Below are 72089 nucleotides of genomic sequence, written 5' to 3'. Positions count from 1 at the left end.
ATGTTATCATTGTATCTACAGGCCAAGACTTCTGACTATTGGAAATATTTATATCCACAGGTGCTGCAGTTTGACAGAAGACTGAGCTGCATTGTATGAACAGGAAGGTTATGCCTCAGTTCCCATGCCATCTGAGTGGGAATAGCCATAGTGAACTGAATTTATTAGTCAAAAACCAGCATGCTAAGTCATGTACTCAGCAACTGCTTCAGAATTCACACAAAATCATTCAGTAAATGACATAGGTGAACAATATACAAACCTCTGTGCTCACTTTGGTTCTTTCTTTTTCAAGCTTCTATCTGTTATTCCAAATTCTCTTCCTTTCTGTTTCTACATGTATTTACTATTGACTCTACATCCTTCAAAATTCAGCCTTTCAGTTCCACCATTTATTTCCCAGTTTTCACATCTCCTAGTAATTTTGTATACTTTCTTTCCCTCCTCTGTCCTTGATGTGCACTCAGTCAGTCATTCAGTCACACAATTTCCGAGCCAGTACATTCACTCTTCATATATCACAACAATGCAACCAGTCTTTGAACCTGATTAACATATTCTTCATCACACATGTTGTGTGACTCAAAACTATTTTTTTGCAATCGTTTGTCAGTATTAGGCATGAGACAGAACAGCAAAGAACACTTTTTGTGTCAGGACATCATCCTACTACATGATCTTTTTTAAGATTACTTTGGATGTGATGTATTAAACAAACACTACAAATACTGAAGAGTAATCTAAAAGCCTAAACTGAGAATGAAGAAAACCATATGCAACTGAAACTGCAGTTGGAATCTACCTCTAGTACAGTTTGGTTAAGACTTTTAGCCTAATATGCCTATTCACAGAATAGGATGTCTGATTTTTAATGATGGTAAGCAATGAGGATTTGGGATTATATTTCATCCTTCTAATTTCCATCTTGGAGCCTATTTTGTGTTTTACACCTTCCTGTCTGAGATTCCTACTGCTTCTTTCAAACATAACCATGTCAGTAAATGGAAAGAGGAAGTGAACATGAAGATGACTGAAGAACTTCAGCCATTTGCTGGAAAATCTACTAACTGATTTTGTTTCTTTTTAGATACAAATTAATTTTAAAACTATTAATTGAAATAACCTATTTTTTTCTTTTAGTTTCTTACTTTGTTTATTGGCTATGAAATAATACTTAACTTTTCAGCTCTTTCCCAGAAATGTTCTACCCTTCCACTCTTTGAGAATATCTTGTATTTTAGTAACGTATTTTTCATTCTTAATTATGTTTTGTTTGCTAATCATGACCTTTTGATCTTTGTATTTTTCCAGTAAATGACTTGGACGCATTTAGGTTGTGTTCTTGATATGACATCAAGCATATATTTTTAATATCCAAGTATGCTTCCTGATGCCTAGACCATGTCTTTTCACAGACTGAAACAGTCACAACAGGGGAGAAGCTAACGTTTGCTTTATTGCATTATGGTCTTTTTAACAAAATATTGAAAATTAAATACTTCACTGCTATACCTGGAAGCAGACTTAGACATTTCTATTAAAAGAAAAGAAAAAAAGTAGATATTTGCTATCTCTTTGTTTAGCACACAAGCTTATTTCATGATTTTTAAGAATTAGAAAGAAAACCTCCAAGTATCAAATCACTTCAGCTAGTCTGGGGAAAACTGAAGAGGCAAAGTGGAAGGAAGTGTTTTCTTCTGATTTAGACTCTTTCGTGAGAAGAGCTCTGGTCATCTTTCCAAAATATGAGTAGACCTATTTTAGAGGACACTCAGCTTAGAACAGGTTGCAATTTTTGCTCTCTCTGAGGTGCCTATCTACAAAAAGACTGTCAATACCTCAAGGATCTTTGGCAGCCTGGAGGAATCTTCCCACTCTTAGGTGAAATATGTACTCTAAAAGAAACCTAGATATCCCAAAGCCCAGCTAAGCACTCTGAACGATTTCTCTATTTCTTCTCATCAAAAAAAGATACTTATAAAATAGAACAAGTCTAACAGGAGAACCTAAGATGCTTAGTCATATAAAATAGCATTAGTGCTTTTGGCATTTGACCCAGCTACAGCACACTGTCTCTGATGGAACTTTATCACTGAATGAGCAAGTAGCTAAGTCTTCTCTAGACTACTCAAGTTCTCTCAGGATTATCCCATTTTGGAATGAAAGGGTAGGAATAACCCAGACCTAGCTGGGAAAGTGCTTGGCTTGACAACACCTTGTGTCTCTCTGGCACAATGGACTTGAAGGTGTACCTTAGCACAGGCTGCAGAGGGTTCCCCATTTGCATAAAAGGGCAGACACTGTTTTGACTTCAACGGCAGCACCTGCACAATGAACTTGAGCCCACAAGAATTTCTGAGATCATCTCAGCCCCACCCACTAAATTCCTGGGAACATAACTGAATGAGTTGCTCAGCTAAAATATTGGAATTGGATTCATTTGAATCTCGTAACAAAAAGGGTAAAAGATGGCTTGAAATCACTTCTCCATTGTCCTTCTTTCTGCCTTGAACAAATTCAGGAGATTGATGTCTAATATTCTGTGAGATTAAATGAGCTGGTGTTTGAAGCATTATATTACTAGTTTGATATTGACTTGAAAAAACAAATCTAACAAGAGGTTTTGGTGACTTGCTATTTTTGCATCCATTTTTTATTTGTCCATTAGTTTTTGATGGCTTAGTCTTGATGCTTATCAAGAATTACTTCTTGCCTATTTTTATCACTTCAGTCTTTTAAAATTTAATTTCAAACTGAATTTTCAGACCTTTATAGAGAATCTACAGACCCCAGGTAACACTACAGTAAATAAGAAAACATTTTCCATGCATCTAACAGTCTTGAATATGTTCACAATACAGGAAATTTTTAAAATCAGGTAGCATGAAAAATACTATGAATTAAAAGAAGTGTTTTCTGCATACTTAAAATGACAGATACAAGGAGGGGGAAATAAAACCAAACACTGAAGCAGTGGAGTAGCTATTTTTGTCAGAGGCCAACATACTTAGAAGTCTAAGACCTATTTCTAAAAAAAAAATTAGCACAAAAACAGAAAAATAATGTTCCATAGCTGGATTAACTTAGACTCAAAGACATGTCTTCCTTTTATAAAAAAAATTAAAAAAATTGAAAATCCTACACTTACCAACCTGTGTTTATTGCAGATAACACTGTTATTTCATAAAACTTTTGGCAAAGAGGTTTTTTCTACTCTTTATAGATGCTTACTCTTACCAAGAGTAAACAGTCCTTAATGTACAGACACTGCATGCTTAGCTTTCACATAACATGTACTCCCACGGAAATTGAAGCTAGATTGAGTTATGGATTGAATGTACACATACAGCTGCCCCTTGCAAAATGACTTGCCTTGTTTCATTTTCTCATTGCCATGTTGACACGAATCAGCCAATGAAGCAACAAAAGTCTCTCTGTGCAGTATTGCAGGGTGTCATCGCCTACTCAGCTGACTGAAAACCACTAATATCTTCAGGAAAAGGGCAGTATATTATTTTTAGTTTGTTGCATTAAAAGAGCAACATGATTTAGCCTCATAATCAAATACAGAACATTTTAAGTCTCAAAAATACTTTGTCCTATGAAACTCAAAGGGAGCATTTCCCTTTGAAATACTTTGCAAAAACTGCTCAGAATTTTGGTTGAAAGCTGCAGGCTTCATGTCTGATATTCAGAGGCCATCATAGATTTGTGCTAAATAGTGTGTTGTGATATTTCTGAGGTTTTTCCTTTAACACAAAGAGTTCTCCAAGCCACTGAGAAAAGCCAGGAATGTGAAATACAGTGAATCTTTACAGAAAAGGCTCCAAAAATTCTTACTACTATTTTATTTTTACTTTCTGACTAACAGGACTTAATTCTACCTTTATAATTGCAATTCATCACAATGTATTAGGTCTCACATCCCTAGGGGCATTTAGAAGTCTAGAATGACCATGACTGGGGCTCTTTTTGTTATGTTGCATTGCACAGAATTCTGCGCTTTCCTTAGGGCCTACCTCTAGGTAACTATTAGAATAAAACATGACCCATCTATGGGCACTGCTTGGAATTCATATTTAGATGCAATATGCTGTGCATCAAAAATAATATCAACAGCCCTGTAGTGTTCTATGTTGTAAATACATCAATTCAAGATTTCAGCTTTTAGCAACACTATTTTTTTATCCATTTTCTTTCTTTTCTATTTAAACTTTCATCTTAGTTTCCATCTCTCTTTTTGGAACATCAGTGTTGGGCCAATATGAAGGATGATTATATTTGAGCTCAGCATTACCTCTTCTTCTGGAATAAGTATTTCTAAGTAATCCTCAGATGTTATGATAATATTTAAAGTGTTCCTTACATTTGAGAAAAGAAAGTTGACATGCTAAATAGTCATCTTTACATATTTTAATTATATCTTGTTCCCATTGTGAGTAAAGACATAGGTTCAACCTTGTAACTGGGAAATATAAGGCTTCATCCTACACAGACTGATCCTATTGCTAAAATTAGGAGGAGAACAGGAAGATATTAATACAATAATGTCTCTATGACAGTCTTTACATGTCATAAGTGTGAAAAAAAAATAACTGCAATTGAGAAAAGGATTTCAGAGAATTTTTATAGAAATCTGTTAGATCATGAAGTTTCCTGTCTGACAGTGGTAAGGGAAAAAAAGGAGTCTACACTGTTTCTGAGTGACATAATTAAAACATTATTTTCTTTTCATCAGGCACTATCTGAACTGTTACAGGTTTTTGAGACAACCATAACCTAGAAAACCAGAGCAGGTGAGATCCTAGTTTAAATATACACCTTCTAAAACTATTGAGTTGAGAAGAAAGATTTAAGTGACTGTACGATTTTATTTTTTTTAAACATATCATGGACTTTGAATTGAGCTTTTACCAGTTTACATGCATCTTTTTTACATAGGCATATAAATTTACCTTAATATTAAACATTATTAATTTACTTCATAACATATGCTTACATGACTATCTCCCTTATTGCTCTGGCCACACATTTCCTGTTAGCTTATTTAAATTATATAAAACTAACCAGCTACTAAATCTGGTGAACACAATTTGGACTGTAGATAGTATATAAGCAGTTTCTTCTGTATACTCAATATCCAAACCTAGTCTGGTCTTGATTAGCTCTCGTGAGTTACACCAAATTCATAGTGGCTGATCCTCATTAAGCTTTCACCTAACAAAGGCAAAGCAGGAAAAGTGTTACAAGCAGCTTGTAAAGTTCATTCATATCTAAAAAAGTATGTTAGTTAATATGTTTTAAGTAGTTCTTTTAAAACACATTTAAGATTTGGGACTTTTATTTCATATTTTAAAAAGGTAGTGTTGTGATTTAACCTCAGGTAGCCCCCAAGTCTCCCACAGCCCCTCACTCACTCCCTCTGCATTAGGGTGGGGGAGAGAATTGAAAGGGTAAAAGCAAGAAAACACAGGGGTTGAGATAAAGAGTTTAATAGGTAAAGCAAAATCTGCACAAGCAAGCAAAGCAAAACAAGGCATTAAATCCCCATTTCTCACCTGCAAGCAGGTGTACAGCCACATCCAGGAAAGCAGGGCTCCATCATATGTATTGATCATTTGTGAAGACAAACACCATAACTCCAAATGTACCCCCTTTCTCCTCCTTTCTTCAGCTTTATATGCTCGCATGACACCATATAGTATGGAATCTCCCTTGTTAAGCTGGGGTCAGCTGTCCTGGCCATGTTCCCTCTCAACTTCTTGTGCTTCCCTTGCCCACTTACTGGTTGGGTGGGGTGAGAAGCAGAAAAGGCCTTGACCCTGTGCAAACACGGCACATCAGTAACAGGAACATTTCTATATTGTCAACCCTGTCTTCAGCACAAATCCCAATCATAGATCCATACTAACCACTGTAAAGAAAATTAACTCCACCCAGCATAAATGTTCAGAAAATTATAGTACCTATTTATTGAAATGTATTTTGGCTTAGCTTAAGATCCATGCCTTCTCTTTGAGTTTAGAAAACGAGTATGTGGAAGTAACACAGAAAAAAAGCCACAACAAATTAAATTTGCTGAAAAAACACTTTCATTTTTGTCAGCTCTGTGACCAAGAAGCTGCAGTCTGCAATAATGAAAGGTTAATAGAAAACAACTGAAATTGAACCATTATAGGAGCAATTATCCTAGCTGAAGGCTTATGTTTTCATGTTCAGAATTCAAAGGGAGCATAATGTGAAGTACCCTGTGCTACATCTGCAAGGGGAAATAAAAGGTCCATTACAGGCCTTATAGCAATATGGCATTGAGCTTAAATATGCCAAGGACCAAGAATAATGGTTGAAAATCTTTCATGCAGATAAGTTTTCATGTTCATATCTTCTTGTTTCTGTTGCCATTTCTTTAATAATAAAATGATCACTCAGCTTTAATATTCTTGGTTCATCAGTTCAAAGAAACAAGAAAAATCACACTCTGTTCTACATAAGATGAAACTGAATCTCTAGATATTTTTGGAAAGAACTTAGAGAACTTAGATAACTGTTTTTTAAAAAGCCATATAACTAATGGATGGGTGTAAAGACAACAGACATCCAGTGGTGTCTAGTAAATGGAAAAGAAGAAATAAGCAAAAACTGAAATATGGGAAATTCCATTTAAACATAAGAAAAAAACTTTTGTTTTGAAGATGAACAAACACTCAAACAGGTTGCCCAGAGAGGTTGTGGAGTCTCCATCCCTGAAGATACTCAAAACCTGACACAGCTCTGAGAAAACCATTCTGATTCTGCTCTGAGCAGGGAACTGGATGAGGTGATGCCTAGAGCTGACTTCTTTCCTCATTCTTTTCTATCTATCTTCTTTTAAAAATGAAGAACTTGAAATTTGAACAGTACAGCTGGAAGAACTGCCATATGTATTATCCTCTCCACTGACAATTTAATTATGGATTTTTTAGATTTCCAGTGCAGTGGGTTTCTGGAAGCCTCCAAGAAGGAACACTTTAAAAATTGAAGTTTGCTTGTAGACAGCCCAGGATTTAAGTTCTCACCTCTCACTCTCCACCTACAATGAGAACTGTATGGAGTGATGTAGGCTACTTTGTGGTAAGCGACATTGGGGTGTAATGCCTGCAATGTACTCCTAGACCGACTACAAAGATTGTACCTCTGAGCTCAGGGAAGCCACATGACCAGTCCTCAGCTTCTCAAAACACAGAAACCCATCCATCCCTGAGAGGTCAATGTCCAGCATGGTCAACTCTCCCTCTCTGAGAGCAAACCTTCAAAACAAGATATGGGAGTGTTAGTAGCAAAATACTTGATTCCTTTGGTTCTTCTGGTCTGTGGGATCCTCTTTTAGATTGGCATGTGCTTTTCATGACATAGAAATAGTTTTGTGCATTTGAGTAGGTTAAGGTTTAGAAGTCCATGGCATTCCTACTGCAGCAGATGATATTTTCCAGATAATCTCTAATCATTGTCACAAACAATTCTATAGTAATGCATTTGTTCAAGGAATTGTCATCGACTTCATAAACTGCAATGACTCATTTAAAACTCTTGCTGTTTATTATGTCAGAGGATACTAATTCACTTCCTAGAGGACCCCTGCCACAGTTAACTATAGCTTTTCTTTGTATCATTACCCTATTACAGCATCTGCAGTCCCTAGAGGAATGTTTACTTCACCAATCAGTAACTTCATAAGGCTATAATGTATAAAATAAAAGAAGGAAAATTCTTTGCTCTGGAACATAACATTCTTTAGTAGAGTGGGTGCCTTTCAAACTCCTTTTTGATGTTTATGTGCAGTCACTTATTTTTAATCTAAGCCAACCATGACTCAGTTATAAAGCTGAAGAGCAAAATAAGTTAGTTTATTTTTAAAAAAAACCTTTTTGCTAAATTTAGGGGTGTTTATCTGACAATAATTCTAAAATACTCAAGTATAAAATATTTAACCATGAGGCTTCCTTTTTTTTCCATTCAACTCATATCAAAGTGCTGCTGGATTTAGTGTTTTGGTAATGACAAAAGGAAATCCTCTCACTTCTGTTTGGTTTGTGTATTAGATTAATCTTCAGATTTGTGTCCTCCTTTCCATGACACTCATTAACAATTATGGACTACAGAAATTACACAAAGGGTAAATGCAAGACATCTGATTGAAATCAACTTCTGCATTGAGTCTCCATTTATAATTTCCTGATTCCAAGCCATAGTGCCTGCCCAGGCTCAAGGAAGGGCAGCTTTATCAGTTCTCAGCAGCCCCAAAGGACTAAGCAACATAATCTGTATGCAGCCTTCTGCAGACACAGCTCTTCAGTCACAGTTTTTACTCTGAGAGAATTTAAAGAGTAATGGCAGCAGATCTATCTGGCTGATGTTCTTTGCAGTCCCTTGATGCTTCCTGGGATGGGAAAGATTTTTCTTTCTCTGGAAGAACTGACTTCAAACTCGGATGCTGAGCTCCATTTAGCCTTCCAATTCCATGCCTAGTGTAAGACAAAACAGTTTTACTCACACAAGTAAGTGAACATGTTGTAATATGTTGTAATAATAAGAATACCACATATAATTTTCTATATTTTTTAATTTTATTTTGCTGTTAAACATCTTTGTATTTTAAGAGTCATTGACTTAGAATAGGGGTTATTTACTTAGCTAATAGGCTTTCTAATAGGCTAATCCTTTTCCAGTAGGGTTTCTGCAACTCCTAAGGATTTTCAAGCACAATGTATTGTTTGGCATTGGAATGCAGGTGCTTGAGCAAGCTTCTCTGTGGTCTGCACACCAGCACAAGCATATACAACAGGCACTAATCCATACATCCTGCCGCTGTAACAGGTGCCAACAGTATCATGACAACCAAGGAGTGCAAAGTTCCTTGGCTCAGCTGTTTTTACAGAACGCATTCTACCAAAATTATTTTTCATAATCATTCTCTGAAATGCCCCAGTAAATATTTGCTCTTTCCAGAAGCTTTTTCTGCAAAGAAACCTTGCCTGCAGAAATAATCACAGTTGGAATACAACTCTGATGTCTTTAGATATTCAAGACCTATAAAGATTGGCATCTGTTTGCCTTCAGTTTAATAGGAAAATAAATAAAACAATGTTTGGGAACCAAAAGTGCACCATAACTTGATTGATTTATTTGCTGAAATACATGCACATGTTTAATTTTTCATTTCATAAACCATAGAGCTCCAGGATAGCTGCTGAAAAGATACCTCGTGAGAACCTCTGTACTGAGAAAGTCAAATTAATCAAAGTCTTATGGAGAAGACAAACCCTTAAGACATCTTGTAATTTTAATCCAAACAAATACACTCTTGTCTTCAAACACGAATAATTAAAAAGAAAATAAAAACTTTTATGAGAGGAATCAGATTTGTCTTATGGTGTTAAATATTATTTTTTAAGACAGGTAAAACTACACAAAATGTAAGAGTTCACTGTGAATGCTCAGAAACACAAAAAGATGTACAACACAAAACTTTACCTTGTTAAACAGAAGTTTAAGGACGATTTGAGCAAGCAGCCTTCAACTCTACCCTTTCCTCTCCAGCTGTAGGGACCATCACACACACACACACATCCTCAACAAAACACTATCCTTGACCTCCACAAAACACAAAACCAGTAAGACAGCCAGGGTCCTTGTCCTTACTGGATGGACTGTAGAACAAAAAACCAAAACATGGTACAAAGTTTTGGTGGACATGGGGTGGGTGACAGGCAGGTTTTGTCCACTGCCAGCAGTTTGAAAACAGCTGTGACTGGCACAGGGCAGCTCCAATCTCCTCTGGCACAGCCTGCCTTGCAGCCCCATGGTCTGATGTTCATTGTTATTTAATGACTTCTGCTCGACGTGGTCCCAAATGTTTCTTCTGGAGAAGAAGAGCAGCCGTGTACTGTATAAGAGATTAGTTCTCCAACAACCCTTTCTCTTAAATCTCCGTCTGAACCCTTAGCTGTGGAGAGGTGTTCTGCAGGTAGAAATTAGGCATTTGAAGGACCATTCTGTATGACTTTCTGAGAACCAGACCAAGTCAGGCACCATTTCTGATGGCACCTTAGGCAAAGAGGAGTTTCCTAAACTCAGTATGCACATGGCTCCCCAGTACAGAGGGCTTTAGAGGCTGGGTTGTGCCCTTTGTCACACATCTTATGCCTATGATCACTTCAAAAGTTCAAGACTTCAAAGGGGTTTTTTCTCCAGCTTTGATGGTAACATCCAAAACTTTAAGGTAAGTCCAGGCAAGGCATCAACATGAATGTGCAGTTACTCTGCAATAACAAAACCTCCACACGCTGTCACAACTCTCACTAAATGTTACCAGTATGTTTAAAAATCTGCTATCAACTTTATATACAGTTTGGACTGATTATAATTTATTTTGACAACCTCATTCTCCTTTGTATGTCTTCCATTTTACTCTGGAAGACTTAAGGGGTTCCTTAAATGCATGTAGGTTATTTCCTTGCCACCCTTATTCTGCCAGAGGGAGCTACGTGAAACAGGAGGACTTAAACGTTTTTAAGCAATGGTGTGATGAAGGGCAAAGCATTTGGAAGCACTGCAAAAAATGAGAGAGCAAAGCATTATGTTTTTCAGTATTAAACTCTATGCCCATTGTGAAGGAGCAAGATTCAGGATGGGAACGGTTCCAGGTGTGGAGAAAGACATACAGCAATTGACAGGACTTTATTATATGGACTTTACCGTTATTATGTGGTTTCAGATACGTGTATTGCATTGTACCCACACTACACAGTGCACAGCTTGGGCATGCCTGGGTTTGCCATGAGTCTTGCCTGCTCCCTGCTTCCCCACTCCCCTCTCTGATAGGCTGAAGAAACCGCAGAGAGGAGACAGTTACCATTCGCCCTTTCCTTCCCCGGTTCCTCCCACTTTCCTCCCCCTTTGCCTGTTGTCCCTACCTGATTTGCTCCCCCACTTGTCTGTCTCATGCTTCACCTCATATTCCAGCCCTTTCCCTGCCTAAACCCATAAAACCCCGACACACCTCAATAAAGTATTCCATTTGCACCTCTACCTTGTCTCTTGGCCTGTCCGTGCTGTGTCATGGCCCCATCCCCCCCTTGGACCGTGGCAGCAGACCATACCATCTGTTAGAAACAAATATCAATCTTAATATCCTCAGGGCTGCTGTTCTCCAATTTTTTGCTCTTCATCCTCTTTACCTCCACGGTTTAATTGTATTTGGGAGAATTATCATATCCAAATTAAGGCCTGTGTGAGCAGAACACAGGAAGAAATTTAAATCAATTTAGACACCAACTCATGTCAAAAAGGAAAACTTGAAACTGATGATTACTCATACTAGAACTACCTAGTATTACTCAAGCTAGAACTGGAGGTTATTATTTAGTTAGAACTAACACAACACATAATATTGACCAAGTATTGTTCCATACATCTTTGATGACATGTTCACATCAAGGAAAGATTGTGTCAAACATAGAAGTCAGGAAAAACCCAACAAGACTCGTTCTGAGGGGCAAGGGGAACATGGTATCACATCTTGTCTTAGACCAAAGTAGGCCTTACATTTCTCAGACCTTATTGAGATCATACAGCTTCAGTAGAGAATTTTCTCTTAAAACAGAGGAGAAAAAAAAAAAAAAGGCAGAAATTCAGCCTAAGATAACCTCTCCTTAAAGTAGGCTTTTTTTCTGAAGACCTATTTCTTCATTGTATACTCAGCTATTATGATACATTGTGACAAAGATTTGACCCTATATTGGAACATCCTATATTCCATAAGTTCTCTTCTGGTCTCTCAAATTGAAACTTTGGTCATGCATAGTACTAGGTGTCATAGTCCTGACTTTGAAGTATTTAGTCTTTCCAAAATTGACCTCGGGGCAGGTTTTTAAAAGAATTTAAAGATGCATGGAATTGTAGGTGGAATTCTTCCCATATGTGAGAATGCATCCTCTAAGTTATTAAAGAACTTTAACAAGTTTATCACTCAGTGATTTACAAGTCTGGTGTCCACTGAAAGTTAGTAGAATATATTCATTTTTATTTTGTGCCTTATCAGTTACAACTACATACATAAACTTATTTCTCTTTGTGTTGCTAGGGTCTAAGAAGCTAATCCTTTCCACACCATAAGAACTAATCAATCAACAGTCTGAGTTTTATAAGAACTGTAGGCACTGGTTATTTGCTTGGATAGCCTCAGAGTCAGTCACATAATATTTAAATTTTCTGATATCAATACTCCACAGCAGTCAGCAACACTGAAGTGAGAAAATCACAGAATAGGTATGAAAAGAGGAGGCTGCCATGTGCCTAATAGTTTGGTAGCTATCATTTAATTAAAACCCAGGATATTTAGAGAAATTAAAATTTATTTAATGATCTGACGGATTGGTACTGTTTGTAGTATATGCTTTACCGCTATAATCTGTACTTAAAAATGTAGAAATTTAACCGATCATTCAAAAAATCTGATATAAACTTTTACGTATGATTGAAAAGGAAAATCTGTTCCTCACTAAAAAACACATCTCCTTTTGCAATAGTTATCTTCAAGAAAAATATTTCTGGCATTCAAGATATTTAGTGCAGTATTTGGGCTTATACTCTACTATTTAGGTGATATGAGAAATCACAAATTTATTTTTTTTCAGATACAGAACAATCAAACAACAATTCTGTTCGTCAGCATAACAAATCCAGAAATTTTACACATAGATATTTTCATGATCTTTCATTAATCTGTTTTTTATTTTGCCATATCTCTGATCTTCTGTGGATGTGGATTCTTGTTTTGTTCCACAGTTTTTACTTCTGAAAGCCAGTATTACAGTCTGGTTCCTATTAATTCAGCTTCTCTGCAGCAAGATATTATGGTTCTCTCATTTTGATTCAGCTTGCTTCTGAATACAGTAACCCCTCCCCCCCAATGATTAAGATAAATAAAGTATTTCAAAAGCCACTGAATTGTATTGCTATGGTAACCCACTGAACCATTGAAATAATAATTGTGTGCCTGACATTATATATAAAGTTTTAATTTTCCCTCCAAAATACAATGCTGATATACTTAATCTTTTTCTCAACCCTTTACCCATGTCAAGGAGAAAATAAATTTTCTTTAACATATCATCATTAAATCTACTGATTTGTCAAGGTAGATTATATTTTGCATGACTTTATTTGTGTAATTTTGCCTTGCAAATCATGATCTTTAAACTCAATAAAGTTTTAGTTTAATAATAAAAGCTACAGTAGATGTCATCTCTTATGAAAAGTCACATATTCTAGAAAGGACTGAAAAAAACCCTGATGTACAAATATGCAAAAACTTCATGCAGACGCACATACTACAGAACAAATCTAACAGTGCATGCTTTGAGAAGTCTAAAATGCAACACAGTGCTCACATGACTTGCTGAATTGAAATCTAAATCTGAAGTTCATATTTATCTACCAGAGCAACACCCTTTTTCTGTAAGTGTGAATCTATATGAATTGTCATTAAAAGCAGAAGTTTGATTTTCTTCAAGCTGGTTTGTATGATCTGCTTTAGAAAGGTGACATTATTCATATTTTCATATCATCTTAGCTCTTCAAAAGACAACTTGAGGATTTTAGGTTATTCATGAGGAAGACAGTCTCATGGTTTTCGTCATAAAAGCATTTAAGTTTCAACCTTATCACATTGTATATGAAAATGAAAGTCAGGCCACATTCGATGTCTTTTTCATTGTCCTTTGTTTTTTGCACAAATGTAAACCCAATGAAAGGTCTCACTGGTTGTCCTGGTTTCCGCTAGGGTAGAGTTAATTTATTCTCAGTAGGTGTCACAGTGCTGTGTTTTTGATTTAGAATGAGAATGGTGTTGATAACACACTGATGTTTTGGGTTTTTACCAAGTCATGTTTATCCTAAGTCAAGGCCTTTTTTTCCTGTCTCATGCTCTGCCAGTGAGGAGGTACACAGAAGAAACTGTGAGGGAGCATAGCTGGGACAGATGACCTGAACTGGCCAAATGGATATTCCACAATATAGAACATCATACCCACTCAGTATATAAACTGGGGGGAGTTACCTGGAAGGGAGGCTGATCTGGGTTTGGGAAGGGGATTCTGACATTGGTCAGTGGGTGGTGAGCAATTGCATTGTACATCACTTGTTTATCCTTTTTTATTATCGTTATTATTATAATTTACCAGTACTACTATATTTTACTTTATTTTCAATATTAAACTGTTCTTTTCTCAAGATACAAGTTTTACTTTGATTCTTCTCCCCATTCCACCCAAGGCAGGGGGTGAGTGGGCATGGGAAGAGAGGATGGGTTGAGCGAGGAGCTGTGTGGTGCTTAATTTCCATCTGGGCTTAAAAGGTGACATGGGTATAAGACAACGCCTCAACACTGAGTTCTTATTGGCAGAATTATTTATTTGGCTTATTAAGTTAATTAATTATTTCTAAAAGTTAAAAACCTAAATACTTCCGTTCCTGGAAGAGGTATTTTGTTTCTTAGGAAAGCTTACATCTTAAGGCTTCACAAGGCTCAGAAAAACTATCAACTTTTTGGAGTGAATGTTTATAAGGAGAAGTCCTGATTCAGAACCCATACTGGTATTCTATTCTACATTTACAATACCATAGTCTAACCACACACTAAGAAAACCCTAAAATTTGTACCATGTACTAAAACTGGCTTTGGGAAAGAGACAGCAGGTCATTGCCCTGTCTCTAGACAGGATACACAGGAATGTAAATGGTAAGAAGGAAGGCAATCTGTCTTGTCATGTCTGGAATTGGTTCCCTGAATTTAATTTCAGCTCTGGGCAGTGAAGTGTCAGACAAGCTTGAATGTCAGACAAATAGAGATGCCTGATATTTCACACCATGTGGGAATCCAGGGTCAAATCCCTCCCTGCTCCGTTTGAGTGGAAGCCATGGATATCCAGCAGCTCTTGAAACTCAAGACTTTAATTTGTGTTTTATAGCCATCTCTGTAAATATAATGATATTATTTTTGAGATATATTTTCTATGACTAACACTTTTATCTCTTTTTAGTATTTATCAGTATCTTATCAGTGATAAATCTTGCATTCAGTTTATATATTGACTTCTGAAACCAAACCACATTGCTTTCACTTAAAAAAGTTATCTGAACAGGAAGTACTTTTAGATCTTGCTAACAGTATTAGCAAGATCTAATATGTTTCCTGAAATCGTTTAGAATCTGACAGATAATTCTCAAAAAACTGCATTCTAGTTGCCTAGACCACTTCTCTTTTCCCACATTCAGTTGACACTACTACCTTCTTAGAAAAAGCTCTATTTGAGTTATAGCATGTGCACTTGAATCTTGACACAAAAAATGACTAATGAACCTTCACTTTAATGTCAAATCCATTTCACTTCCGAATATATATACAAAAAAAAGTTCAATCTGAGCAAGTTAAGCTTTAAAGCTTCACTCCACCTCAGTTTTGGTACTCCTTGTTTCAGAATACCAGAATACCACTTTTCTTGTGTTTAACATTACCAGCCTATAAAACCTGAAAGTATTTGTTTCATTTGGAGTGACTCTTAAGTATTCCTACATTATTCTCAGTGCAAAGCAACAGCAGCTTTTTTATTGTTATAGTCTTATTGATAAGAGGCCTAAATAAAAAGATCTCTTTCATTGTAAATGCTTATTATTCCCATTCTTTTCTTTATTTCTCATGCAAAGCTTTCTCAATTACCACACACCACACCACCACCTCCATAAATTCCATTATCTTTCTTGCGGTTTTGATTTATGGTCTAGTATCTGTATATTCCATGTTGCAAAGCCTGGTTGTTACATGAAGGCATCATGGTAGTTAGGATTGTACTGTCTATAAATAGCAAGAAGCTTAGAATTTTACCTTAAGTTGACACTAACCGTCACTAAATTGAAACCAAGAGAAACAGCTATCATTTTTGTAGCATATATATCCTGAGGACCCCTCCTTAGTGTTTCTGACACTGCAGGCACTGCACTAATTGGCATTTTGTTTAACTAAAAGTGTGGCAAATTTTACCTGTACTGGAGTAGTTTAAATGACCTTTGAAATCTGAAAAACTTTCCAACAGAGTAAACAAGAATGTAATTGGGCCATTTAGGATGCATATTAATAACAATGACAATTTGCTGCCATTTTAACCTCAACCAAAAAAATACTTGCAATGAGGCATGCTCACTAACTAAATAAACTGTGTGGTACTGGTGGACTCTGTTTGGTTTTTTGTCTGTGTTTTTTCCTTTAAGTAGTAAAGAATAGAGAGTGTGGACACACAGTGTAGTTCACTATCATACCATATAATACCAGAGCATCCTTGAAAAGTTAGAGGTGCACAACACAAGCATCCTTGATGTAGACTTCTACTGTGTCTTCGGGACCATGTACTGCATTCTACTGCTGCCTGAATCGCTTCTTAACTCCTATTGATTGGTTCACTTAGTGTTTATCTCAGTGTTGCACTGAGACTTACTATGTACTGTAAAAGCACAAGAATTTGAGAATACAGTGGAATTTATTTCAGACTGCATTATCAGATGTGCTCACTTAGAAAGAAGAGAAATATTTGTCTATGGTAACAGCATCACCTGCTGTTGAATGAGGAATCAACAGTCCCGTTTCCCAAGAAGTTTGCCTAATCCTTATTTTATTTTTCATGGTAACTGAGCTGAATATGCAGACCTGGATTGAGGAATAAGACCACATAACCTATGCTGAACTGTATTATTTTACAAAATCTTACCATATGCCCATAACTGACTGTAAATAGCAATTCATATGTTGGGACTTTTAGTGTCACTTTGATACAGAAAAAGCAGAATATTTTGATGTTTAGGGCTGTAGATTTTTCCCAAAATCCATAAGAAGGATCAGTCCATACTATGAAAAACTTTTGAGAGATTTATTAGAAACAATCATTCCCTGGGGTTGGAGATTAAGAAGTGGGTAATGGGGAAACATTGAAGATTTAAATTGTGTAGTTTGGCAATGAGAAACCTAATAGGATTTGTGAAAAGAGTCTAAAATATTTCAATAAACAAACTGAAAAATATAAGGAAAATTAATTAGCTCCTGAAGGTGTGGAGTAGCTGTGCTTTAATAGTATGACCTTAAAAAAAAGGAAAATTTATGCAGAGTATCAGCAAGAGACCCTGTGGGACTAGTCATTAAGACGGGAAATAGCTAATCCAGCTCACAAGCTGATCACCAGAAAAAATATTGTACTGTAAGTAATCTTATTTAACATAGTATATTTTTAAAGTGTCTATTCCTGAAAAACAAACCACCAAAGAAAAGATGTGAAGGTTGGGATTCTCCTATTATGGTACTGGGCTTTCAAAAGGTTAGGAGTCTAGTTCAAAGTAGGTGCCAGATCTGCTTTGCTGTTAGAGGAGAGAACACAAATCTTTCCACATAAAATCTGAATTGCCCCCTCTACACCTGGGACAAAAGGAGAGTAGTCTTGATTTTGAGATGGCTAAATTTAGGTGATGTGAAGCTTAGCTTGTAAAGTTATCATGTAAAAAATCAGCAGTTAAGCAGGGTTGTGATGTTTCAGAAGTGAGCTACAATACCTGAAAGTAAAACCCTGATGTGATAGACAATAAGCGGGTAACTTAAGCAGGTTTATTAGAATCTAAATACTGATGATAGTGGAGGAAAAAATAAGGTGCCCTCTTAGGCTAATTTGTTTTAATTTCTCAACTGACGGACTGTGACTATCAAGCCATGCATCCATGATCATCCTCTTCACAGGACCACCAGCATATCTTTCCTAGCTACTTCCTTGAGGTTTATTTCAATTTCTCATTTGTGGTGATAGTTTTGTTTGCATTAATTTTCATTTACATTACAACTGAAGACTTTACTTCTAAAGTGTATCACCTTGTACTTACAGACTCTAAATCTCCTATACACATCAACCTCTTAGTTTGTCCAAAGGGGTAATGAGTTGTTTGGCTTCTTCTGGTACATATCAATGGTATTCCTAAAAACAAAGTAGTTGATAAGAAGACATGCTGAAGGTTACTACAGAAGCAAATTGTTGATCTAAGTGAAATTAATGACAAAAAAATCCCAAATTTCCTAATCAAGGTTTCCAAGAAAACCTAAGTAGTCAAGAAACAACTGCAATACAGAGATAGCCTCTCTTTTTGTATAAATACTTTGTGCCCATTTTTTATTTCCACTGAGCACACACACAACAGAAAGTAAACACTTAAGTTATAAAAGGAAGTTTCAAAATAAAGCAATAGAATATGTATAACATATGTCACCGTTTGTAAATGACCTGAAACACCTGCAGATTTTAACTGAGAAGAGTGTATTTGAAAAACCCTCAATTTACTTCCATTCTTATTTTCTGAATTTCTGCACATCAGTAGTAGGATTGGCCATAAGTGACTAGTAGATGCTTCTGCTACTTCAATTTGATGTAAAAGAAGTTAATCAAACCTCTAAATATTTGACTGCAAGGATTTTTGCGTCATATGATTAATCTAATACTCTTTAGGAATAATAAAAGAAATTGCTTTATTATACAATAAATTCTTAGTGTAAACACTTAACACAACTTTCTGAAAACTACATTACAGAGTTCTGTCCACTAGAGGTCTCTAGAGAAATACAATAAACTGTTCAGAATAGACTTTACTTCTTGACACTATTTACATTTCATGGAAGATGAAAATCAACACTTGTTCTATTCTTATTCCAGGTATTCATTTGGATATGTTCATTCTGCTGTGCATAATAAATAATCCTATTACTACAACAATATTTCGAATCAATTATGTGTTTTAATGTATTTAATAATTAAAATTTTTAATATACATAATTAGAACTTCAACATCACATCACTTAGGAAGTATACTAGCACAAAGTATTTAGCCAAAGGAAGAAAAAAACCTAAGGTTGCTGTTGGTGTTGTAGCCACCTTGATAATTAAACAACAAATTAAAATAAATAAAGTAGCAATGAGCATAAGCGAATAGAATGTTACTGAATTACAGTAGTAATTGTAGTTGGCAAATTAAAATGGTTACTCGGGTGTGCTGTGCAGCACGCCGTTATATTACAGGCAAACCAAAGCGTGGATCCATTATTGTCTTTTACATCTAGACTAATACGAACATGAATAAGGAGCAGGATTCATGTAGTTGGGCTGTTCTTCCTGTAGACTTTTTGTTCTACTTTGTTTTGACTTGAAGTTTTTAAATTATAAGCAATTTCCACCCAGTTATTTTTTAAAAAGTAATTTCCAGTAAAAATGAGCTTTACCATTTTTAGGATCTATGCATTTTTACACAGCTCACCAGAACAACTCCTTCAGCAATTTAGATTTTTTTTTTGGAAAACAAGTTTATTTTAATTTTTTTCCACATATTGTTTTATTTCAGTGAACAATACATCTTCATTGACTATTTTTTACTAACATTTACCTCATTAAATATAATTACGTCACCAGGCTTGCTATATGGTTGTGTCAAATTATTGCCTACTGTAGTCTATGTAGAGAAAAAATGGGATTCTCTGTGATTTGACACTGGGTCACTAATCAGAAAGCTGGAAAAATCTGGAAAGAAAAATGCTAGCCCTGCTCAGATTGCTCCATCTTTAACTATGGTAGATAGCTCTGTAAACAACAGGAGGTCAGTGAATGTAGCATTAATGTCTCCTAATTTTTGATGCTACATACTAAGTGTGGAAGAGAAGAACCTGAGCCATACCGTGAGCAGATAGACGAGGGAGAGAGGTGCTCCCAAGAAAACAGGTTACTGGCAAAGTTCTGGGGTTTTCCGAAGTTTTTCAAGTTAATTTAGCAGAATATCCTCTAATTCTTTTGATCTCTAGACTGAGAACTGCAAAGAGCAATCAACTGAGGCCAATTAGCAGCTGAAAATGTCATATCTAGACACATAAGTGGTGATATTTCTCATTGTATTTCTTGTGGCAAAGACCAGAAATAAAAAAAAAAGCTCTGATAGGAACAGGAGCACAGCACTGACATTCTCCTAATACTGTTAATATTATATCACAGAATTGACCTGACACCTCCATCAACTGATCCAACAGTGAGGTTACAGGTGTGGAGTTCACACAGTGAGAGTCTAGAGATGCTGATGCTTCCAGCAGAGGTGAGATGAGCTATCTTGAGTTTTTTGCAGGTAGGATGTGTAGAGGTCATGGTAGAATAGAAGCCCACCTACCATTACCAAATATCTCTACTCTTAATCTTAGAAACCATGAAGTCCTAGGGTTGCCTAAGAAAAGACCTTAATCAAAAACTATCTAGATACCTATGCCTAGTTATAACCCTTACCTATGACTATATATAGGAAATAGCCCCTGGTTCCATCTGCTGCTGTTTGCCTCATTTGTGTTTGTTCTATAGTGATAGGCTGGTCCCAGCTGTGTCAGTCCAATGCTGCATCCATTTCTAGTTATTCACCTCACTGCTCTCTCTGGTTGGAGGAAGAAACTAAAGTGAAGTACTGCCATGAGAACTCACCTTATTTTCATAAAAAACTGAAATGATCTGTAGATTTTCCCTCGTAATTGTATTCATATGCAAACACTTCCATGTAAATAGCAGAGTTTTTTCCTTGACATGAAAATTGCAAACTCCTGGATCGCAGTCCAAACACTAACTACCCCTGGAGTCTTGAGACTGTCACTTCATAGGAGGCTTGAGCCTGCCATTTTTGTCTCAGTTTCCTCAGTTACAGCTCAGTTACATTTTCCCTTTACTTCACAAGAGTCTTTGAAGGACAGACTAACATATAAAAAGGTATATGTTCAAATTTTCAGATAGTGATTTTTATTTGATATGTAATCATATATTGCATAAAGTTCTGAACAAAAGCGTTATGTAATAGCCATTGTTATCATTAGAATTAAAATGAATATTCAAACATACTGCTTTTAACTGAGCAACTACTTCTTAATCAGAATGTGTTTTTTTCTCAAGACAAATTACTATTTCAGGTTATTGACAACAGTATTTGGAACTTTCATCGACTTCTGTAGCTAAGCAGCTCATAGCTGTTAACAGTGAGGACATAGAAAACAAAGGAAAGAAATGCTGTTCTTGTGGGAACAGACAACATCTTCCTCTGGATTTGAATAAAACCACTCACAGTGATCATGACCTCGGGATACCTCAGTGCTATAAATACTAAACCATAAGCCAAAGTATAAATTTCTCAAAATTTCTCTATTGTTGTGTCAGCAGAAAAAAAATATAAGCTCTCTGTAACAATGAAGAAATTAGCCAATCGGGGACTAAAAGAAGGGGCTTATATGGTTAATGTATAGTGTTAATTTAGGTTACTGAAGCTGGCAGCAAAAGCTGCGGTTCTCAGGAGGGTGGTACAAAGTTTCAAACTGATCCTGTGGTTCCCTCCCACCACCTTCTAACATGCATATAAATTGTCAGCTCTCCAATCCCTTTGCCACTTCTCTCTTCTAGACTTGCCAGAGGCAACAGAGGACTAAGGATGAAGATCTTTTTCTTATTCATCTTTTCCACTTTTTTGTTGTCTGCTTTTGAACAAGCAGCTGCTTTTGCTCACTATGACAAGATTTTAACTCATAGTCGAATAAGAGCACGCGACCAGGGGTAAGTAGCTGGCTTTTGTTTCTAATGTAAAGGAAGCTTGTTAATCTTTATTCTCCCCTTTCTTCTCGCATTATATTAAATGTGATTTTTCACTGTGACTTCTTACTGTCATTCAAGTAAATTTTTTTTTATGTTAATTTTACATGAATTGTTCCTAAATAAAAAGTTTTCCAGGGAGTTTCAAAAGGACACAGAATTATATTAAACTTCACAAAAAGGAGACAAATCTCAAATCAGCATTTCTGAATGGATCAAATACATGAGATTCAGAATCACTGAAATTAATTACGGTTCATAATTAATGTGATGAGATGGCAGATATGTTTAATATATGTTTGAAAACTTTTGAATGGAGTTGACACCTATCCCACAGTATTTTCTCTTTTTATTCCATCCTAATGGAAATCATGAGCTCTATTCAAATGCTTTCTAACATGGGAACATATACTGGGAACCCTTTGTAAAACTTCTGTTCCCACTAGACCAGTGCGGCAAGCTGCTCAGCAGGGTTTCCAAAAGACAATGCTTACAAGCCAGGCTGTTTGGAGACACAGAAATAATTTGAACAGCTGGTGTCAGGGAGACACATGTGTCTAAAGATATTTTTCTGTTGTCGTTCTGAAGCAAAAAACATCTTTTGAATAAGAACTTTTTACGGTCCTATCTTCTTTTGCTGAATTCCCACTGCCTGCTACATACACACACAATGAGCTTTTCAAATAAAAACGTTCACTGGCTTCCCAGTGATGCAAAATATATAACTTTTGAACTGAGGAATTTTTCAATTGCAGAAGTATAAAAGTTAGGGACAAAATGCCTAATTGCACCGTGGAATTTGACCATAAGAAATTCCTCTTCCGTACACTACCATACATGTATTCCTCATCTGAAGTCTGTGATCTCTTTTATTTACATGCCAACTTACCCTTTGGTCCCCAGTAATTCCCAGAATGTTTATTTAGGTGCCTGCGGTAGTCCAAGGAGTTGGCAATCAAAATAGTTGATTGATTTACAGAAGACAGGGCTTCCTTCTACATAAAGAACAAGGCACTTTTCTTCCCCATCTCCCCACAACCTTCCGCTGCACAGATGTGTACAAGACAAAAACCTTAATGAAAAGAGCCTGATGGCATTCACCACACAGACCCTGGTGGCTTGTAATTCACTTTGCAGGGAGAAATGGAAGGCATACTGAGACTTGATTAGACACAGCAGGTGATCGCTGCCCACCAGAGACATAGTGTCAAACCAGAACGAAGGGGAAGCTTCTGCCACTGCAGGGAGGGTGGGCTTGCCAAGGAACCCAGATGGGGAGTCCCCGCAGCTTGCACTGTGGTTACTTGAAAACACACCTGCCCTGGGAACTGAAGCCAGATGTTAATTTCTTGTTCAACAGAAACAGTATTTGCCACTATTTCATGTAGAACTTTTACAGAAATGCACAGAAACTTCTTTTTAAAATTTTTCTCACTCCACCCATAGCCCAAATGTTTGTGCTCTTCAGCAAGTTATGGGAACAAAAAAGAAATACTTCAGCACTTGCAGAAACTGGTACCAGCAAGCCATCTGTGGAAAGAAAGCGTAAGTATGCCCTGCTTCCAACTGTTCCCTATTTATTGAGATAATACAATATACAATTAGAAAACTCCTTTTCTCACAGACAAACTAACTGTTTGTAATTTATATTAGAATTTTTAGTTCTCCTCCAGGTGGCATTGAAATGCTGACTTCCCTTTTCCTTCACTGGACATGCTTCAAGGCATAAAAAGTACTTCAATTTTTCAGTAAAATCTGCCGTACCACTGACTAGCACTAAATTTTATTCTACCGCAGACACATTGGGAAGAAGGGTGTTTCCTCAAAGTGGCTCAGATTGAAAGTTGGATGTTCTCAAAGGCAGTTTTGGAAAACAACCTACTCCTGTGGTTTTATTCCTAGATAGATGCCATGTCTTCCCATGAGAGAAAAGTCTGCTCTCAGAATAAATCTGACAGGGAGTTCATTACTTTGCTGAGCTCCAGAGGCAAAATGTGTTAAGCAGTGATAGATGCCTTCATGTGTTAGGAAAAATAGTTTGAAACAATAAGCAGTTGAGATTCATTGAACTGAAGTCAGGTGAAGACTTTATTCTAACTAGAATTCTGACTAGAATTTAGAAGAGTGTAATCTGTAAAACACTTTGAAGTGCCTGTGCAAGGACCTAAGAAAAAAGTCTGGTACAGTCAACCAGAGGAAGACATTGAGCAGTGGGGCTGGGTGGATTTGATCGTGAAAATCTACACAAAACTATCACCTACCTTCTCCCTCCTATTTTAACACTCCTACCATTTGAATAAGATTTTTTTACAATCCTATCTTCTCTTTCCATTGTACAAGCACTCACAGAGCAAGGACAAAGGAGGAAAAGAATGTGTGTGAGAGTAAGTTAAGTCATAGAACTCCTGAGAGCTGTTTGAGGGGGGTTTGTGGCTGTAATAGAACATCTGTTATAACTTAGTCTTAGCTGTTAATGAGAGTTTTATACTCTGTATACTAAAAACAGAAACACAGACGTGACTGAAAAGGTTAGTGTAATAAGAATGCTAATCCGAAGGACAACACATCTTCCCATGTTTATATCTCCCTGTTAACAAGTCCTCTGTGATTTGTATATATGATCTATATAATGTTGAATGCTTTTATTATGTACATTCCTCTTCCACTGCTCTAAGTTTACAATCAGGACGTAACTTACAGATTTGCTAAAATCAAAGCCTATTGGACCAAAAGTCTTTCCACTGTTTCTCTGCAGTATTTTATCTCCATGCCAGCAAGGAGTAGAACCAGATGAGTCACAGAGCTGATTTGAATAAACTAAAATCTGTCTCCATTAGCCAAGAATAACAAGGACTTAAGGTAGTGTTGCTCTACCCTTTTCCTTTGGAACATACTCCTTTGGATAAGGTCAGGACAACTTTGTGATAAAAAAACTCCAAACAATAACAACCCAAAAAAATAATCCCAAAACAGACAAACAAACAAACCCCTCCAAACCCCCAAGAATGCAGCCTTGCTTCTTATCTGAGTAATTGCTTTCTTTCTTTGGCCACCATCATATATTGAACTAGTAGGGATACAAATGAGATAACTTCTGATCTTGTATGAGGTGATACTTCCCTCGTGTACTGTGTCTACACACAAGTGGTACTGAGGAATTGCATCCTGCACTGAATTGTTGTAACATTATTGCGATATGCTCCATACAAACCCCTTTTATCCCATCCCATCTTTCTCACGTTTTGAGAACAGCTAAAAAACTTAAATACAGAAAACTGTAAGGGAACATGAATACTCTCAGTAGGAACTTACAGTAACCCTTGATCACTGAAAAGAAGCCTGGGCTTTACATAACAATATATATATGGTAAAAAAAGGCACTGATCTTATGACCTGTGGCTGAAAAAGCATTTTCTTCTTAACTATATTTTTCAGCCAACTTCCTGTCTTTCATTAATTTTATCATTGTTGGATATGGTATGAAGACGAAACTTTCCATGTCTTACTCTGTGCTTATAACTCAGCTTCCTCGTTCCTTTTTTCAAGAGGTAATTAAGACCATGATCTTTCATAGTTTCCCATGGGATGAGGGGGAGAGATTTTCTATTACAGGGAAGGAAAAAATATTTTCTCATGACAAAGCAGTTCACACAGTTGGGAGAACATTTTGGTTCCTATTCTGCTGCACAGTTTTCTTAAATCAGATTATTATTTTTTTTATTATTAACTTCTGGCGAGGATGCAAGAAGGAGTAGGAGTATAAGGTTTATTACTAATTTGAAAATCTGTAGCCTAAATGGTACATTATTTTTACATTCCATAGAAAACCCATCCACTGAATCGCTTTAAGGAAAGAGATGTACTAAAAAAAACTATACAAATACTTTCAGTGTATGGCTTCTCAGCTGAAAATATGCACATGGTAGCAGGGTGAATAAGTCATGTATGTGTACACATATGAGGGAATGGAGAAAAATATTTTCATAGCACAGAGAAATGAAAAATTGTGTTTAAAAAATACACATTTTTAATCTTCACCACCTCTATCAGATTGCTTTCAATTATGGGATTATAATCCTCACTTTTATAATCATGCTTTGTAATGTTATTTTTCTTCTAGTCTATTTTTAATTTTTAATCTCTTCAAGTAGTTTGGATGGTGAAGGTGTTGAGTCCAACTTTTCATTTGAATAAGCTCTTCATTTTAACGTGGTTGTGGTTAACCATTTGTCAGTTTTAATTTATGCAAAATGAGAGAAGTGTACTCAGATACCACCAAAGAGTCTGCAAATTAAAACATGGACTGTAGTGGTAAAAACTTAGCAAAAACCTTCAAGGAATTAGTGTGCAGAACTTTTGAACTGCCAACATCAGCCACACCTATAAAAGTAAATCTATTAGGTAAAACAGTGCTGGCAATTTTTCCTTGTCATTGCAGTGTACCATATAGTGAACAATGTACTATAATTTCAAAAGTAATATCTGAAGTCTAATGTATTAAAGTTTATGGTTTAGACTTCAGTAAGTTTGTATAATTTGTTGGCCCTCCCTCTCCTGAGGAGCCAAATTCACCTCTGTGATACCAGTTAATTTATACTTTCTTATGAGAGAGGACAACTTTTCAAGTAGGCCTCTGGTAGAATTTTATTTCTGTCATGATAATTAAGAAGACATATGTCTTCTTAAGAAGACAGAAAATGTTAAATTGAACATAACTGTATACAGTTATCACCTGGTTTGCTATTATGTGTAGCTTACATGTATTCGAAAATGAGAGTATTTTATTGATATCATTATATAACAGTTCCTGACCCCCAAATATTGCTAAATTCTTTGTATGCTGTGATGACATACTTTTTTAACTCTGGTTTTTATTTCTTGTAGTCTGGTTTTCATCCTCAGTATATTTACCAGTGAACTTTTCCTTGTGTCCATCCATCTAGTCTTTAGTGACTTCCTTCTCTATAACCTGTTTTATGTCTGTTCTTAATTAGCTCTCTCCCTCATTCCTGAGCTACTTCAAATTCTTCCTTGGAAAGCTGAAGCTCTCTTATCCCACTTTTTATTACCATACAATCCACAAGGCCTTCTCTTAAATAAATACCTATTTAGTTCCTATAGCCAGTATGTAGGTGACTTCATGTAGTTCTGTCACTTTAATTTCTATTCCGTTCATTTAAATTTTTCCTTTTCCTTTACAGCCCTTCTGTGAGTTTCCTTTAATGTTCTCACTTTTTTTTTCTATTTCTTCAATGTCATCTAATCTTTGCAACATAGAATAGATAAATTAATTTTCTTCAACTACTGTTCTGGTCACATCACCTTTTAGTACTCTACATGAGTACCACATGCCCTCCCGTGTTCCTACCTAGTACTTAAATTTAATTATGGTAGTAATTCTGTAAATTCAAAAGTTTTACATTTAGTAAATTTTGATCAATTTGTAGTCAATATAGAAAAGGCTGAATGATAGAAAAAGAATGAATATCTGGAGAGTGTGTATCTTGTAATGAAAAATTAATAATAAAAGATAAAAATTAGACTTAGCTAAAATTAGTATGTGCTTCTCTTGTATATTACTTAATTTGTTTTTTGTCTATATCACACAGAACTGTCTTATATGAGTGTTGTCCTGGCTACATGAAGATGGATGGTACAAGAGGATGTCCTGCAGGTATAAGCTTTTTTTCATATGGATAAATCAGTACATGGGAAGCAGTACAACACCAGAGATTTTCAAAGGTGGTCATCTTGAGAAATGATTGCCTCTTTTTCAGAATTATTGCCTGAGAATAGACAGCCTCATTTGTATATGGTCAACACAGTTAAAAATCAGCCAGCAATGAACTTATCATGCAGTTTAGGCTGAATTTCCCGGCTCCTTCTCGATTCTGGATTGGTGAGGAATGACAGTGTCTTCAGTTCCCAAAGCTGCCAAAGAACTTTTATTCCTATTCCCATCAAATCCCAAAATAGCCTAAAACTTACCAGTGAGGTCAGAAAACCAGATGTAGCATAGCTAAATTATTCCTTTTCCTGAAAAGACTTTATTCTAATTTAGTTGAAGACTCTTATAGGCTTTAACTAAGAAGGAGTGAAAATGAAGAAAGGAATTCTTGATTTCTCCTATTTATACTTTTCTGTTTTACATAAATAAAATTAATTTCAGTGAGAAAGAGTAATGGGAGAAGGAATATATTTCATAGCTTTGATCTCTATGTCTGAACTAATCCTTTTACATTCAACAATGCAGAGACCAATTTGTTTAGATGAATTAATTTCCCTTCAGATTTTTACATTAGGATGAGGTCAGTCACACTCTAGAATTGTCTACTCCTCTCCATAACCATAGAAAGAGCCAACAACAACTAGATGACATGCAAATGTCTCACTTCTAGATGCCTAAAATAAAGAGAGATAAATACTGTTCTCATGTAGTAGTGTTTTAACTGTGAGTCTATGGCCATTCTTACCCTCTGGATGAATCAATATGTTCACAAACTGGACAATGGAAGAAGAGCAAAAGGCTTCAGAAGATGAATTCTTCTCCATCATGACCAAAGGAGACTATCTCCATTTAAAGTTTTGTGATGGAATGTACTCCTATATTCAACAGATAGCCTCTCATTTCTTTTTGGGCTAGTAAAAAGCATGACAGTTCTTCCAAAGAAAACCTTACAATATTCAGTGTTGTTTGATCTAATTTTTCGTTAAGCAACAAAAAAAAAATAAATAACAAGCAGATGTATTTAGATGATTTTTGAGTATGCTGACAATCAAATTTTTAATCCAAGCACACTGTTTAATATGGATTTAAAAAGTTTTAGCACAATTGTCCAACAAAAAGAAACAAAATAAATTTGATCATGGATGACGAGTTTACAGCATTCTTATTACATGTTTATTTTAGTTGCTCCTATTGATCATGTATATGGTACACTTGGTATTGTGGGAGCTACCTCCACACAGCAGTACTCTGACATATCAAAGCTGAGAGAAGAGATTGAAGGACGAGGATCATTCACTTTCTTTGCACCAAGCAATGAAGCCTGGGAGCAATTAAATTCAGTAAGTGTGTACATGTGTATGAGTTAAATTGTGTTTCTATTTCAACTAACATTTTGGCTGAAGCTAGTGTATGATAAAGTAGATTAGAAACAATATTGATATTTTAGACATAAAAGTATGTTGTGCAATTTATAATGAAATAATTTGCATGTTTAAAATACATTTCTGAAGCTAGAGAGGCTGAGTTTAATTTCAGGAGCACTAAGCAATCATAATTGTCTCTTATTTAAGAATCTGCATGAAAATAATAATAGTGTTATTAGCATAGTTTGGGGGAAACTTTTAGGAATTCCAGCAGCTACATGATGTCTAGTTGTGCACTGTCAGTATTTCAGGTGTCCTTCTTTTAGTAATGGTTTTGATTAAATAAATATTGAATAAAAGCTCCTCCAATGACTTGTCTGTGACGAAGCCTTTTGTCTTCCATTTGTGAGCTAACCAGACTGAAGTATCATTTAAGTAGAGCGAACTGATAGGCCTCAAAACTGTGTTTCCTAAAAGATGTTGAAAATTAGGATAAAACAATATGTACATTTTTTCTGAGTGGAAAAATGTTTCAAAGCTTCTAATTAATTAAATTCCTTTCTTCTTCAGGAAATTCACAGGAATTTGGTTTACAATGTAAATATTGAACTGTATAATGCTCTCCACCACCACATGCTAAATAAGCGCATGTTGACAAAAGATCTTAAAAATGGCTTGACTCTCGTGTCTATGTATAATGGCCAGAAATTGCTTATTAACCATTATCCTAATGGGGTAAGTCTATTTTATTTTTTTCCTCTAATATATTTATTCAGTTATAGCCTTTATTTTCTTTGTTTCCTTATACAGCTAGGAAAATAAGTTATGTAAAGTTTGACATCTAGCAAGTCAGTTGTGACTGGAAAAAATAAATAAATTTTCTCTTGAAGAAGTTTTGACTGCTGTTTAGACAAATCACTAAGAAAGAGTGAATAAACTTGTGCTGTTTAGAAATCAAAGTTCAAATGAGAAAAAACTTTCTTCATACAGGTCAAAGCCTTTTGTGGCCAAAATACATGATCATCATAAATTTGACAGCAAAATCTAGTATTAATCTTTATGTGTTTGCTAAATAATATTAAATCAGATATTTTATTTGAATTTGAGTACGATAGGAGCATTTAAGATTGTAGAAAACACACATCCACTATTTGTCTAGAAAAAATATAACTTTTATAAATGCTAGAAAACTCCCAGTTAAGTCGCTCATCTTTGTTGCCTTAGATGCATCAAAATGTTTATGTTGGTCTACAGATTACATCAGTAAAAACCAATACAATCACCATATTAACCAGATATGGAAAACAAATCAGAATTATTGCAATGAAAAATAAAACATTAATAAGAAATCAATGTAACCTAAATAACTCTGCTCTTACCTTTCCAGAAGATTAGCCAGACTTTCAAACCTTGCAAAATTTTACTTCAAATTTAAAAAAAATCCAACTGAAATACCAACAGTGAATACACAATGTACAGTACATACATTTTCAGTCTGTAAGAATCGGGTTCCATGTTTTTGATAAAATTAATGCTTAATCTTCTACTACTTGATTCTTCAAATACAGGTTGTTACTGTTAACTGTGCCAGGATCATCCATGGCAATCAGATTGCTACCAATGGTGTTGTCCATGTCATTGATCGTGTCCTGACGGCTGTTGGAAATACCATTCAAGATTTCATTGAAGTCGAGGACGATCTTTCATCTCTTAGAGTAAGTGGACAAAAATAAAAGATCTTCTCTGGATTTTTTAGGTTTCTTTTTCCTTTTCTTATTTCTTTTCTGTTTGTTTATCATACCTGGAAGTATGAAGGCTTAGTTCAGTAAATTCAATTAAGAACTGCATCGAGTATTTCAAATCTAACTATATAAAAAGTCAAAGCATATTTTACATAACGAGCCTGCTTCTTCTCTTTTATGGATAAAATAAGACCACATAAATACGATGGAGTGTGTCCCTGTACATAAAAAGTCTCTTCTCTTCAAACACTGAGGCAATGAAATGTGCACATAAAGTTACAGTGTCTGGAGATTGATAAAGACAATTTCAAATTGAATCATAAAAAATGGTAAAAGTACCAAATAAATTCCAGAATCTGGCTTATAGCAAGTTTTAGATGCACATAGGAAGGATTTTTCTTGCAGAGAGGAAGTATGATTTTTTCTGTCCAAGTTTCTATTTTTTTTTCTCCTGGAGGATATGTCTGTGCAGCCATATATATCAATGAGATTTCATGCTGCATGTTTAAAAAAAATATGCCATTGTTTTGCAAATAACTGTTGTCCTTTTCCATTGTCCATCTCCGAAATAAATACAAATAGGTATTTTAAATGCAGAGGCATAAAACTGGAGAAGAACCTCTCAATCCCTCAGATACAGTCCATGACTGTTACAGGCAACCACAACATTTAAACCCTTTAAAAATAGGAATATAAAAGCCAATACTTCCTAGTCTTCAGTTGAAAAAGAAACCCTTTCTGTCCATTCAGTTTTTCATGTTGTTATAACACTGATCCTAGTCTATCACTAAAGTACCTGTGGGCATGAGGGGAAACTAGACAGACAATGTATTTTCGTAATATTTTAAATTATCAGCATAAAAAAACCCAATTCTTTTTTAGGCTGCTGCCATTACATCAGATGTCATGGATATTCTTGGAAGGCCTGGTCATTATACACTCTTTGCTCCTACTAATGAAGCTTTTGAGAGACTTCCAAGGGGAGTTTTAGAAAGGATCATGGGTGACAAGGTGTCTTCTGAGGGTATGTAACCTTTTTTGCGAATGAGAAATACAGACGAGTGGATCAAGAGATAGAAACTACATTATCTTAGTAGCTATGAAATTAAGCACCTCTACTTTCATCTGTCTAGGAGGAGTTATTTCTTCTGTCTAAGATTTTTCCTGTTGCCCTAAGGATTAAAAGCCACTGAAAACTTAGTTTTAGTTTAAAGGGTTTAAAGGGAACTGGGAAAATATAGGCATATTGATGTTCCTAATAGTTCAGTTCTGATAGACATTCCTACCTCTATAAATATAAGGCTTTCTGAATGTGGGGTTCTCTCATACCTTTGCATAGCCTGTAGCGTTCTGTACCCAGAGGTCCTTTTGGAACATGTCAGCAGTCACCACTCTGCCACATGCAGGTTACAGCGTAGCCAGTAGAGTTTTCATAATACAAGGAATGCCAAATATTTTTGACCATAAATGTTGTTTAGGTGCCTACAGTATAGTATCAATAACTTTGAAAAAAGTATCTATGAGTGCAAATATGCTAGCTAAGCTAGTACACTATTAGAAATTGTATAGATGTAATAATTTGTCCCACACCTATATGTGAATTATACATATATAAATACGTGTCCAAACACTTACACGTATGAACTTCCTGCTCTTTTCTTTACAGCTCTTGTGAAGTTCCACCTATTAAATACTCTCCAGTGTTCTGAAGCAATCACAGGTGGAGCTGTCTATGAAACTTTGGAAGGAAACACTGTTGAAATTGGTTGTGATGGTGAAAGCCTGACTGTGAATGGAGTGAAAATGGTGAAACGCAAAGATATTGTGACAAGCAATGGCGTTATCCATCTCATTGATCAAGTGCTAATTCCTGATTCTGGTCAGTGATATGTATAAAAAACTTCTTACCCGGAAGATATTTTCTACAATCTTACCTTGATTCCCTCAGATATATAGTTATGGATAAGCACGGAGAATACAAATCAGGAATAGGAAGAAATTATGTGTTAAAATACTTTTTTCTGTTCCTTTATTTGCAGCCAAACAAGTCATTGAACTTGGGGGTGCCCAGCAGACTACTTTTACTGACCTGGTGGCACAGCTAGGTCTGGCATCTTCTCTGAGACCGGAAGGCCAATACACTCTCCTGGCACCTCTGAATGGTGCTTTCTCAGGTTAGTAGTACTAGAAGATTGTCAAAATAAACAAGAATGTATGCTACCCGGACAGTTTTCCAAATCACTTCTAGCACTTATTCTAACTCTTAGAGTGCCAAAGCCAAATAGAGATACTCATCCTTTTAAATTACACACCATGAAGAAAGCAAAACAAACCTAACCACCAGACCACACAGCTTGTTTTCAGTCATATCATTTGCTAATGGAAATAGTATCACTAAAATAAGATACAAAATATGCACAGACAGGTTCTGTGGGAACCTTAATCTTTGCATTGCTTCCATTGTATTCACAACATATTTGTTCTCAAAAAATTTATACAATGTTGTGGTTTAACTCCAGCCAACAACTAAGTACTACACAGCCAATCAATCACTCCCTCTTTCCCCTGCACTGGGATGGAGAAGAGAATCAGGGTAATAAAAAAAAAAATCACACTTAAAAAAACCTCATAGGTTGAGATAAGAACAATTTAATAATAAAGATGTAATTAAAACCCAAGAGAAACAAGTCACACAGAGTACAGTTTCTCCCCACCTGCTCACTGATGCCCAGCCAGTGACTGACCCCTTCTGGCCAGCTCCCCCAAGTTTATACCGGGCATGACTTTCTATGGTATGGAATATCTCTTTGGCCAGTTAAGATCATCTGTCCGGGATATGCTCCCCCAGCTTCTTGTGCACCTGTTCACTGGCAGAGCAAGAAACACTGAGATGTCCTTGATTTAGCGTAAGCACTACTTAGCAACAACCAAAACATCAGTGTGTTACCAATATTATTCTTATACTAAATCCAGAACACAGCATGATGGGACCTATTAGGAAGAAAATTAACTCTATCCCAGCCAAAAGCAGGACATACAAAAAAGTTAGTATTTTCCAGTACATTAAAGCAGAAGGAAACTAATACAAATATACTATAAAGCAGGTGTTGGTACATTTGCACAGGTGACTACATGAGCATCTTGCCTTTCCGCAAAGAATTTGAGTGTTAACTCACCACCACAGAAGCAAATTTGGATAGGTTTTAAGGTGCACATGCAGAAAGGAATAGTTCTAATAAGAACTGTAGCAGTAATTCAGAAGATGGATCAGACCCACATATAAATCATCAGCCATATTAGTTATAGTAATTAATCAGGGCTATGTCAAAAGTTCATTACTCAATTTAAGGAATTGCCAATTGCAGGAACTACTTAACAATTCATTTTCTGTATACACAGACCTGTCCAAGCTTTAACTCAAGCATTTCAAAGTAAGATTCTGTATTTCCATAGTCTTTTAACTTTATCTCAATGAAAATTCACTATACAGATTACTATATATTGATATCTAAATGACTTTGTAGATGACACCTTAAGGCTGGATCAACGTCTTCTTAGAACAATCCTGCAGAATCACATTATAAAAGTGAAAGTTGGGCTCAATGAACTGTACAATGGACAAGAGCTGGAAACAATTGGAGGAAAACTACTTAGAGTCTTTGTATATCGCACAGTAAGTAAATGGGGCCTTCTAACATTATGTACCCAACTATGAAAATGGAGAGTCAATAAAAGGCAAAGCTGAATGAAACTCCCCAACATTTACCATTATGATAATCTAGCAAAAAAATCTTTAAATTTTTAAGATAGGAAAAAAAGAAAATCTGATCTTTCTTAACTGGAATTTTGTCAGCATGGAAAACTCTTTGGGAAAACATAACAGGATTTCAGATTTGGCACTTCACTGCTTACAAATGTTTAAGGCTAGTTTTAGAACTAATTAAGAACATTCTCAAGGGAAACAAAATTCAAGTTCTGAAATATTTGCACCATGTTATTTTACTCTAGGTTTTGCTACTTTCTTAAGCAATGCCAAATTTCCTGGTAAGAACATGCAATTTTACTGTAGGAAATACTCGAGTGTTATTTTTAACATTGTGGAAATAGCTATATTTGTTTGTATTTCAATAAGGCTGTATGTATTGAAAATTCATGCATGGTCAGAGGAAGTAAAGAAGGAAGAAATGGCTTTATTCACGTCTTCAGACAGATCATCAATCCAGCAGAAAAGACGTTGAATGAAATGCTAAGAAATGATAAGCGTTTTAGGTGAGTCTCAGTTTTGACAGCACTAAGAATTTCCTGCAGAGAGTAACTGTCTATACAGCACAGCTAGTCTGAGAAAAAATTATGTACTGAGTTTTTGAATCATTGGATTTTAGAGGGTAAGGAGGGCAGGGAAGGGCTTATTGCCTACTCAAACAAAAAAAAAAAAAAAAACACGAGTAGAAAAAAAAAATATGTAGGTGAAAAAAAAAGTGTTCTCCAGCTGTGTGCTGGAAAGGTTCCCACATTCTGTGCTAGAATGGTTGTTAATGGCACACAGGAGTCAATAAGATGACGGAATGAAAGGCATAAGAGGACAAAAGGAATTGGATGATACATCCAGAGCAGCATGTGCAGTGGAGTCCGGAGTTTTAATTGTTGGGCGGTACTATTCCATATGGGTGCAGCGTGATTGCATACCTTTCTAGTATGCATTTTTGTCCCTTTCCTGCAAGTATCCCAATACTCCTAGAAAGAACAAGTAACCTTTACATCCTCCTTTCATCTCTTTGATCTGTGATGTTTTTATTTGATGAATCCTGCTGTGATCCAAGCTGCCAATATTTTTTTTCCACTGTCTGCTACTCTTAAGACTGTCTTATTTTATTATCTTGTTTTTTCTTTCTCATTTTCCTCCTTCACTATCTTAATTTCTGGGGATTAGTTAAAGAGTTTGAAGATTATTGTACTATCAGAAAAAAATGAGGGAACTAGGTACCTGCACTCAATTGTAGTTACTACATTTTAACAAAACGTGTTTGTGTTTTGTCTGTTTGTTGCAAACAGCATTTTCCTCAGTCTGGTGAAAGCTGCAGATTTAGATGATGTTCTGTCACAGCCTGGAGAATGGACTCTGTTTGTTCCAACTAATGATGCCTTTAAAGGTTTGACTGATGACGATAAGGATATATTGATAAGTAAGTAACATGAGAAAACTAGAATTATAGAAAAAATGAGAATGGTCAAATTGATTGGAAAGGAAGCTAATGCACTTCTTACACAGAAGTTGCCTGATGAAATAGTTTACCTTTTGCATAGAGCAGTTCATAGTAGTTCCCTAAATTATTTCCTTCTTGGGGGTAGAGAAAATATCTTTTTGGAAAGAAGCATCCAACCTAAATTTAAACTTCACTCCTTAATATCTTGTTCCATGGTCTTACTACCTTCTAAGTTAGAATCTTCACTCATTTTATTACCCTCAACTTGCCATCATTCAACCTTGCTAATAGCTTTTTTAAGATGGAAATTCTGTTCTATCATATTTCTTTTCTAGTTGTAATTATTGCATCAGAACACATTTAGTATTGACTTTTGCTATCTTTCCTTACCTTTGTTTCGACCCAGTGATCTCTGATAGCACCTGTGCTCTCCAAGTAAAATATTGAGTATCTGTTGCTACATGTCAATGCAAGTAATTTCTTTCCATCTAACACATCCAAACTCTGGAATGTTATAGATTTTTTGCAAGATTTAGAACTAGTTTATTTAATGTTATGCTTTATTTCCATAAGAGAAGAAATGCACAGTGAATACTTCAAATCTCCTGCAGAATTTCTGACTGGAGGGGTAGACTGTGGTCACAGCACTATAAATAATTTTAGTTTATTTAAAAGTAATGTGAATATGGCCTGTGCACAAGGCAGGAGGAGCGGTTGCCACATCCAGGTCAGTATATTTTCCGTTCCTGTACTTCTCAGATGAAAACTTAAAGACATGGAGCCAAACCCCATGAATTCTTAATTACTTGGAAGACTTTGTTCAGGCAACCCCGTCTTCTGCAGCCTTTAGCTCACTAATGAAGCACTAGGAATTTAAATTATCTCTTCAACCATTTAAAGTTATGATAGTGGTCTAAGTTGCCTTCTAGTGTGGTGCGTCTCTAGTGACTAAAAGTAAATTAACAGATAGCCTAGATGACTCTCATTAGGCAGCTATAAAAGGAAATGAAGCGTGTCATAAGGCTGTGAACCGAAGCAACTGGATAAATGCCACTGTTCCGTTTGTATTGTACTGTGTAGTTGCTTTCTTAACTAAGATTGAGTTTATGAGGTTCATTGTTTTTGTCTTCAATTCACAACTTGAAGTTGTACTCAAGGTCAATGTCATTTTGGATTAATTTTGTAGTTAAAAATAAAATTATATTGACCATTCTGCTTTTCAAGTGACTTTATGTATCATCTTTTCCTATCATTGTGACTCAGTTTATTTCACTTTCCTTGTCCCTGATTATTTTTTTTGCAGCAAGATGTCTAATTTTTTGTCAGTTTACTTTCTAGAATTCCATCCTGGTGTTCTTTTAAGATATTATGTTACTTTCTCCATTAAAATTAAATTTTGAAATATATAATTTTTTAAGGAATATAAAGAAATACTTTGTTAATCTGTAAGAAAGACACAAAGATTATTTTAACCAGTAACCACTGTGGCATAGAACAGAGTTAATCTGATAGTCTGTGAAAACATCTTTGGAGTGGCCATGTTTAGGCTCTGTATGTAACGATGCTATATCTATGAATGTTCCAGTCACAAAGTCTCAGCTAATTTTACTAGGAAGAAAAATATCATTTAATTGCACTTCGTAATAAAGTAAATTGTAGTACTACCAGTGATTAGAGCAAAACACAGGAAAAAAAGAAGGAAAATATTCCCTGAAAGAGACATTAGGAAAAAAAAAAAAAAAGACTAGATAGGATTTCCATTCCTTTTTTATCAAGGCTGAAACTCCTAATAGCAATCAATATCAGCAAGTAATGCTAGTATTAAACTTAGAATTGTCCATATTCCATGTAATGCTAAGCATATGTGTTTTAAAGCTGCTCTGCTTGGTACCCTGTCTCCAGGACATTATGGGGTTTTCTACAGCCCATTCTATGCCTTTCAACCTCTATGGACCCAGAGCACCAGGGAACCCTATCAGGACATTAACTTGGGCTCCAGGATTTATTTGCTTTTTAAGACAGTCTTGAAAATGTTGGATTTTTTTTCTCTTCAACCCAAATAGGAATGTCAACCTTTAAAATATGGAAACCATCCCTAAAATTGGGTGGTTTTCCCCTTTCCCAGCTTCTCCAAGCTGCATCTGTTCTCTGTAAGAACAGAAAAAAACAGCACTTCTAACTGCTCCACGGACTGCTTTTCTGTTCTTTTGCATAAGGTTTCTTATAAGATCTTTATGATTATGTTCTGAGTGCCTTTTTGTCATATGGGTGACTTGTTTCCATTTACCACCATTTTAACAGATTCAAATTGTATATGTTCATGGTACTATCATTCATATTATGCATAATTCCAGCTCAAGCCTGTGTGAATCCTTAGAATTTTCAAAAAGAACTATCCCTTACTATTTAATTTTTATTCCTATTATTCTTTTTTGTTTTTATATAGGAGACAAAAATGCTCTCAGGAACATTCTTCTTTACCACTTGACACAAGGAGTTTTCATTGGAAGTGGCTTTGAGCCTGGTGTGACAAATATTCTTAAAACCATCCAAGGAGGGAAACTCTACTTGAAAACAGTTAAGCATAGAAAAAATCTCCCTGCTACAGCCTTGTAATAGGGATTTGACATTTCATGTCTATCCACATTATGGAGCGGGATGCAATTCTGCAAATGTCATAGTAGGGTTTGGGGTTGTTTTTCAATGTCCCTGATAACTTGGGTTCTCTTTTGATCCTTTATCAGGTGAATGATACTCTTCTGGTTAATGAACTGAAATCAAGAGAATCTGATCTCATGGCAACAAATGGTGTAATTCATGTCATTGACAAACTCCTATATCCAGCAGGTGAGTATTATTTCATGGAATTTATACAAAATCCTTTAAATCTATTTACGTTATATAGCTGAAATAACTTTAAAAAGATAATTAATTTAAAGATAAAATTCTTATGTGGATATGAAACAGAAAAGTTACCTCACTGCTCATTTTGTGGAAGAACCTCACTTGAAACCATGGCAATTTTTTTAAATTCTATGAAAGTCAAATATATGGAAGACAAGACTAGCCATAGACTACCTTTTCCACTGATATGGAAGAGTATATATACAATATATATACAACTGCAAGCTTATGTGAGTGTTTGACAGTGATTACATCTCCTGATCACTGTAAATGAAAGTAAAATGCACACAGTTGTATATTTTCGCTTACATGCCTGTTTCTTTTGTCAGATCTGCCTGTTGGAAATGATCAGCTGCTCACAATCCTGAAGAAGTTGATTAAGTACATTCAAATTAAGGTACTCTTTCAGTAATTATCCATTCATACTTATGGCAATGTCTGGGAAACTGTGTACATTATAATTCATAAGTGATTCTCTAGTCCTTTCTTCAGCAGACAACACATTCAATAGCTCCCAATTACCCAAATATAATCACAAATCATACACTGCACTCAAGAGTTAGAATTTATGTTTTTCAGTGCCAAATAGTTGTAGAATATTTGCATTTGGATAACCCCAGTGTGAACTTGCCTAAATCTACTCTTTGGTTCAGGTACAATTTATCACTCTTGGAAAATAAATCACTTCTAAATCCTTGAGGCAATTCCTCTTTAGAAAGAGTATTGAGTGGCTAAATTTTTATGTCATTAAAGCCACCAGCATCAACAGCCTGTGAGGAAAAGTAGGCTTACTTTTTACATAAGATCCTTATATGTCTTATCTATGCTCTTAAGACTACATTGTCCCTCAACAATGAATGACAGAACCCGCACAAATAGCACCACCTAACTTTTAGGTCAATGAAGCAGTGAATCCTACCCACACTCATTAGGAAACTGTAATGCAAGTGTTACTTCTCTTAAATTTTACAATTGATTTTCTGTTTTTATAGTTTGTTCGTGACAGTACCTTCAAAGAGATTCCACTGACGTTTTACAGTAAGTTCATTTTAAATACTTCCAGATGGGTTTGAGAATTCTTTTTAGATGTTGCCAGTTCCAGTTTGGAAATGTACATCTCTTTTTAAAAGAAAGTAATTTCTTGGAAAGTAAGATGTGCTGATGAAGCAAAGGAAGAGAAAGACTCAAACAGAATGTTTCTGGCTGTTGTGAGACTGTATGTATTTTTTCCCTTTCCAGATGTGTGACTGGAAAATAACCCTGAAGTAAGCTGTTCAGATTCTTTGGGGTAGGCAAGATACATGCGGAAAAGATTGGTTTTCAATTTTTAGCCAGAGTTCAGTGTTTGATGCATAGAAGAGTTGTACTGCCTCTCTCTCCAAGACTTAACATTGTATCTGCTCTCCAAGATGCAACATCGTGACATCGTCTCCCACAGTATACTCCTGAAAAAACTGGGATCCCACAACTTAGACAGGGGCAATCTGTGCTGGGTTAAGAACTGGCTGGAGGACCAGGCCCAGAGAGTGCTGGTGAACGGTGCTGCATCCAGTTGGCACTTGGTCATCAGTGGTGTCCCCCAGGGATCTGTATTGGGCCCAGTTCTATTTAATATCTTTATTGATGATTTAGATGAGGGGATTGAGTCCACCATCAGCAAATTCGTAGATGACACTAAGCTAGAGGGAAGTGTTGATCAGCTGGAAGGCAGGAGGGCTCTTCAGAGGGACCTGGACAGGCTGGCATGGATCAGGAACAGTGTGGTCAACAGGATCAGGGAAGTGATTCTTCCCCTTTAGTCAGCACTGGTGAGGCCACACCTTGAGTCCTGTGTCCAATTCTGGTCCCCTCAGTTCAGGAAGGATATTGAGGTGCTTGAGCAGGTCCAGAGGAGAGCAATGAGGCTGGTGAAGGGACTGGAGCACAAGTCCTATGAGGAGAGGCTGAGAGAGCTGGGGCTGTTCAGCTTGGAGAAGAGGAAGCTCAGGGGAGACCTCCTCACTCTCTACAGCTACCTGAAAGGAGGTTGTAGCCAGGTGGGGGTTGGTCTCTTCTCCCAGGCAGCTATTAGTAAGACAAGAGGGCATGGTCTTAAGCTGTACCAGGGGAGGTTTAGGTTGGATATTAGGAAGAAATTCTTTACAGAGAGAGTAATCAGACATTGGAATGGGCTACCAGGGGAAGTGGTGGATTCTCCGTCCTTGGGGGTTTTTAAGATGAGTTTGGATGTGGCACTTAGTGCCATGGTCTAGTAACCACGGCAGTTGTGGATCAAGGGTTGGACTTGATGATCTCAGAGGTCCTTTCCAACCTGGTTGATTCTATGATTCTATGATTGACCAAACTGTGCACTGAGATCCTTCCTTTTTCATAAATGCTTCCAGAGGGACAGAGTGTATGAGTTCCTCCTGTTTCCCAGATGTGCAAGTGTGATGCTTGTATGGGAGACAGTTGTTCTGATTATTTTCTCTTTAGGGAGCAAATATAAAAAAGGATCCCTTTTTGCTCTCTTGCAGCCTTTCTCAGTGTTTGCATTTAGTTTCTTCATAGAAAGTAGAACCTGTTGAGACAAACTCTTAGAAGACAAAGATTCTGCTGAAACTTTGGCTTGGGAAGCAAGGTGAATTTAGACAAATGACAAAAATTTCTGGGGGATTCTACTAACATTTCACAGTAGAAACGAAAGCCATCACATTAGGCTTTTATAAGTTGAGAATGGACATATTGAAGTTAAAAAGCTCTCAGAATAAAAAATAGAATAATCTACCTTGATGACAAGTTGAATGTGAGTCAGCAGTGCCCTGGCAGCCAGGAGGGCCATCTGCGTCCTGGGGGGCACCAGGCACAGCATCTCCAGCCAGTCTAGGGAAGGGATTGTCCCGCACTGCTCTGCACTGATACAGTTTTGGGCACCACGATACAAGAAGGGCATTAAAATGTTAATATCCCTCCTCTGCCCAGTGTCCAGAGGAGAGTGACCAGTATGGTGAGAGATCTTGAGGTCAAGACTTATAACGAGTGGGCAAGGTCACTTGGCTTGTTCAGTTTGGATAAGAGAAGGCTGAAGGGTGGCCTCATTGCTGAGCAAAGACCTCATAGCAGCCTGCACCTTCCCCAAGGAGGGCAGCAGAGGGGGACGTGCTGGTCTCCTCTCTCTGGTGACCAATGACAGGACATGAGGAAATGGAATGAAGCTGCATCAGGGAAGTTCAGACTGGACATTAGGAAAAGGTTCTTCACCGAGAGTCTGCTTGGTCACTGGAATAAGCTTCCCAGGAAAGTGGTCACAGCACCAAGCCTGATAGAGTTCAAGGAGCTTCTGGACAACACTCTTAGTCATATGGTTTAGTCTAAGGTAGTCCTTTGAGAAGGGAGTTGGACTTGTTGATCCTTATGGGTCTCTTCCAACTCGAGGTATTCTACCTCCCATGGTCAGTGAGAGCAGCACAAGAAGCAACACCTGTAAAATAAAGTGAGGGAGGTCAATGCTGGACATCAAGAAAGCTGTAGCTGTTGATTTACTTGAGTGCAGGAATAGGAAGGCTGGGACCTCTACCAGTGAGGACTTCTAAACCAGTGAATGGATATCAGTCAAATAACTATAAGGGATATTCAATGAATACTTGAGTCTGTCCTAGGTGTAGAGGGACAACTTGATCTCCTAAGGGCACCACAGGCATATTCTCTATGATGTTCTATCTATAATTCTGAATGCCAGAAGGTTTCCTCTGTTTACCAGATCGGCTCCCTGACGAAAAGAAGAGGGTAATACTCAGATTTAAGATATGTCAGGGATTTGTGCAAAGCTTTGTGCAGGTAATTGTACAAGCCATTATTATTATGTACCATACATTAACATAGGTCTCGTGACCAGTGGGTTTCATAAGGCACAAAGGCAAATGGCATGCTCATAGATTCTGTCTGCAGGTGACTTGCATGCATCATTGTTTCATAATTATAACCGAGATCCTTTTGAGTTACTTTTCCACCCATTAATAATTATGATTTTATTCACATCCTTGTGAGCAGACCAAATCCAACTGATCATTGTCATAAAGAAATTGTAAGAATGGAATGTACTGTATATTCCATTTTCTATATTTTCAGAAATTAACATAATTGAAAGCAACGTCCAGCCTATCATCACAAAGGAAGGTAAATAAGGCCCTTGGTATATATTTCTGCATATGTTCATATACATATTCAGAATATATATTGTATATATTTCTTTAATGGGATACATTTTGTACATATCAAACCCAGGATGTTAAGCACTTTGCTGGAAAAGCAAAGATACAAATATTGCAATTAGAACTGACTGAAATATTTTGTATAAAATGATTACCCACAATTGTTCTCCCCAAATGGATTTTCTCCTTTTTCTGCGGGCATTTAAAAGTACTTTTAGATAATTTTTCTAAAACATTTCTTTTATTACTTGTGGGGGTTTTTTTCAACAAAGACCCCTTTTTTTTTCCATTAAAATAGTGATTTTTAAAAATTAAGTACACGTTTCTTATACTTTGAAGAAAAAAAAGACATTCATTTTTCTACACTTTTCAGTCAGTTCTAACTACCAATATCTGTCAGATGCCTGAAAATTATATTTAGCCAAACTTTAATTTCTGAAGACAAAAGCATGACCATTTAGTGATGGGACTGAAAAGAATAAATTGTGGGACTGGGACTGCTAAAATCACTTGTGATTTATAACTCAACTAAAGCTAATGAGATCCAGTTTCCCAATGAAATAAAAATACTCAAAGGGAATTTGTTTGAGCTTAACTGAGAAAGGCAATTAAAAATGTCATGCAAAGAATTTTATCCAGACTGCTTAATCTGTGTTTCTGGGAGGATTTCATGTCCTTACATTTTCAGCAGCTTGCCTGCTTCATCCCATTTAGGATTAGAGACCATCTACCATATATGCTGATCTTTGTTGCCTAGTCTCCATCATTAAATCAGATCCACAATGGATAGATTAATTTCACATGATAATTCTTCCAAGGCATTTTAGAAATCTTCCTATGATGAGGGTGAATCAGTCTAAGTACAGTACTCTCAGTTAGATCCAGAGACAGAGTATATAGTTTAGTAGATTTACATTATGTTTAGAAGTTGAAAGTTAACTGAAACTAAATTGTCTTTTGAAGAAAAAATGAAATGTCTGAGCACTTCTACAGTCAAATGTAGAAGTAAGTTTTCTTCACCTAAGAGAAAAAATAATGTTAGAAGTTAGTGAGTAGCGAAGGGCTACTCCTTTTCATTGCCAGTAGTGTTTCTGCTTTGGGACACACTCTGTGTGAGTGATCTCTCTGTCCAGTGATGAATCAGATAGAGACCCAATAAAGCCAGTTGTGACTCTTCTGAGCTTGCTAGTAGTAATGGTAGTTAGCAGCAACTCACATTAGAACCACATAAACCCTCAACTCTCTGTAGATAAAAACTAGCAAAGTGCATGTTGATTTTTGCCAGGAAGTTCTATGGAAAGGAGATTTCCATTAAAAAAATGACATCTCTCCTCACCAAGTTTAGGGGGTGATGTCTCCTTTTTCCTGTCAGTGTTTTTTATTTGTGTTGTCCATACATAGGCATGTATGGGTTGCAAAAGATTAAAGAGATATAAAGAGTCAAATCTGATTGAAACCAATTGATTGAATTCAAAGGATTGTTCCTAGATTAGGCAACATAGAAAGCTATAACTTCACCTTTTGGTTTGCATATATCTGCTGTAGCAATCACATGAAAATGTACAGTAATTTAGAAATGTAAAAATAAAAAAGTATTTATAAACATTAATAAATATACCTTTGACATGATTTAATTTATATTCATCACTTGTATCAATGTATATTCGTATTTATTGGAGTCTCAACATGCAAAAAATGCCTCTGAGTTTAAAACAGAAGCATGAGACTGAATCTTTAAGAATATTTCTTTAAAATATTTGTGAATGTTTTTCATCCAGATGTGTTAGAAAATAAAAGAAGCAATGGTTTATTCAGCTATTTAGAAACCAGAGTAGGTGAATACAGCTCTATAAAAACTGGGAATCTTTATGATTCCATCATATCTTCTCATCCTCAGTCAATAAATTAATTATTTTTCTCTAAATTCTAATTTATCCAAACATCTTCTGTTGCTGCAAAAGCAAAAAAAAAAAAGTATGCTTTGATTTTTACTATTGCAGGATACTAGTTGGCCTGATTTGACTGTTTTCAACAATTAACATCTGGTATACATATGTAAAAACTGTTGTTAAATCTCGATCAGTAATTATTTAAAAAAAAAATCAGTACAGTATCAACTTGTACAAAAATTCATATAAAGATATCCAAGAGATTTTTATGGAACGTAACAGAGGTGGACCGTGCTAAGTTTCTAACTCTGAATAGGGAGTAAAGGAAGTTTATGTTACAGTAGCTTCTTAAGTGGAAGGAATTTCCATAATACTCACTACAGAAGAACCATATTATTGCTGTTAATTGACTACATCTATGGTATGTTCCTAATTTATTTAGTATCTTCTGCTTCAGCCTGTCAGACAGATACATTTGGATCAGTGTGATCTATAGCAACTGCACAAAATTAAGAAGTGTGTCTTGGCAGTTGAAATCAAGATGACCTCACCCATGCTAATGATAGCCATTAATGCTGATAAATATCCTTACAGCTGTTCCAGTTGATCTCAGAAGTTTGTTTTTTGGTTTTGTGGTTTTGTTTTTTTTTTAGTTAAGTGACCACTGTCCAAGTCTTGGTAGCTTAAAAACAAAGAAAAAAAAAGACACATAAAAATTCTCAAAGCAAAAAAATAAGCTCCAATGAATACTGATTAAAAGACCTAGTTTCCTCTTAGATATTTATACCGTTAGTAGAAATAACTTCACAAACATTTTCAACATACAGTCTGGATGCTGATCACTAGTGCAGCAATCACTTTAAGATTTCAGCAAAGCTGCAAAGCATACTTCTTACCAATGTATATAGAAAAAGGCTTCCTTTCTGCTGCTTAGGATCTGGTTTGTTGCCTGAGACTTGTCAACAAATGTTAAAAATATCAGATACACAAAATAATAAAAAAAATGTAAATAGTAATTGTGCAATAGAATCTAAATTTAAGATCACATGTGAGGAAGCACAAGATTGTACAGTATTGCTGCAAAAGACTTCTCATATTTAAACCCTCTATCGCAATAATCTGGTTTATTTAGGGTAGGAGGAGAAAATGCAAGCTTCGTCTCAGTCCCATGAGATACTATAAATATTTTATGACTATTTGTAACATGTTGTTTTCTTTCTGTGTCACAGACCCATCTATCACACAGATAACTAAATTAATTGAAGGGGAACCTGAGTTCAAAATAGTCAGGGAAGGGGAGACAATAACTAAAGTGATTCATGGAGGTTGGTATGCTTTCAGCAACTCAGTTCGTATTAGTTAAAATTTGAAACATTCACTATTTCCCATCAATTTCTTCTTTATCTAGGTGACACATGTGACATGTTAGACAGATGTTCTGTTTTTAATAAGACCTTTGTGAAGTGCTGTAATTTTATTGCATCATTTAATTCTTACTTCTCATGCTTTTAAAAAAAATGGGCTTTTTTTGCCTAACTGTGCTCCATAGCTACAGTCAAGACAGTGTTAGAAATACTCTGCATGCTGACATAATATCTGTCTCAATTAAGAATTATTTGCTGGTTATTGTCCTGCAATCAAAAATGTAGCATGTGATTCTGTGATAGAAAGACAATTTTATCAGATAGAGAGGTAAACTTTGCTTTCTGCTTTGCTAGGGGTATTGAGACGTTCACATCTAGAATGGTTTTAAAGGAAAAAAAATCATGTGGCCCTCCTAAGTTTTGAGAAAAATTAGTTTCTGGTCTCCTCTAAAGATTTGTATTTTTCGTAAATTATGCTATGGTATTTCCTTGTATGCTTCGATCAGTTTCCACATGTCAAAAAGAGCCCTTGAAAGTTCATCACTTGATTAATGTCTTCAATTTAAAAATCCTTGTAGAACCAATTATTAAAACATACACCAAAATCATAGATGGACGACCTGTAGAAGTGACAGAGAAAAAAGTAACAGAAGAAAGAATTATTCAAGGTAAATTATGATGAGCTATTAATTCTTAACAAAGTTCAACACTACATACATAAGTAAAACATCTTAAGTTCTCTCCTAATGCTTAAACTGCATTTCCTGGACAGATGTATTTTCCCCAATGCTTCCCATTATCTGTGTATGGCTGAAAATTTGGTTATGGGCCCTACACACACATATACAGAACGGAAAACAATATTTTAACAGTATGCAAAACTATGAAAACTTTTCTTTATCTAATTTTTATTTCCATGTATTTACTCAGTGTCTGCTCTTACAAGCTTCTTGCTACCATTTCAGAATGAGATGGGTTTTATTGCATGGCTTGCTTTAAAAGGAAGTCTTTTATTTTTTTGTGAACTTTTGGGTTCACAGGTAGATTTTACTTGACCAAAGGTAGATGTTCAGTGGGTAGATACCTATTTTTGCATGTCGTTCTAGACTCTTTTGACAGTCATTTTAGAAAAATATATTCTCTGTTTCTTTGTAAGGTGGGGACTTGATGTCACGTCAACAAGTTAAACATTTTTATTCAGCTAATGTAAGATAAAATTAATGTCCATCTGCGCCCCTTGGTTTTCTCAGAGAGTAACTTTCAAAGTCTGTAACCAATTTCAATTCTATTTTACCTACTACAGAGATATTTCTTTAAGAATATTAGAAATTGATAGATGGAGTGAGGTATATTTAAGCATAGAACGATATATATAATTCTCTGTTGACACTTTTTGATTCCCCTGGTTAAATATCAGTTTGAAATCTGTAATTAAAATTCTGTCTGCCAGAGCACTTGTAAGGAAAAGACACTGTTATAGCAACATATTGACCTACCTGAAAGTCTTAGTTTAGAACATGATGAAAGATAAAGTTTTCATATAAGCAGACTACAACATTTTAACCATGGAACCACCATATGTATTAATTAGGAAATAATAACTTTAAGGACAATCCTGTTATATAAGATTAAAGCCACTATCTTACAAATCTTTTTCCAGGTCCTGAAATAAAATATACCAGAATTACTGCAGGTGATTCAGACAATGAAGAGAAGTTAAAGAAATTCCTTGAAGAAGGTTAGTATTCTTGTTTTCTTTCCTTTTTTAAATATGTATATATTTATTATCTATATTAAGTAATTACTGAATGGATATTCCATGTTTTAAGAAATGATGCTCATATACTGCAAAATCTTACCAGGGATTAACCTCACAATCTCAGAAATGTCCAAATATAACATTCTGGTTTGAGTCCCTGATCTTCACATTTCAGGCAGCTCCAGAACTGAGGCTTCCAGAGTCTTATATATGGCATGCTATGTTTATCATAAAATATGATGTTTTCAGTGTTTATGTGGAATTTGCTGTCATAACAGATGAATTTTGTAATTCAGCACAATGCTATGATAGGATTAATTCAGTAATATACTCTTAGTAGAATTGTCAAATGTTTTCTGTAAATCAATTTTTTTGCCATAACCTGTATCCTATCAGAGGTTACCAAGGTGACCAAATTTATTGAAGGTGATGGTCATTTACTGGAAGATGAAGAAATCAAAAGACTTCTGCAGGGAGGTAATTTAGTGTATTATAACTAACCTTTTTGCAACAGGTAATGATAACTGAACCCCCTCTTGGATATGTTGATCTCAACATTTTAAAGACTGACCTAGTCAAGGTGTAAATTTAATAAGAGAAAAAGTAGAATATTGTATATTAAGTACCAAATATCTCTGAAATGGAAATAAGTACCAAATTTCAGTTAATTATTTTTTTAATGGTATTGGTCATGGAAAAAATTTTCTGGGTTTTTCCAGTCTTTAAAAAGTTACCTAATTAAAACTCAGGGGAGCAATGAAGATTTATTCCACTTTTTTTTTTTTAAGCAAATTTTAATCTGTGGAAAATATTTCTGAACTGGAAAGCACTGTAACAGGCCAAATTAATTTTGCTCATCAGTTCTTTAAAAATGAATATTCATTGCCCTCAAGTTAATAATTAAAGGCATGCTTAGCATCCTTCTTTCAATGCTTACAGATGATGGATATCCAGACATTAACTTTAATTCTCTTCAAATATAGCATTCCAGGGAATGGTTTTCTTTCTTTCTTGCTCTCTTAATTCTAACAATTCTGGCAATATATAACCAGTAGTTGTAGAAAACTGGTAAAAGAACTTCTGCTTATGAAATTAATCTTTATCTATGAATTTGGAATGTTCTTTGCCTAATGTAGATTAGAAAAACTATCTATAATAGCAATGGGGAATAAAAAAAAAGAATTCAAGTGATGTGGGTTTTTTGTAAATGTTGGTATAAACCTGAGTCAGAAGCTCAAAAATGGATGTTTTTCTTGACATAAATTAACTGAATCCACTTCATTTTTTTTTCACTTTTTATTAAGTTACCAAGTTGTGTACCAGTAAAGTAGCTTACAGCCAGCTCTGTGTTCACTGAACAAAATCTTGTAGTCCTTCAAAAGCACCATGCTGTGGATGTGACTTAAACTTCAGTTAAATAAAAAATTTCGTGATGAATAACTGAACAGCTTTCCACCAAACAAAACCATGTTAATTGGTAACACAGTTAGCCTTAGAAAAAAAGCCAAGATTTGTCTATGAATCCTGTTGACTGTAATTCCTTGTTCTGTTTTAAACACCTAAATCTTAGTTTTATAGAACTAAGCCAGGATTTGCCTATAATCACTGGAGAGAAATAAAAGCTTTCAAAAGGTTTTTCAACTTATCCTAAGTGCCCCAGCTACCTGAAAAGATTTTCTTTCTGGTGATGCCTATTTCAGGATTGAATACTTAAAAGTTGGAAATGAAAAATTACAGCAAGAAAATTCCTCCATATACTGCACTATGTTCTGTTGGTGTAAACCAGGCAACAATGAAGCAGGATCAAACTTTGTCTGTAGAACTGTTCAAAATTAACAGGTCTGATGACAGAATCTAACAATTATAACTGTAATTGCAATCATACAATTAAATAGACATAATCTGTAGAGATACATCTTTCTGTGACCCTATACTGTATGGAAAAGAGAAATAGTTTCTCTCTAGGAAATTAGGAAAAGACAATATTGTTTCTTGAATTCTTGCTATTTTTCCTTGCTATTATATGTTAGTTTGCATAAGCATCCTGCTTTACAGAATGGAACAAACGGGTAAATTTGTCTCTTGCTTTAATTTGATTTTTCTCTATTTCTTCCATGATTTATCCATTCAGCTAGCCTTGGCTGCCATGATAATACCTTACCATGTGTTAAGCCAATAAAAACCCTATTGTCTAGATAAAATTACTTATGTTTTACTGAAAATATCTTAATTATTTAAGTTTGAGTACAGTCACAAACAAATGTATTATTACTGTCTAAATAAAAGAATGATTTCATATGGGCTTTAATTCTGCTCATAAAATATCCAGCACTGCTTATCATAATCAGCAGTCTTTGGTGAAACAACACTTTAAACCAAGACTGCAACAAATGACTCAGCCCCAGACTAACATGCCTTATGGCATTAATAACATGGTAGCCAGCAACACCTACACCCTAAAATGAGATTGTTTCCACTGAAGGTTCCTTGCAACTGGAAAAATGCTCTGCCAGATTTAACTCATTTGTTTTTGATGCTTACTGTAGCTGGAACTGAGTACACCAAGGTTACTAAAGTAATTGAGGGAGAGCCACAGATTATCGAGAGAGAAATCAAGAAAGTTCATCTGGAAGGTTAGTTTGTCTAAAAATTCAGTATCACTAAGACCTGCTTTGTCTAAAGTGATCATTCCAGGTGAGGTTTTACAGTATCCATTCACAAAAATTACTAGGTCTGAAGCCAGTATTCTAGCAAGAAGAGTTTTATAATTGTTTTGGAAAAGAATTCTTTCACTGGCATTGAAGTGAAAAATGTTGAGGCTTATCTTGTGGCTAAAAGTAACTAGAAGATTTGGTAAGCATAGTAGACAAGAGGAAATGTCTAACCACAATACTTAGGTAAAACATTTGAAAGAACGTGTACCATAAGAATTGACTTTTCTTTGAGCAGCACACACAGAAGAAGACCACGTGAGTTGCTTTTAACTTGAGTTATTTCTTCTCATTGTTAATGTGATCTGTTGCTGTGAGGGTTTCTCAGTGTTGTGAAGGGGTGGGTAGGTGGAGGGAATATAACCTGTTGGCTGAGCAAATGTTTCACAGGCTCTCAGAATTTCTCTACTTTAATTCTGTTTTGAAGTGAGGGATGCTCTTGGGTTTGATGAGCATGAATGGTGACAAGGTCCAAAAGGAGCCATATGCAATTCAACCTGGCTTTATACCAGGAATTGGTTCTTCAAGTTTAACAATCATAGTTTAAAGATCTTTACTCGAAGTTAAGAAGTAACTTCTTTAGGATTTCTTTTGTATTTGTATGTATGTCCTTTTCTAACTGTAATTTTAATAATGTGGAATAAGTTATTCTGTCAGTCTTTGAACTAAATTCATAGGAAAAAATATTGTGCCTTTTGGAGAATAAAATTAAATAAATATGCTTCTACTTTTTTAATTTTGAAGTCTGTGCCAAGACTGAAGGTATACCATAGTGTCTTGTAGCTTCGGTGTCGAGTAGTACAAGGCATGCTTGAAAGTCTACTGTTGCCTGATAATGAAAGACAGGTGTGATCTTCAAATATGGGGCTTATCTGACAGCATAATTATATGGAGAGCACATAAGTATGGAAAGCATATTATGGATGAACCATATTCTGTCCTTGCCAGAGCAGTGCAGTGCTTGAAATTTTCTGTCATAGCAGTGCGGATGCCCAGTGTTTATCCTCAGCAGTAATGAGATCAAGCCTGTATCCCAGGGCTATGAATTTATGCATAGTATAAAAAGACAACTCAGGATGAAAAGACCACTGACTGCAGCCTGTTAAGTACAATACTTCATGGTTGTAAACGAGGAAAAATACCTCAGTAACATTTTTGTGACAGTAATAGAAGAATTATCTCTTGCGTTTATCAAATGTTTTACCTCCCAGTGAGAGACAGCTGGTTTAAAAAAATGTTCCAAGGTTTGATGAGAAAGAGGAAAAAGTTTCCATAGTTTCACTGAGTCAGTATTTTGGAAAATGGATGTACCTGCTAATAAGGGTGGTACCTATTCAATAGTCCTTGCTCTGCTCTACCTTTTAAAACAGAAGTCTGAGAAGATTAACTGATCTCTAAATGTGGAACCATACTGTGGACTCACAATGAAGTTACAGATAAAGCCCCAAACACAGCTGGAAATGTAGCCAATGTCTTGTGATGGTTGAGTTTCAAGCAAATGACTTATAAATAATTCCTTAAATAATATCTGGATATCTGCTGCCAAAGTCTGAAACTGAGTCCTGGGTTGTGCACTAACCTGAGCTTGTACCTCACTGACAGTGTCAGATGATGTTTGCTGAATGAAGAGCATAAGCAAAACATCCTGACACCTGCCTACATCATGTGACCATCTGCAGATCAGTGTGGATGTTGCTAAGATGTAATGTATGACTGTACATGACAAAAATGTGTGAATTGTATTATAAGCATTCATGTTTCATGTGATCAAGTCAACATGCTATGAGACAAAATTTTTAATTTACTGAAAACCTTAAACAACAAACTTTGAAGGTAGTGATGGGTTTCCAACATTTATAATGAGTTTTAATTCACAGGCTCAAACAAATAACTTCTGACTGTAATATTTCTGTTTTCTAGAAGCACCTGTACGGAGAGCACAACCAAGCAGGCGGACACAAGGTAAAAGCAAAACACATATTTAAACATTATAGCATGTATATTATTTTCAGGTTTTTTTAGAAGTCAGGAGGAAAAAAATGCTCTTAAGAATACAGAATTCAAAAGGAAAGAGTTGCATTTGCGCTTTTTTTAAAAAATACCAATACTTGGTATTTTTAACTATTTGGTTTCTAGTGTTTTTTTCTTATATCTGAAAACAACTTAGATTATGTGCTTTAGTCAAACTGTGTTTCAGATGAGAATAAAGCCATCAAAGTGAGATCTGACTCTGGAGTCTTACCACTGTGAAAATGGCACTCTGGAATTCCCTACCAGGGGATTTATAACTCAGAGATTCTATGTTATTTTGATTAATGAAGAAACTGAGAGATCATTTTAATTTCCTAGGCAGAACAAGAATGAAATGTTCAGCATAAGGTTTCATCTTTCCTCTTCCTATCTATTTCCCAAGTAAATACAATATATAGTTTAACCATATTATATATAATTATAGGTAATAACTAAAGGCTCTGTTTCCATTTTTGGCAGGGGGAGCAAGAAGAAGGACAAGACTAGCTTATTCCTAAAAGCTTTCCAAGAGAGAATCCACAGAATTACAAATTAACAACATGGTCTTTGTGAGGAAGAGGAACACTTTTTTAAAAAATGAGATCATTAGAAAATGACACTGTTTTGATAACATGATGTAAACTGAACCATGAATCCACAAAAGGTGTGAAGATGCATATACTCACTGCCAGCAAAGTGCTCACTGGGAGTAGTCCATTGGAGGTGCTTTAACTGCTCTTAATGGAAAGCACTATGCAGGGTCAAATCCTGGAATGGCTGAAAGCCATCAACTTCTGTAGAACCAGGATTCCTTCTTATGCTGTCTAGTTTGTTTGAAGGATTGGATTACAAAAGAGCAGGGAACAATACAGAGTGTATTTTTTTATTATTATTATTTCCACTAAATAAGAAGTATAAATGAAATTAGATAATTTCTAGGAAAAAAATCACCTCAGGTGACTTTTAGAGTAATCTAAGGAAATATGAGATGTTAACATAGCACTTTTGGTTCAGTAGTATTTTATGCTTTTTTATAAGTCAAAATTCATCATGTGTTAAAAGTCATAATGACACCAGTAACATTACCTTTTCTAAGCAAACAAATATGCCTTATATTAAATGTATCTTTTATTTTGTCCTACATTGCCTTGTAGTAACAAGGATAACGGAAGCTCTTAAAAAAAGGAGAAAAAGCAAACACTATGAGCTTCTTGCTATATATTTGAGACCATGTTGACTTCTTGATTTATAAGAAAAATAATTTCCATTAACGGAATCCTATACCAATACATATACCGAGATTCTTAAGTGTTTTTCCACTTTTCCCGAATGTGTCTTTTGATTATTAAAACAGATTATAAAAGGGTTAAATAAAATGCATGCAAACGCTTCACTCAGTATGGAAAAAAGTCTTACAAAAATGAGACTAGGTCTGAAAGCTTTTGTATCAAAACATGTTTTGCTAATGTCTGGTGCTAATGTGGAATTGTTTGTAAATTATGTCAATTTTATAATTCTAGTTTTGTACTCATAAGATTTCTTTGCCTTTATTAACAAAAGACAAAAAAAAAATTATTCATGGAGTAGAAAAAACATTCAAAGTTCCTTAATTTTGCTGACCAAAGTTTCAAAGGTGTTACCTATTGTGCTTTTCTACTTCTGTTTTGAAACAAAGCCTTAATAAAGAATTTGCCTGAACTCTGCTTGCTTTCATTTGTAAATATTTTTAAACGGTAAAGCAAATTCTAAATATTCTTTAGATTTTTATTGTAATTTATAGTTCGAAAATATGCTTTCACAGAAGCAAACAGATGCTTCGCTTCCTCACTTACGTGCTGATGCACTTAAACTGCATCACTCCCCTTAAACAATTAAAAACCTTCCCTAATTCCATAATGGCACAGCACAAGCACAGCTCCCAGAATGGCAGAGCTGTCTGAGCCCTGGATTGATAAGTTGTGTAGTCTTACTGGGTTGTCAGACTGTCACTAAGGTGCTCTCAGTATCTACCATCATAGTGCTTTAGTGGAAGAAAAGCTTTTATCCCTGGCTAGGGCTAGATAGCTTTTGCATGAGAATGAGAGCTTTTAGGTCTATCTAGAAGGTGAACTGAAGTTGTCACATTTCCCTGAGGCCTTCATTTGTCATTAAATACTTGGCTTTAAATTTCTTTCTTCGCTGCTGTGCCACCATGACCTATCAGTCAAGTTAGACTTGAAAGGACAACAATTTTGTTAGGAAAGGAATGTGGTTGTGTTCTCTCCTCAAAAAAGAGTAGGAGATGGGGGAAAAAAATGGAATGGTAATAACTTCACCTTTAAATATCACTATACAATAAATTCTTCATCTGTGTTCTTCATTATCAAGGCCTTTATTGTCTGTAATTTTCAGACTCATAACAGCAGTGCTCTCATCTTTGTTCATTTAACCTGTGCCATATAAGTAATGACACAGCAGGAAAAGAGGAACAAAGGGTATTGAGGTATATCTGCATTGATGCACATGAGAGAAAGCGAATCATAATGTTCCAGGAAATTACAAATAAATCCATACCCCAAAACTATAGGGTTCATCCACACACTGTTGGAACAGAAAATCTTCCAATAGGACAGTAGACAAATGGATACTATCATGGTAACAACCCTGGGTTGATGGACAAGGACAATTGAAATTGTCACAGCAATGAACTCTTTTTCAGTGTCACTGAAATAATTCAATCACAAAACTAAGGAAACACTAGGGGAAAAAAATTAAAGTAAAAAAAATAAGAAAAAAAATATTTCTGGGGTTGTGATTAATGAGTGAAGGTTTCCACAAAGAGTTTTTCAGATAAAGCTGTGGTGCAGACCAATATGTATACAATAAATCATAGAATCATAGAATGGTTTCGGTTGGAATGGACCTTAAAGATCATCTTATTCCCACCCCCTGCCATGGGCAGGGACATCTTCAACCTTTATTACCTAGTATAAACGGTGTGTACAACACCAGTCTTGTGTCCAGCCAACTTTCTTCTGCTTCTATTCCTCTCCTTAATTTCCTGTTTTCAGTGTTTTACCTATATGGAACCTGAAATAGCCTTTTTGCCTTAAAAAAGATATAGACTGGGTAAGAGCTTGTATGTGCTTCCCTCCCACAGCTGTAGGTGCTCATCTCCTTAGCCAAGTGGAGGAGCTGAGCAGAATTGCTGCTTCAGGAGGGACAAGGTACATCACCATTTCTTTGGAAAGAAGCAATAATATATTTTAAAAATAAAATTCATCATCTGTGTCGACTACATTCTGCTCCAGAGTAGAAGGATTGTAACTTAGACTGTCCGAACATTCATTGCATAAGAAGGGGTGCTAGGGTGGTAAGCTCAGGCAGGGTCTCCTCCTACACTGTAGTAGGTCTCTGTTGGATGAATACTGTTCAGTGAGTTTTAAGTTTTCAAATCACATTTCTTGCATGCAAGATTCTTATTTCTTTTGCAAAAATAGCTATTAAAAACTGCTCAGTAAAATAAAATCAATAGTTTGATTCCTTCATAAAGACAACGATGTGAAATCTGAAACAGAGTTAGGAAGGATTTGTTCTACCATTTCCATCTTGACAAATGAAAATGTGCTATGTAAGTGACCATCTTCAACCTAAAGCTAGTATGTCCTTTCATGTTATTCATCTCTCAAATATCTAGAATAGTAATACTGAACGAATGAATTCCACTTTTTGTCCACAGAGTATTCTAGTAAGATAATTGGTGGAGGCAGCAGTCCTGAGAGATAAATTCTTTTACTTTCTGAAGCTCAGGACTGCTTAACACCAATCCCAGGTGGAGGGTCTGAGTAGGGATACCAAAACCTAAGCACAGTTCAAATGAAAGAATACCTAATTTTTGAGTGCTGAGCTGCAGAATTCCCAGTCATAGCATGAGATGCGTTACTGAACCATGTGGGATGTAGAAAGACTTTTAGACATTCACGGTGGCACAGGATTTCATGTTCAATAATTCAATGAAACTTTGCCTCCACTTCTCTTTTTCATAAACCCCAAGTGTGAAAATATCAAAGGTTTCCTTTCGTCCTTCGTGTCCCCTTTCTCCAAATGTATGTTTTAATAGAATTTCAAGGAAACGGAACCTTGTTATTTTTACCAAGGGTTCTTTTTCAGTATAGCAATAATCTATTTTTAACATACATTAAAAAAAATTCGCTTCAGTATATTTTTATTTTTTTTACCAACACTAATTAAAACATTCATGGGTTTTTTGTTTAACAGTTGTCACAAAGGAGGAAAATTAGCTACAGATTCTATGTGGGGAGGAGAATAATTTTGCATGGTAAAAGTAATTAGAATCAGGATGACACTATATCATTAGAAGCCCAGCATGTGTTTGACTGAGAGGTAGAAGTAGTTTCTGTTCAGGAGAGCTTTTCAGTCTCCTTTACAACCATGCTAATTTATTCCTAATGTCGTACAAGATTTAGATACTTCTTTTCTTGCTGTTTTAACTAGTATCTTTTAAATACCACGGAGGTAAAATTTTCTTTTATGGATTTCTTCCTTGTTAAATGGAAGTAACCTCTATAATAGACTGTGCAACTCAGAGGAATGGCATTTGCATTTACACTTTGAATCATAAAGATTGTCCATCCTCACGTGTTGGGTTGTATTCTTGCTTCACTTTCTGATCTGATGCATCTCTGTCCTGCTCAGATGTCTTGATTTTTGATTTTATTTTTCATATCCATACTGCTAAATAAAAACAAAACTAGAAATTTTTCTTGTGTATTTAGATCCAGTGGCACATGCAGTCTGCATCCACACTACACAGCACTTTGACCTTGTCTTCTTTCAACACCTAGTGCCCCTGCATTTTATTTTCTTGGCCGTGTTTCTTTAGATGCAGCCCAGGATATGGTTGGCTTTCTGGACCGCAAGTGCACATTTCCAAGTCATGACAAACTTTTCATCCACCAAACTCCCAAGTCCTTCTCTGCAGGGTTGCTCTCAATGAGTTCATCTCCCAGTCAGTATCTGTGATGGCCCAACCCAGGTGCACCCCCTTGCATCTGGATTTGTTGAATCTGATGAGGTTTTCGTGGCCCCACTTCTTAAGTTTGTCCAGGTCCCCCTGGATGGCATCCCACCCTTCTGTTGTGTCAGCTGTACTGCTCAGTTTTGTGTCATCTGCAAACTTCCTGAGGGATACACCTCTATGAAATGAAAGATGCTGCTGGTCATGGTGTGTTGGATGTTTAAGCTATGAGGAGCACTGTTTTCTGCAGGCCTGCTTTGTATTCATTCATTTCATTATAACTCCTCCTGATACTTTTTATGTCTGTTTTAATCATGTCTCAGTTGGATCACAGGCATTTACTCCTCTAATTGCTAGTCCAATTGTATTTTATTTTTTTTCTCAATGAAATACTTAACAGCTGTATTTCCCACCAGTGGAACATGTGGCCTGAGTCAGGACCACATTGAAACCATGTGATATGATTGTGAAGTTAGACAGTATTAAAACAGCATGTTTGTTAATTGAGAGAATTGCATCAATACAAAACTACTGGAGAGAGACAGGAAGGTTTTCAGGGGCATAAACAGGAGTAGCTTGAGGCATGGTGGATTTTCTGTCCCTGGAGGTTTTTAAGATGAGATTGGATGTGGCGCTTAGTACCATGATCTAGTGACCACAGTGGTAGTGGATCAAGGGTTGGATTTGATGATCTCACAGGTTCTTTCCAACCTGGCTGATTCTATGATTCTATGATTTGCAGAAGTTTACCCTAGTCTCTCCAGGTTGTTGACTGTAGTGAAAATGACCTATTAAGGTCATCAGTGTCCCTGCAATCCCCCAGAATTCAGGTACCTGCCTGTCACTCTGTCACTTTATCACCATGGTCTATAGCAAATCCAGACCCCACAGTTCTCAATGGCAAGAAGAGATCCATCTGTCTACAGACACCTAGATCCATTTGTCTGGTGGACTTAGCAATACTTCTGTGAAAACCATGATTACAAAGTGACTGTGTGGCAGTGGAAAATACAGATAGAGTGGTGAGGGAGGCTGTGAGCCCCCTTGTTACATCTCTAGAAAAAAAAAAGCAGATGTGACATAATTGGGAAAGTGTGTTCTTTCCAAAGAGGGCAGAAGGATAACTCATTTCTGGATCTCAATTGGTGAGAGACCGAAAATAGAGTAAGCACAATTTTTTAAGAGGAATCCTGGCAAAAAACTTCTTTAAAATAAGAAATATATTGCTGATGGTTTGGGTTTTTTCTTTTGAATTTTCATATGAAATTGGATATGGATGAGGTTGTCTTTGGAAAGGTGTATCTCATAGTGCCAAGACCTCATCAATATTGCGTGTGACCACTGTAAGGTACCCACCTCCTCTACAACTCTACAGGAGCCCCAGGAGCATTTCCAAGACAATGGATCTTCATGTGTGTAAAAATATACTCAAAATCTATCAGGACAATACCTGAATATGTACTCTCCTCCTTCTCCAGTCCTCAAAAAGGACTCTAAAAACAGAAGCCAGAGAGATGTCATGCCACAATCCAAACAGAAGCAAGTCTGGAACAAAACAGCTGTATATCAAATTTATTATTTCTCCAGCTACAGATCAAGAGACATTGCAGATGGAAAAGTCTTATTAGATCATGTTATCAGTCTACTTGCCAAGGCCAAAAGGTTCCCCACTACTACAGTTAATAATGCTTTACCCAGATGAGTAGTACCTTCCCACAGTCATTCTCTCACACCCTCCTCAGAGCCACTTTCCCATATTTCACTCCCATTTCTGCCTTAACTACCATCAGACTAGGCAGACGTATTCCACCAAGTAGTCCTTCAGCAGAAATGGTAACTGTTTTAGCTATACCAGGGATAAACATCTCTGTTAATGTAACAGTAATTAAAGTGCTCATACTTTCCTGAAATATCTGTACATTTGAAAAATGATTTTAGTTTTGAACAAACTACTGACTTGGATTTAGTTTGTGGATAGCCTCATAGGTTTACCATCTTCAATTTTATTTTTTTTTTGCATCATATGAAACCATATTAGTTCAGGATGTGTGGTTCATGAAACCACAGAACTACAGGAGGTTTAAGATTGGAAGAAATCTCTGGAGGTCATCTAGTCCAAACCCCCTACTCCAGTAGGGTCAAATAGAGCTCTAAAAAATTACTTAAAGATTCGTTGCATTTGTGAATAACTTCTTATGAACTAGAAAGGCTCTCGTGTATTTTCTTCCTTATCCCAAAATCAAATTAGTTTTTCAACACTAATGCAGTGAGAAACTATTTCATGTAATCGTTGAACGGTCCTCATGAATCAAGGAAAATTACGTCAGTAGAAGTGGGTCAGCAGATGATTATAAAATTCAGCATTCTTTTCAGTCTCATCATTGAAAATCTTACTGGTCAGAAAGTCTTCATCCATTGGCAGCCATGATACCAGGGCTGTGCCCAAGAATCAGGCAGCAGGAAACTATTTCAAGTCATTTGGCTCTTGGTATCTGGACCCTGAGATTCAAAGTTCAGAAAGCCCCTAGGCTTCTGGTTTCACAGACAGAACTGCTTGTGAGTAGGAGCACAAATAACTGAATTAACAAGAGAAAATCAGTCTGTAGTAGGTGATTATAGAGAAAAAGAATAAAACAAAATGTGCAAAGCATATGGATCTTCTGTTTGTTCACTGGAAATCTTTAAATTGTGTCTGCCTCATCTGTCCGTACAGACTTCTACACAGTCACCATGAATTTATCATGTGTGTAGTTCTGCACATTTTGTAGCTATGTACTCAACTGCAAATGTCAACATTTGCGGCCCAGTTCTATAGTGTGATTCAAATGATCTTAGGACAGCAACCAGCCACTCTGAACAGATACACAAAAAAACCTCCTCTAAATTTTGTATAAGAAACCAGAGTCAGATGCTACCTGTGTACCTGTGGCTTTAGAAATGCTAAAGTACCTAACCATGTCATTAATCATGGACTGTCCTCCTTTTGTTCAGAGGATAGTTCAATGGTAAATTCTGTTTTAATCACTAAAATGCACTATAATGACACCTTCAGCACTAAGATCCTAGACCAAGTGGTAAACAGCTCTTTTGGATATTTTATTTTCTCCCTGTCCAAAATTTCTCTCTGCCATATAATCAGATTTTGAGGTTATGATCTCACTCTGTGGTTTCTGTGTGAATGCTATTAAAAATATTTTTGCAATGAAAAATTACCACATAACAAGTAATGAAGATATAAACCAGATTTTTTGTATGTCCATTCCAGGATGCTCTTTTATTCATTCATAGGTGATGAGGCACTATCAGAAGCCAACAGTCTGGCTTCACTCTCCCCCCTGGTCACCATGTCTCCCTCTCAGGGGAGCCTCAGTTTGGAAGGAATCCTTGTATGACCCAGGTTCACCTGAACATGAGGGTGATGGTATGGTCTACACAAGCTCAGCACTTTATAAGTAGTCTCAGGTCACACAAGAACATCATGATCAAGTTAACAAACCTCGTCTTTAGTTAGATACATCCCTATGTTAATTTCTATGCACTATTTAATGTGGTAAAATTTTACTTCTGCAATTTAATTATTTAGTTTTCCTTCGGTGATAACATTATTGGGGTTTTTATTGTCTTTATCACTTCAACAATCTACAGGAAAGCAAGAGATTTTTCTTTGGGCAATGACTGACTATAGCTGCAACAAGCTTCCAGCTACACAAGCCTTTCATCAGGGCTGAAATTGAAGTATTCATTAACTGACTCACAAAGTACCAGATGTATAGGTCATTGCATAAGCTTAATTTGGGGTGTGCAAAAAGTATTTCTTGGACAAAGATTTTACCAGCTGTTTCATTAGAGACAGGAGGAGGATATAATTTGGGAGGAGACATCCTACCCTAGTAGATCCTAGTGGGAATTTGGTCAGTTTTAGTGGAGGCAGGATTATATCATAATCCCTTTCCTTTCTTTTTGTACTTTCTCTCCATCCTTAATTCATTATGTTATTAATGAGGAGGATCTGTGTCTCTGAATCTGAATAAAACTTTTTAACACGTGGTGTCAGTGGTTTGGTACATGAGATATTCTTGCTTCTAGCACTTACTAACTACAAGAAAAGGCACTGTGAGTGGGAGGTCCTGAAGGGTAGGTGGTTTGGATCTACATCACTCTCCTCTTGGACTTTGAAACTCAGGTAGATACCATCTGCTCTACAGTAAATAGACAGATCATGGCTCTTGGCATCTCAGTATACAGAAAATAAGAATGTTTGCAGTTATGACTGTCACGTAGATAAAGCTGCAGAAGTTACTGGCCTTCAAATATCAGTGTGAAAAATTGAACTTTCAGGTTATGGTCTCAGATGCAGTTAGTTAAAACCCACCTTGATGTAAATTACTTGTGTTCGGGGTTTTTCTCAAGGGAATGACTTACTGAAACATAAGTGTAACCAGGGAATCTGGCTTCATGATGTTGCATCTAAGAAAGAAAGAGTCTATTTTGGTTAACAGCATTCCAGAGCTCCCTGAAACAGGCCTGACTAATTCACTCTTAGGATTTTTTTCCACCTAACCCAATCATCCTTTTCATCACATCAGATATGCATAGCGGCTTGGCAATTCATCACTTCTAAGTTTTAAAAAATGCTTCTAAGAAGTCAAGGTGAACATATGAGATTTCCACCACAGGACACATATGGAAATGTACCAATCTACAAATACTGGATGTAACCTTTCTAGGGGAAATTTTCTGGTGGGGTAATGTAGATTGAATGAATGCTCTTTCTGGAAAAAAAAAAAAAAAACCAAACAGAAAACAAATACTTCAGGATAAGGCATCCTTGAGCAAACACACAGGGATCGTTACAGGACAACTGGAGAGTCACTGGTAAGCAGATTATGGACTGACTGTTTTATATTTCTAGGCAATCAAAAATTTATACTGGCAGGTCTCTCTGAGTTCCCTGATTGTCCATTGCATAGAAATGTTAGACTAGGGTTTCTTTTCCCTCTAAGACAAAAATTGGCTATCACCAACTGATAGTTCACTCTGGATCTTCAGTTTACAGACACTGCTCCCTCTGCCCCATGTACAGTTTTCCAGTGGGCTTTCCATTCTCAACCCCTTTTACATGATTTCATACTATACCCCACCACATCCAGTACCTGTCCTCATATTCATGACACATTTTTCTGCTGAGCTGCAACACAGACTTCACATCCAGACACTCTGAACTGAAAGGCACAGACCAAAGAATTGCAAGGTTGAGAGAAGGCTTGGGGTCATTCTCTTTGTGGATGAGCCAGGGGAGCTGCCTCTGAACAACATGGATAGAACCACTGTCCTCATATGGCATGATGTTCCTGAAGCAGATTTATTCACTTATGCATAGCTACTAGCATAGTCAGAAAGTCTAAAGGCTGATAACACACAGGTGTTCACCCTTGATAAAAGAGCAGCACAAGGCTACTCAGACAATCACACAAGGTCACAAAGCACTTCCTGTGGAGACCTGCCTGAAAAGAACATTGCTATTTACTACAACTTTCAACACAACAGATGTTTGTTCAGCTATTTTTTAGCTCTTTTTACTTATACTAAACCTTATTTCTGCTGATAAAACTAAGGAATACCTTGCTTTGAAGAACATGATACATATGTCTGAACTGGGATAGGTTTCTCTTTCCAGACTCGGTGGCATATTTGTGACACTGCTATTGAAACCAGGACAAACCCTGAATATATACCGTCATCTTACCAGCCCCAATAGAAGAACACCCAAATATATGCACACAAGAGCAGTATTGTGCTGAGTCAGGTAAGCCAGGGTGGAAAAACAAAGGAAGAAGATTTTGAGAAGATCATAGATCCCACGTACACAGTTAAAATCCATCTCTACCCACAAAATTATTAAAGGGTGAGTCTCAGGGTGAGTAAGTCTCTCTCTCATCAGTAAAGGGGAGAAACACAGTTGAAAGACTTAGACAACCAGAGCATGATCTAAAGTTAGGTGAGTCCTACAAGTCTGCACCAGAAGCAATGGAGACAGGATGTTTGCTTGATTACAGGGGTTCAGGGACACCAAAATGTTGTTAGCCAGACACATAGTAAAGAGACCAAACATCCCAGATCATCCACTACAGTTTTCATATATAGCGATTGTTCCAACATAATGACAGAAAAATCTGGGATAATATTTTGCTGCAGTTTCTTGGTTGGTTGGTTGTTTTTTTGGTTTTGTTGGGGTTTTTTCCAGAGTAGATTTTGAATACTGCAGCAAAAGCGAAGGAGGTAGTCTGACTCCATCCCTCATGGTAAGTTGTACTGTGGGATATATGTCCCATCACTACAGCTGTATCTCTTTCCCCAAGTTTCACTTGGAAAAGATTTCTGTTTCCTCTAATCCAACTCAATCTCAATATTATTCGATTGCTCTTATCATTATATTTTTTTTTTTTAGGTTAGTCTCAATGCACAAGCTGGTCTCAGCTGAAAATACACTTTATGTGGTGCTAGCAGAAATTGCAGTTTTGAGTGATTTGAAGACCACTTCTTGTAACTGTTCTTCAACGCTTTCTGACTGTTTCCACAAGCCAGTGGAAGTGCAGGTGCTGGTGCAATCACCCTGTGTGTTCTCTGCCTGCAGATACAGACACCCCGGACCATAAGAAAGTCTCTAGCACTTTAACCTTTGGCAATAAGGCTTTCTACCATGCATAAATCTGTGCTAGAGTGAGGTTCTCCGTGGTGAATTCAATCTCCTTTTCAGTAAGTACAAAAACACTTGAGTTATCCAGGGGATATTCTATGTTTCTAAACTGGGAATTTGCTTTGTTTCACTCAGTCTGAGTGAGTGTTCTTCACCCAGAAAAGGAAGAGACATTGTAATGAATGTAAGCCTGATGCACAGAGTATACAGTCTTTTAAGGTATCCAGTGTCAGAATTAATCATTAGTATTTAGACTTCATTGCCAAATCATTTAGGCAGTCTCAATTTTTAACTAACTGTAAAAATACTAAAATATTTGAGGGAGTTTGTATAATTTAAAATTATACACATAATTAATAATTAAAAAGCATTGTTTCTGTTTTTTTCTGGTAGAGTGTCATCTTCAGTGTAATTATAATAACAAAAAATCTTCAAAGCCTTAAAAACTACTTAAACAATCACTTTATACACACATTACTATGACTGTGTCTGGTTGGTACATTGTCCTATTTTATAAAAGAGGAAAAGGATAAAAGACACTACTTGCCTTCTTATTTAAAGGAAATGTTGAACCATTCAAAACATATGTGTTCTTCACACTAAGACAGCACACACCACAAGAGCAAGAAAAAGAAAAACAGAAATCTCTCGGTTGCTCTGGAGAGAGAGGTCAAGAAGTTTCTATGACTTTTTTTAATGGGAAGCTGTGCAATAAGGAATATTAGTTTCTATAAAGACATGAAAATATAACTTGAAACTGCATATAGAAACTTTTGTCAAAAGTAGATATCACAATAGACCAGCTTAAGAAATATGACCCCTCATTCATCTTCTTCCATCCTTTGGTATTCACCTCACGTCACAGTGTCCTGCCAGTGGAACCTGAGTGCCAAGATTTTCAGGAAGAGAAAATAAGGTATTTCTTTTCTTGAGCACTCTGACAATTCATCTCAAAATAATTGGAATGATAGTCAATTGAGAGAGCATCCACAGCATTAATTAATTGGATAATGCCTAATATGTAAATGCAATGAGTGCAGTGTTTTGGTCATAGTAATTTCCACTACCATCAATCTTTCTGTGAAGAAAAAAGCTATGAAATAACTAATTTAATTCACATGTTGTATAATTTTAATTTGCATATTTTAGAAGTCGTTCAAGCTTGAACCTAGGCAATAATAACAGGAAGCTTTAAAATAAGTCACAATGACTTATTTGGACTAAAATTACATATGAAGATATCAGAGCTCATATGTTCATAGAACAAGTTGAAAGTTTCTGTTTCATTATAAAGGTTTTCATTTTAAATTCTTCTTTCACTATTTTATTTATTTAAATAACTGGTGATCTTTATCTGCACTTTCACCTTCAGCCAGATGTTCTCCTTTTTGTTTTCAAGAGCACCCTTTGTTGAAAAGTGATTTCATTTCCTGCATGACATTGAAGACATTTATCCAAGACACAGGACAATTGTGAAAGCAGTGATCTGTCTGTATTTTAATATTAATAGTCCGATCTTTAGCCTCTATTATGCATTTAGGTTCTAGAGTTCTCCTTTGTAGTCACTCATGTTGTCTCTCCTGAGAAAACATCTCTTAAAATTTAATTGGCCTCTGAGATTTTGCAATGCCTGGATATTGTGTCCTAAGGGGAAAAAAACAGTGTTCACCCTCATCCAAGAGAGTTTTTATTATGCTTATAAAAAAACAAGCTATTTTTTCTTTTTTGTCAGATCATATCCTTTAAATAAGTGAGATCACTTCTTTTGAATTAATTTTTTTCCTTTCATAAATGATAAATATTTAACAACAAAATTAATATTTATTCACAAATCACAAGATGATTAAGAATAAGAGTATCCTCCATACGAAGAAGTCAGCTGGACATTGCTGGTGGACATTTCTGTCAGCTAAACCTCAGGGGATTTATCCTAATTTTTTCAAAGGAGTTCACCTTGTTAGAGGTTAACTGTAGCTCTCATGGTTCTGCTTGTACAAATTCTGTTAATTCCCTGGGAACCAACTAGAGCTGGGATAGTTCCCTTTGGTGGCCAGGGAGCCTGGTGTTATTTCAGTCATGCTCTCTGTACAGCCGTTACTCAGTCCTTCAGCAATTCAGCATTGATACAGATGTGGTCAGGCAAAGCTGATGCAAACTGTTATACAAACAATATCATTGTTGCATTTAGCTGGAGCAGAAGATTTATAGCTTCACATAATCCCATAAATCATTCAAAGAGCCTGGAGTTTCTCAAATTCAAGGAAGAGATTTCAGCTGCAGTATTTGCAAAGCAAGAGGAGACCTGGTGAGTAAAACAGTGAGCGTGTACGTCAGCAGAGTCCTCTCTCCAGCCTCTGATGCTTTCTGCCATGGGACCATATAGCTTATATCATGGGACCATACAACACATAACCAGGTACCGATGCACAGGTTGGGCAATGTCTTCCAGAGTGAGTAGCTTGCTGATCCAGCACTCAGCAACCCTGAGTCCAGTTTAAAACAAACCTTACATTCGGTGTCTCAGCAGGGTAAACAGGAAACCAGTTGGAGTCCCCTTGATCCAGACAAAGTCCTTCTGCCCCTGTAGGGGCCAATGTCATAATTTCTCATCCCAGAGCCAGGAAACAGAGCGTTTCAGCACTGAGCACAACAGAAATTTATCCAGTTTTGATTACCTGTGTATTTTTCAAATCACTTGACAATTTGTCTGATGAAGAAAAGGGAAATGTTTTAAAAGACAATGTCAAGCTTATAAAATAAAGTTTAAGTGATACACTCTCAGCTCAGGTTGTCAAAGAAAAAGAAGAAAAGCAAATAGATAAGTATGTAACTTGAATTTCTTTACTACTGATTTGGATTCTAGTTCATGTGAAGTCCGTCAAGATAAATTTTCTTCACTGAAACTGTAGTGATTATAAAGAAAGAATAGAGTGCAATAAGGATTCAAAAAGTACTTTGAGATGAAGTAGGTTGCCTTCTAAAAACAAACCCAGAAATCTCAGGTGATCCATTGTAACGCTCAGACAACTAGTCCTGTCTCATTAGTTCCATACAAAAGTGTGGTGAGATATAAAAAGCCTCATAAGTCATTTGTCCAACTGCTGCTTAGGATTCTTCACTAGCGTTGTGATCTCTTATCTCCATGTATTTGCAATCAGACAAGCTAATCTGTGCATTACTGATTTGATATTGAGTAAAACAGTTCAAAAAGACCAAAATGAATGAAGCTAAAATTATGTTTAATGGAGGTGGGAAATGTATTCAGAAGAATAACAAATATATTATACCAAACCCTGTTATTTTGATTAATCATGTATATAAATCCATATAAAGCTCACAGAATAATTTTGATTAACAGTGGAGGAAATGTTTATTTCAGCATTTTCAGATCTTTCATTTTGTGTTTTAAAATGAAATTTCAGAACAAAATGTGACAAAATATGATTAAATAACAGCTTAAAATAATCAAGTATTTTCTTATCAGATATTTTTTTGAACCTCAACTTGTTATTTTTTATTTTTCCTTTGACAAAACAAGAAGATATCTATTTTATATCGATTCACTCCTTAAAATTTTTTTCAACAGAGCTTGTTAGCCAGAATTTAATAATTAGCATAGCCATAACTGCATTTTAATAGCACCATGTGAAAAGACACCCAATTACACAAATTGAGAGAGGATCTGTCTGCTATAACATTACATCACAATGATTTTTTTATTCAACAGTTATTGGGAAATGATCAAGTTAGGTTATAATATGACTGTAAGCACAATTTTATGTACTTTAGTCACTCAGTCACTTGCTCAAGAATTCATTGGTGGTCCCATCACAATCTAATTACACACTTAACCCACAGAATGACTTTCTGGACACAGAGCTGTGTAGATATATTTTAAGTATATTGGCCTCAGCTAAGCACCAGAGGTTTCAGAGGTCCTTTAAAAATCTCACAAAGTTTGCAAAGTTGGCAAGGATAGTGATATTCCATTGTCATTTCACTAAAGGGCACAATCTTTTTTCATTAGAAATTATCTGCAAAAAAATATTTAACTAATGATTAATAAAATCTTATGGTTGAATTTTCCAGAAGCATTTATAAATCAAGACTTTTAATTCAAAATTTATGTCTAGATCAGAAATTTCAAAATTATGAACATAGATAAATATTCTAATCTTTCTTTCATAATATAATATTTTTACAAATAGTAACACATTTCTCATGTATTAGTAGCAAAGAAATCAATTCCTTTCCCATTTAAAGAGTGGTAAAAATAACATTTATCCTTTTCTAAACACCGGCAAAAGAGAATGAACTAATGACACTGTAATGAACCACATTCACATTACTGGCATTGCCTACCAGTCTTTTCTAAAACAATAGCAATGTAACTCAGAAATCTCTGTGCTGGCTCACAGTTCACCAGCGTCACTGAACTCCTGATAAACAGCCAGGTTTTTACATAAGTGTTCACTTGCAGAAAATGGAACCTGAGCAGAAATTAGGCCCCTGTATTCACAGTTATCATTCCTACCTTCATCTGAAGCTCCTAGGTATTGAAGGCTGCTAAACTGCACAGTACAAATTGACTTACAAATTGACTATTCCCCCAACATGTGGAAATTCTGAGTAGAAAAAAAGATGCCTCAGTCTTGGCAAAGTAATTGTCCCACAGCTGACTCTGCCTGTGATACAGGAATGACATGTTCCTTCTGAACACCCAAAAGGCCCAACACATCTGGGTTGATGTGACACATCCCACTGAATTCCTTCCAAAATACCCTGGCAATTGCAGCTTTTACTGCTGGCATCACCAGCAGGTCAAGGGAGGGGAACCTTCTTTTCTCAGCACCGGTGAGAAAAATCGAAGTACTGGATGCAGTGCTGGGCCCCCAGTATAAAAGAGACATGGATATACTAGAGATAGTCCAGCAAATGGCTGTGAAGATGATGGAGGGACTGAAGCATCTCTCCTATGAAGAAAGGCTGACAGAGCTCGCACTGTTTAGCCTGGAGAAGAGAAGGTTTCCTATTGTGAAGAAAGGTAACTCCTGTTTACTCTGGTGTCTTACACTGAAAATAAAGACATACATTTGGAGAGGGTTCAGACATCTCAAGGTGTCACACCTGTGTGAGCTTACCAGGATTGCCAGTCCGCTTGCAAACTGCTACACCACTTCATAGACGATAAAAGCATTCATTTAGTATTTCCATCAGACAAAGGCACTGCTAACCTTCAGAAGGTCTAGCAAAACAGCAGGTAGTGAAATAGCAAGCTTTTTATTTTTAATTACTTCCTTTTATCACCCACAGCTACCGGAAGCACAGTTAACAAGTTCACCAGTTGGGCATCTCCTCCGTCAACTTTGGTCTCTTTCATCCCCACTACAGTAAATGTCAGATGTTCTAATTGTAACTCCATATAAGAATGAGGTCAGAAGCTTTTTCTGCTGACATTCTCTTTAGAAGAACCTTCAGACAGCCCACTGCATAGAAGGGAGATCTGTGCTTTTTCAGAAATCAAATAACTTCGGCGCCATTTCTTTACAAAGCTGTGTTCAGGGCTACCATTCCCTGGAATGCATCACTAAATGCATACTCAGAGATGTAACAGTTTGTACCTGGCAGATCACTAACATTTACATGCATCAGAACCATGAAAACAGAGCATGAAGGGACTACCTTTAGACATCAACAAGATGAGTTTTTCCTCCCTGTTATAACTTCCTCAATTCGTGATCTTTTAATATTTTCTTTAAACTTCCATACACATCATTATCATACAGTAATTAACTCTTTTTTACCACTTACCGAAGAAATACTATAAATTAGCTTGCAAAAGTAAATTACTTAACTAAGGTAGGGGAAAAATCCAAGGGGAAAGATCCAAGATACACCAATGTAAATGTTACAGCACTTCAGGGGATTAAGGAAATTTTTCTGTGCAACTGAGAGAACTTGGCTTACTTATTATACTTGAAAGGGTGACGATAATAATACGATACCCATTAAACCACTAGGCCAAATAGCTCCCTAGCCTGGAGGCTGGCTGAAATCCAGGAAAAGGCTTATGTATCTGACATGACACTTAAATGGAATTTAGCTTCATAAATCCTAAGCTATGAGGGAGAAAATGCCATTTCAATGGTCAGATCACCTAAAACTAAAAGTATGAAGGTTCTGTGGGTAGTTTACTCTTTTACTTTGAACCTCTCTAGGCACCTGGGTTCATATTCCCAGAAACACTTCAGAGCTGAGTAAATTGACACATGTTCATCTGTCTAAGCTGACTGACAGATCTTATCTGTAAGGTCTGATAATTACAAATGTGTTTTGGCTAGGACATGTCAAGGTGGAATGGTGACATTTTTTCCTTTTAAAAACTGTTGAAGGAGACAAGGAAGACTATGACAGTGGCAGCCATTTCTTATCTAGCAACCTATCCTCATCAAGAAAATAAAATACTTGGATTTTGCCTCACTCTGAAGAGCTTTAGCTCAGTATCTACTATGAGACTTGCTCTGCTAGAGTGAGGTACTCTGCATCTCTCCTTTTGAAGCTTTACCACTTTAAAGTAAAGCACACAGGGCACTGGAAAGAGGGCAAGCAAAAGAAAATACTTTGGGCCAGTCAATGTGTACACCACACTGTAATAGGTCCCGTACATGGGTCCCTGTTTTCAAGATCACTTTATACATATTTCATACACATTCAGCATAGCTTGGACAAAATAAAGGAGTGGTTGTAGAAAGCCTTCCAATTCCAGTTGAACGCAGTGCTGATCTACACAGTCTTACTCCTCCTGACACTTGTCAAGCACAGCGGCTCCTCAAGCCTTTGGTGCCAAATACTGTGTTTCCAAAGGAAAGGAGGGGGGAGCAGTAAATCATGAGTCATTACACAGAATAATCTGTACCCTGGCGCTTAAGGCCTCTGCTGAGAAAAGTAAGCATGGGTTTATGTATTTGTGTGATCTGCCCTGCAGTGGTGACCCCTGGAAGCACTGTAGTGCAAGGCCAGCATATGCCTGCCAGAAAGCTGACGAGTGCTCTCTAAGGCACTGGGCTTGAACTCAGAAAGAGCACTTGCTTGGATTCAGTCCAGTGTGTTAATTTATGAACTGAAAAGGATCTGGGAATCCACTGCATAAATCTCAAGCTAATAGTAGAATATTCATATGTAGAAGTTACGCACATAACGAACTTTTAAATTAGATATAATAAACCTAGTTTCTTTCATATATAAAATTCAGACAGCATGCTAATTTCTTTAATCCCATGTGGTTTTCTCATACCCAGCCACAGGGAATTGCTGCTTTCCCATTCTTTGTCAGCCTACCTGTCTCCACTACAACAGAAGTGCTTAGGTTCCTAAGAAGCTAAGCAACACCTCTTCCACATGTGCTGAAACAGAGAGGTAGGTTGTCTCCCCCCAGAACCATGCCCTCAAAAGCAGCTGTTGCACTCATTGTAGTTAATTCACCTAGGCTTTACAACTGATGTTGTTCAGCACTTTATAAGGCAGAGATGCCACAGGCAAGCAACCTGTTTCCCTGCCAACATTTTGTCACCTTGCTTCTTTCACTATGTTATCCAGCCTCTATAATATATCAGGTCACCTCACAGTGCCCCGGAAGGTTATTGGTTTTACAAATCTATGGAAGCTTTCATGATTTCCAGAAAATAAAATTTCCAGGAAACACGTTGCACTTCCTTAGATGTACATCACAATCACATAGGCTAATCTGATCTACTAATTTTAACAATACTTAATAAATAATAAAATTAGATAATTTCA

General features: G+C 36.2%; 1 protein-coding gene across 13 annotated transcripts; it reads left to right on the top strand.

The window, feature by feature from the left end:
• Window positions 1-21523: 21523 nt before the first annotated feature.
• Window positions 21524-54276, top strand: POSTN (periostin). 13 transcript variants are annotated; one of them, XM_027647280.1, is made up of 24 exons: window positions 21524-21677; window positions 23160-23258; window positions 27323-27387; window positions 28624-28781; window positions 29376-29540; window positions 30374-30520; window positions 31430-31571; window positions 32214-32426; window positions 32587-32721; window positions 34072-34220; window positions 34680-34816; window positions 35600-35730; window positions 38198-38328; window positions 38496-38598; window positions 38985-39052; window positions 39648-39693; window positions 42763-42810; window positions 45964-46059; window positions 46677-46766; window positions 47759-47836; window positions 48254-48334; window positions 50404-50490; window positions 52489-52530; window positions 53059-54276. In XM_027647280.1, exons 1-24 carry the CDS (start codon window positions 21556-21558, stop codon window positions 53094-53096), a joined length of 2571 nt encoding a protein of 856 aa, XP_027503081.1. In that variant the 5' UTR covers window positions 21524-21555; the 3' UTR covers window positions 53097-54276. The 13 variants fall into 13 exon arrangements, with proteins under 13 accessions (XP_027503081.1, XP_027503090.1, XP_027503116.1 ...); XM_027647289.1 differs by lacking the exon at window positions 42763-42810; XM_027647315.1 differs by lacking the exon at window positions 45964-46059.
• The last annotated feature ends 17813 nt before the right edge of the window (window positions 54277-72089 follow it).

This window comes from Corapipo altera, unplaced genomic scaffold (genome assembly GCF_003945725.1).
Source record: "Corapipo altera isolate COAL_440 unplaced genomic scaffold, ASM394572v1 0, whole genome shotgun sequence".
NCBI lineage: Eukaryota > Metazoa > Chordata > Aves > Passeriformes > Pipridae > Corapipo > Corapipo altera.
Note: the sequence above shows the minus strand (reverse complement) of the source record. Positions and strands in the feature narration are given on the sequence as shown.

What these genes read in the sequence shown, in the direction of transcription:
- POSTN (XM_027647280.1), top strand. Translation starts at nt 21,556, where the DNA reads ATGAAGATCTTTTTCTTATTCATCTTTTCCACTTTTTTGTTGTCTGCT. An exon ending in GCCATCTGTGGAAAGAAAGC is followed by an intron (nt 23,259 to 27,322) that starts GTAAGTATGCCC and finishes TATATCACACAG; the next exon opens with AACTGTCTTATATGAGTGTT. An exon ending in TGACAAGGTGTCTTCTGAGG is followed by an intron (nt 31,572 to 32,213) that starts GTATGTAACCTT and finishes TTTTCTTTACAG; the next exon opens with CTCTTGTGAAGTTCCACCTA.